At 37.9% G+C, this 72,089-nt stretch overlaps 2 protein-coding genes across 10 annotated transcripts in view; both read right to left on the minus strand.

The window, feature by feature from the left end:
• Positions 1-2,546: 2,546 nt before the first annotated feature.
• Positions 2,547-27,744, minus strand: mdfic (MyoD family inhibitor domain containing). Of its 2 annotated transcripts, none has more exons than XM_083528234.1 (5): positions 27,430-27,744; positions 26,997-27,163; positions 24,224-24,358; positions 9,522-9,785; positions 2,547-6,376 (listed from the first exon to the last, which is right to left on the minus strand). In XM_083528234.1, the coding sequence occupies exons 2-5, from the start codon at positions 27,085-27,087 to the stop codon at positions 6,117-6,119; spliced, it is 750 nt and encodes a 249-aa protein (XP_083384360.1). In that variant the 5' UTR covers positions 27,088-27,163; positions 27,430-27,744; the 3' UTR covers positions 2,547-6,116. The 2 variants fall into 2 exon arrangements, with proteins under 2 accessions (XP_083384360.1, XP_083384361.1); XM_083528235.1 differs by having other exon boundaries at positions 27,555-27,736.
• A 32,056-nt stretch (positions 27,745-59,800) lies between these two features.
• Positions 59,801-72,089, minus strand: part of foxp2 (forkhead box P2) — a 91,174-nt gene continuing 78,885 nt past the window's right edge. For all 8 annotated transcript variants that reach the window (XM_083528197.1, XM_083528196.1, XM_083528195.1 and 5 more), the window contains 7 exons: positions 70,940-71,150; positions 70,269-70,345; positions 70,043-70,144; positions 67,614-67,735; positions 67,218-67,287; positions 66,189-66,403; positions 59,801-60,715 (listed from right to left, as the gene is read on the minus strand). In XM_083528197.1, coding sequence (XP_083384323.1) covers positions 60,571-60,715; positions 66,189-66,403; positions 67,218-67,287; positions 67,614-67,735; positions 70,043-70,144; positions 70,269-70,345; positions 70,940-71,150 — 942 coding nt within the window. In that variant the 3' untranslated portion in view covers positions 59,801-60,570. The remainder of the gene's footprint in view (positions 60,716-66,188; positions 66,404-67,217; positions 67,288-67,613; positions 67,736-70,042; positions 70,145-70,268; positions 70,346-70,939; positions 71,151-72,089) is intronic.

The following is a 72,089-nucleotide window of genomic DNA, read 5'->3' on the forward strand; positions in this document are numbered from 1 at the left end:
CACAGCCAATTACGTTCCTCGGGTAATGGCCCGGTAAGCAATGTAAAAGTGTCCGTATGTATGCAGGCATTCATAGGGACCTGAAGCGATTAATTGCCGGTGACATTGAACTCAATTTTTTTTCCCCTCCTCATTGAGACTGTTTAGCTTACTATGCTGATGGATCTGCCACTTTTACACTATACTATCTTTAAAAGTGCACTTCGGAGGTACTTCAAACTTTGACATGTATGCAAGGACAGAGTAATACATTATGCATCGGGTGTTGGCTGAAGGCTTCTTTCCTTTGTGGACACTTGAGCCTAGGTTTAGACAGCTGATGGAAGGAAATGGTGTTAAATACTGTCAGAATCACAGATACTCAACAGTCAACTTAATAAGAACTGCTCAATCAGGCAATTATCATGCATTTATCCGAACGGCATATGGAATTAATGCATAAAATCCTGCACATGCAGGTCAAAGAGCTTTAGGTAGTGTTCATATCAAACAGCAGGGAAAAAAGAAAGCCTGTGACTGACCATGGCATGGCTGTGGTGTTAGAGAAGCTGGTTTCAGAAGCAGACTTTTACACACACTGGTTTTAGAGTTTAGAGTTGTGTCAGAAAACAAAAAATACCCAGTGAGCACCATCGTGTTGTAAACACCTTGGTGACAGAGGTCAAAGAAGAATAGTTAGAATGGCAGGACGGCTACACCAACCATGTATGCGCTCTTTAAATGCTGAACCACTTTGAACATTCAGACATGATGGTTACACCAGCAGAAGACCACATCCGGCTCCACTCCTGTCAGCCAAGATCAGGAATTTGAGACTACAGTAGGAAAAGACTCACCTTAACTGGACAGGTAAAAATTGTCTCGTCTTTTTCCAAGCTTTAACTGTTGAATTTTTAATAGCCTGCACCCACTATAGAAATAAATAGGATGAATGGACAGGATTTTATTTTATTTTTTTACATGCAAGAGCATGCGAACATTCACTCATGAAGCGCATACGACAAAGTCTTACAATGTAAATCATGTAGTTATCAGCTGGTCTAAGTCACAGTAATTTCGATTAGGAAATTAGGCTTATAATTTGTTCCAGAATTTCAAGAAATTGAATCAACTCTGGTCATTTATCACAGGCAGGCACAAAAAACTGTCCAAGTGAAATTAGACAACAATTATGCACAAATTTGTAATTCTGAACAATTAGAAACTTGATGTAATGTCCTATCCTTCCTGGAGGCCTGAACCATTCGGAAATTTCTTCTTTGACCCATGGAGCTGTTGCTCACTCGTGTTTTCCGGCCATTCTGTATAAACTCAATCTGCTGAGCATAAAAATCCTACATCATTTTTGGGAATCCTCAAACTTGCCCTCCAGACACCAACAGAGATCACAAATAACGTAAAGCTCTTGACCTCTGCTGCGTGATTGCAATGTGATTATATTGGATAACTATATAAACGTGTACATGTACGTGTTCCTAAATGAACCGTAAGTATATATTGTATATATAATAAATACAAATACAGATATGTAAAGTGGTATCCAGAGAGCGGCAATGCATTATATAGTGTACGTGATGATCACGTACATAGAACACATGCAGCTTTACAGCCTTTATTACTAGTAAAAGGGTTAAAGTAAGATTATTACTTCTGGGAATTATGCAAGTGGGGTTAGCAAATCTTAACTGATAGCTAAATGCACTCAGGAAAATATTGCCTGTGATGCAAGAATAGTGAAATAAGCTGCAATTTGTGCTTACGGCCAGTGACTGACATTTCTACTGAGAACACGGACACTGGAAGGTCTCTAAAGATTCATTTGATATAGTAAAGAGAATGACCTGTGCTTCTGAGTGAAGCACTGGTACTTGTTATGGTGCAAGCAATGGCAAGTGGAAGAACAAAACAAGAACCTTTTATAGTGATTGGAGGTCAGCGATATTTCTGGATTGCCTTATGTATCTGGGCAGAAAAAAGGGAAGCTTTATAAAGAGGGTAAAAACAAATGACAAGCAAAAGGCAAATAAAGCAGCCATGCTGTAACCCAAAGGATTTTTAGTGCCAAAATGACACCCAAGAGATATTTATACTTACCACAAGCTAAAAAGATCATAATCTTGACCTCTACTGATTTTTTTTTTTTTTAACAAGAATTAAACATTTAAACGCATCCTCTACAACTGCTTACAAGTTTGTGGCAACCCGATGAGGAAAAAACGCATATGATTGCTAATGGTCAGGATTACAAGCTTTGACCCTGTAGTGCAAAAAGAGGAAGTGGGAACTCAGTGGTTAAGGTGTTGAACTTTGGATTTGAAGGTTACGGGAGTTCAGTGATTAAGGCCCATGAATGAAATAGTTATAATATATAATAGTTATATTCTGGATTATGGTATCTGCCAAATGGTATAAATGTAAATGTAAATAATATGTAGATAATGTGTAAAGGCAGTTCCTCCACAGGATTATAGGTAATTATCATCTAATAATGAAGAGGTTCAAAACAATCAACTCTACAGTTCAGTATCACATGTATGACTATAGAGTTTGGTTTCAGATTCAGTTTTATTCTAAAAAACAAAAAAAACAAAAACAAAGCAAAGCTTCATATATTCTAAGACATAAAAGTATTAATTCAGACGGCGACAGGAAGAGAAGGATGAAATAACTGAGAATGATTTCCAAGAGAATGCAGTACACTGAATCGTCACCCTCTTTTCTACATACATTACTGTGTTACCGGGACCCTGCTTGTAAATATGAAAACTTTCACATTTTGTTATATTTAAATTTTTGGTATTTTCAGGAGAAAAAAAAAGTAACGAAAAAGAATAAAATAGTTTGCTAAAGAAGTGCTATGTTATTTCAAGTGTTTCACACACCAAACAAATAGTAAATGTATGGTTAATAATTGCTTGTTTTAAGTATCAAAGAAAAAAAAAGAAAAAAGAAATAATTTGAACACGTTAACACCCAGCAGTGGCTCAGAGCTAAAATAATACAAAAGGTGACTTTTTTATAAAGGAATTTTGTTCATTGAGATAAAAATTAAAAAAGTTTAGTGCATCAAACATTGCTAATTTCTAATTCCAATCCTGTCCCTCTTTAAAAAGTGCAGTTTAGCAAGTAATGTCTTACATTTAACAGAGATGAGTCAATCTTATATTTGAAAGAGATGAGTCAGTTTAAAAACAAAAACAAACAAACAAAAATTTTCTAAAACACAGGACGTACCAAACGTGTCAATTGCAACATAGTGGCCCTTATTCATCATAGTTATGTAGAGATGAGCACAGATTTGAGTGCACAGAAAAATTATGAATTAAATCTGATTCAGGAAAGTGATGAACATCAAAACAAATGATTATTTGAGTACAGATCACTCAGCATTTTTACACTGCTATATCAAACCCCATTAGCTACACTATATGAACTAAAGTATCGGGACACCTGACTTTTCCAGTCACGTTTCTTCCACAAACTTTAGCTACAAAGAGTCACAATTGCATAGGATGCATTCGGGTGCAGTAGTGGTAAATTTTGCCACTTACATGCTTTGCTCCAGTGTGACAATGTGCATGTACACAAACCGAGCTCCATGAAGATGGTTTACATCGGTTGGAGTGAAAGATTTGCAGTAGCCTGCTATAGATCTCGGACCTCAAACCTACTGAACACCTTTAGAATGAACTGACCTCCTCATCAGACATCAGTACCTGACTTCACTGACACCATTGAGGCTGAATGAGCAGTTCTCCACAAGCACACTCCATAATCTAGTGGAACACCTTCCGATAAGAGTGGCGGGAAGACTGGGGAATAAATGTAGACTGGAATAATCAAAAAGCAAATACGAGTTTTATGGTCACATGTCCACAAAATCACATTCATACAGTGTATATGTGTTTGAGGTTCACTGATGCACAAATATGATTATTTAATAGATTTACATTTTTTTCTACTATTTTATATATATTAAAAAAATGCAAAATTATTAAAAAAAAATATATATATATATATGTATATATATAACTGTTACAATCGCTTATGATGTAGATTTAAGTAATGTAAATACAAATCAAGCAGATGTAAAGTAGACTGCTCACATTTTTCCCCCACACACTAACCAGATGTATGTCTGATCATACTGAGTCACCAAAATATAAAACTGATAAATAATGAAAATGTTTATATAAAAAAAAAAACAGCTTTGGCTGTAAGTAACATTAATGAATGAGGGCCATTATGACAGCAAAACGTAACAGTCAGCATAAACATCAATCATTTCATCTAGATTAACGAATACATGTACAACCAACCTCAAAAAAAGGCTGGTTCAGGAATGTATAGTTTTGAATAATATGTCCAGTATTTAAGGTAAGAACGTACTATGCTTTTACTTTAACAAATGTTGAAAAAAAAAATGTATAAAGTAATGAACACCAAGACTTGTGGGAAAACACTGTCTGGTTATTTAAAAAAGGAATGAAAACAATGAAAAAGAAATGGCATTCATTATTGTTAAGCTACACTGACACAAATAAATGTCTACAGAGAATATCCTATTTTGAATAACATTGTTTTTTTTTCCCAAAAAACTTTTAGAATTCATTATTAGCGTTTTTTACACCATCCTATCAAAAACAAAATGAGGGGCCTGTAATGGATGAAGATACAGTAGACAATGCTTAAAGAAAGACCACTGAAAAATAAAAACAGGCTGTTGAGTAGTTTAAAAAAAAAAAAAAAAAAAAAAAAAAAAAAAAGAATACCAATAAAAAAAAAAAACAGAGCCTTGACCGCTACTGCATAAGACAGTCAGGAATCTGTGGAAATTACAGTGTTGTTTTAGAGCATAGTAGTTTGAAACCTACCCTAATATAATCTAGAGTAATACACGCAATCATGGTTTAAACCGAGTTAGAAACAAAACACCAAGACAGATCTTGTCAAATAAAAGACTTCTCCAGAATTGTTGACATTATTCATTGCAATGAGCAAAAATAAATATATATTCTGAAGGGCACATACAATGAATGCTATGCTGAACAGATTTAAAAATAAGTAGCATTGATTTAATTATTGAAACAAATATTATTTGGTGAATTGCATCATCCTCTATGTGCAACAAGGTCGTCAAAGACTTATAAAGGTATCCTAGACCTCTCGTCTATGCATTTTACTTAAAACTCATTTATATTTTCATGTTTGCTCATTAAACAGCGGTCAAATCTGTTTCTGAGAACATTCCAGTGTTGATTTACAGGTATAGTCTGGCTCATGATTTTGTTTAGAGACCCATCTATGGTAAAGTAAACAACCTTGGTTTGGACTTTATTATCGTAGTGTTTAGTGCAATTCATGGATCCAATCATCATAATGTATTTTGCTGATGCCTGTTTTGTTTTTTTTCCTTTGTACACATCTGAGTTAAACACACGACTCTTCTTGTACTAATTTACGATCATACTCCGAGATTCTACATAAATCTGCATTATATACTTGGAAACATTTTGTTTAAGCAGTGATTGTCTTGCTTTTAGAAAAAATGACATGTACATCATAATAGTCAAACTACATGTACTTTGTCAAAGAAAATTTCTGAAGCAATTTTCTTTTTCTCCACAGAAATGATCAATTGTTTGCATTATTTTTAAATATTCAAAGAAAAGAAAAAAAAAATCCCGCCAAATATTGTTCGGGAGAAAATATAGTAATTACTTACAGCTTGAAAAGACATGTACTTTGCCCAATTAATTTTGAATGAGTGTGGTGTAATGATTATTTTATTATTATTATTATTATTATTATTATTATTATTATTATTTTATAGGTGGCAACAATTCGGGAGTAAAAAAAAAGTTTATAACAAATAATAGAATAACTGAGTCATAATATTTACATACACAAACACTTCAGTACTTATGGAGTCTGTTTAAAGCAATAAAGTGTCTGTTTGTTCGATGAAGGCCAGACTTGTATTTTTTTTTTTTTGTACATATATGCATAGTTATCAAACACAAAATACAAATATACAGGCACATGTGTGCGCCGTCACACACTGAATGTCTCTCTCTCTCTCTCTCTCTATGCGCTATCCACTGGCAAACAGGCTTTTATGTGGGAAAGCAGATGCCACAACACTCCATGCAGATCTCGAGGCAGTCAGAGGATTCGCAGCAGGCGTCCATAATGCCGCAGTCCATGTCGCAGGGGCAGTTGCAGTCGTCTCCCAGGTCGTCTGCGCAGCAGCAACAGCAGCAAGCCTCTGATGTGCAAGCTCCGCATGATGCCTGAGCCACCACCATGTTGCAAAGGGTGAGGAACTCACAGAACAGGCAGGCTAGGATGCAGTGCACACAACAGTCTGCTCCCACTAACCGGTTAAGAAAAGACAGTTCAATTAACAGAGAAAAAAATATTAGTAAGACCAAATGTGCACATATACATAATAATCAAAAACATATAATAAATCTACAGAACACAAACAGACTCCTACATCCTTAAAAAAACATCCATATTGAAAATAATTATGCATTTTCAGTACATTTTGACCGACTTATGAATCACAAAATAACTGCGTGGGTGTGCGAGAGAGAGTAGGGTGGATTCCAGCTAAGCAGGGAGGAAAGATGGAAGAATCAGAGAAATTCAAAGGAATGAATTCCACTTTATGGCTGATTAGTAGCTTTGGGAATAATGGGGTTATCATCATGCAAGAGCACAGGCTTGATCACGTAAAGCTGATTAGCAGTGTCCGAGATTTTCCCTGGCAAATTGCAGTAACGCTACCGTTTCTCTCATCCCTGATTAACATTTAACCTCTTTCCTGACCTCTTATAAGAAAGCAGCACATGATTTCAAATTATAGATGTTTAAGATGACAGATACACAGCTTTTCTGCGGTTACAATGGCATAGAAGATGCAGATGTTTTTCACTTAGTGAAATACATGTTCTACATTGAGTAGCATCTTGATTTCTGAACAAAACAATATAAGAGGCATATTAAACAGTTACATCTCACTAGGCATAGTTTTGCCAACTTTGAACCAGGTAATAGGGTTTAATATATATTTTCGAGAAATGGGCTTGATATTGTTATTCCAAACAGTACATGAGCATGGCTTTCATCAGTTCACGTGAGCTGTCAGGAAGACTATTCAGTCTGACTGGAGCTGCCATAAGAAGAATAAAGAGAGCAGCTCAGCCTCAAGACCCCGTAATGCTCATGTTTGTATAATCAGTATTTTATAGGAAAAGGAAATATCCCTGCTTACATGCAGATTCACTAAAAGTAAAATGCACCATTAAAAATTCTGAAACGTTAGAGACATTATATTCAGAAACTTAGACACTGCCATATGTCAGACTTGCAAATTAAATCGATTGTTGACTTTTTTTTTTTTTTTTTTTTTAAACAAGGTTTGCAATTCAAAGTTTGCAAACCTTATGTCAGATTTCTACTGGTAGTTTCTAACACAGATTTATTTTAAACGGTGCTTTATGCATTCCCTTGCATGTAAAATAATCGGCAGTGATTATTATGAAACGTAAGGAATAAGAGGCTTGGTAATATACGCAGGAGACAAGCAGGCCTGCAAAACTGACATCACTTCTAGGAACATGTTATGCTTAATGTCAGCTGTAGCTGAAAAAGTCCAGAATTTAAGAAACCCAAACCAGCCTGAGCACCTCAGAGGAAACAGCATGAGACATCTGGAAAAACCCAGAGGCTAACATCAAAAAGAGGGGCAGCCTGACATAAAACAAGATGGATCTGGCACAGAACAGTGAATTGTGTAGGAACATTGAAATAAAGAAAGCCTTTTTTTTTTCTATTCTTCAGACCCCAAATGACAGGGGAGCCAAAGACAGGCAGAGACAGAAACTTATAATGCCCAGTCAAGTAGGTAAAATGTAAGGCTTATATATATATATATATATATATATATATATATATATATATATATATATATATATATATATATATATATATATATATATATATATGTATATGTATGTATGTATGTGTATGTATGTATGTGTATGTGCGTGCGTGCGTGCGTGCGTGCGTATTTGATTTTTCAGGACCTCACTACATTTCACACAGCAAACTCAACTAGCATACATGCAATTTGAAAAAATTATAAAAATTCTGGGGGAAAATATTTGGCTGCACTGAGGAGTAGAGACAAGAGATAACTATAGTAATATAAAATATTGAATAGCAGCTATTCGGTGGACTCTGCTGCCCTAATTAAATTTGCCAGAGAACTGAAATGAGTGCATGCCTACAACACATGCCTACAACTTACTAGAACTCAAGGTCCTAAACGATTCACGAAACAAAGCAGCTCTCAATTAAAGGTTGCAGTTATCACATTTTAATATAACTGGCAGACATGGAAGCCAAGAATGCAAAAAAGCAGAATCCCCTGAGCACCTCCTTCTAAGGCTTTATTCTTCTGCTTTCCCACCTGTTTAGTAGCTAATTTCCCATGCAAACGGATTATGTTAATCCATGTAAACATTAAAACACAACAGATTGCTGTTCTCCAGTGGGAAATAAATACTTGAGTGAGCATATTGATTTAGACCACAATTCTACAAATAACAGACACAAGCGCAGTAATGAGACTTATTGAAGTGGCTTTTTTCCCCCCTTTCTTACCAATTAACAAGTTGATGGCATGATGCTATTAAAACAGACAATTCGGTCAAATCAATAGGGACACAAAATCTATGCCACATTCTTTCTCTACCATAACTGAACTTTAACATTGATAAGCATGTTGCAACTTTATTTTTTAAGAAAACAGAAATCTATGCATGTTTTGAAGTTACACAAAATTTCTGTTATTAAACCCCCCCAAACGAACATACCATGTAACTACACAATGGACATCTGCTTCATTCTAAATGTTAGTATAAAGGGCAGCATGGAAGAGCACTATGCCAAAGTGGGGGGTGTGAGACAGTACTGTCTCTGTGCATGTGTGCGACGAGCTGAAATGGGCAGAGGTGTGTGTTGGCGAGCCACAGAGCAGATCTTAATGAGAGGACACTGTGAGAGAGGAGAATGAGAGCCCATGCAGAGGTGGAGCTGACATATGGTAGACCCCCTACTCTCCATAGCCTTGTTAAAAGGTCGCACCTTGGTGACCATTACTAATGCACTGGTGAGCGCCTTCATTACAGCATTCAAATCATCATCAAACCTGACAAGGTGCAAGCTGCTTTTTGAATGATCAAAGACCTTGCACAATTTTAGCAATGATACATATCCACCAAATAATAATAATAAAAACATCTACGGAGATAATTATAAAAAATTGAATTTTGATGACTAAATTCATCAAAAATAGTGATTATATTTGTGGCTTTGTTTGCAAGACCAAAGAGAAGGAAAGAGCTTAAAAGGTTTGAGCAATAATTATGCAAAATTACTGAGCTTATAAAATGTGTGTGTGTGTGTGTGTGTGTGTGCGCGCGTGTGTGCGCGCGTGCGATATTGCTTACCCTCTGGAGATGAGCCCGGTTTGTGGGAGCCTGTGGAACTGCCTTTGCTCCTCCTGCTGCTGTCACTGTTGACGGACAGGCTGGAGTGGAGTTTTTTCTGCATGCACTGAGAGACAGGGGGTGGAGGTTTTCTCGTCTCAGAAAAGGAAGCAGAAGAGGCTGCAGGCTGTGTGGTTCCTGGTGGAGTTCTGTGGCCATTGCTCATGCCTGGGTGGAGGCCATTGTGCAGTCGTGTGGCCTCTCCATCACTGGGCTGAGGCTGGGCTGCACACACACGGATTTGAAGAGAGAGAGAGAGAGAGAGAGAGAGAGAGAGAGAGAGAGAGAGAGAGAGAGAGAGAGAGAGAGAGAGAGAGAGAGAGAGAGAGAGAAAAAAGAGAGAGTGAGAAAGAGAGAGAGAGAGAGAGAGAGAGAGAGAGAGAGAGAGAGAGAGATTTAGTTTTAGTCACAATGCTAAAAATGTTATATGCTTTAGAATTACACGCAGATTAGTGTCAAATAACATCAATTATTCCCCAAAATATCAAATTATTACCCAAAATATTTAATTGCACATCATCTTATATTCGAATCATCTTTCAACACAACACAAACTAAAAAAAGAAAATACTTTAGAGAACACACACGGGTGCAAAAGGGAGTGGTAATCAAAATAGGCATGTGTTCCTTAAAAAAATAATAAAATAAAAAAATTTAAAACAGGGGGGTAAAATGCCAGCCTATAGCCACAGGCGAGTCTTATCTATCTAAAGTTAGTGTTTGGGTGATGTAGCCTGTTTGTAAAATGCAGTTACTTCAACACTGAACCAGTACATTAGGCTTGCATCAAGAAAAAATTAAAAGCCATGTAGGTTTTGGATTTGTAAGGATGGAAAAAAAAAAAACACCTGCTGTGATCCATTATCAGAGGTCTGTCCATCCAGAACAGCAGCCTTCACCGACTAAGAATTTGACTTTCATGTCATCTTTGCTCATAATAAGGTCCACGCTGCCATGATGTACATTCACTCACATTCTTCACATGTTACAGGCTTGAGAAGGTGCTGGGATGAACTGATCTACCTGAGAAAAAAGAAGCAATGGCATTCTCCTGTGTATTAACTCTACTGGGAAAGCAGCCTTCCTCACCATCTGTATCAGAGAAGGAGTCACACCTTAGACACTTATTGAGCTCTGAATTATTCATCTTTCTTTGCTCCTGTACATTCTTCAGTTTCACTTTGCATTTTCTTTATGCAAGTCTATACAACAGTAATCATAATCCAACTTTTTCGACAGCTTGCAACTTAAGCATTGATTTGCAAAACGACTGAACTTTTCAATGAAGTCAGCAAGAGAACAGCTTTTTTTTCTTGTCTTTTTTTCCCCCTCATCAGAACACCAACAAGTGCAATTACAGTTAACAAGAGGCGGAAAAAATGCAGCCCACTGCTTTTTAACAACACATCACCGAGGGAGATCTCGGACAAGAATGCAAATGTAAAACAATGCAATTAAACACAGGCAGAGCCTGGATCTTCATCCTCTAGCCAATCTACTTGCATGTTCTCCTAAACAAGAGATATGTCCAACACCAAACATGCACAATAAGGTCATGGCTATTATTTCATGCAGCTGCTGGTCAAATTTGATGACTTTACAAGTGTTGATGAATTCAGAACAGAATCAGACAAAAATTATGTCTGCATCTAAAAAAATGGAACAGATACAACACAGAGTCAAACTAAAGACACAACAAGAAATTCTTCAGATTACACCAGCGGTCCCCAACCTTTTTTGAGCCACGGACCAGATTAATGCCAGACAATATTTTCACGGACCGACCATTAAGGTGTGGCGGATAAATACAACAAAATAAAATGATATGACCGGCATAAAAACTGTTATTTTCTATATATAATAATAAACGTGAATCCATTGTGTTGTTTTTTTTGTTCATTTTGCTGGCTTGGGGGTTTCAATTTAGCAGTAATGTTTTGTGCGTTACTGGCCGGAGCCCCTTTAAGAAGGTAGTGGATGTAGGTAAGACATGTGACCAAGGCAAGCATCAAAAGTGAGTTATAGACAGATGTGGTGGAGAGAAGCCGGCAATTTCTAAAAATAAAACATCATTCAGAATCAGATAATAAATAAAACGGAAACAATTTAAGTTATGTATTCGTTCTGTGCGGCCTGGTACCAATTGACCCGCCCGGGGGTTGGGGGACCACTGTTATACAGGAATGACTGTTTTAGGGTACATTTCAAATTCTCAGCTGACGAACAGGTTATACGCAAGTTCAGTAATTCAGTAAAAAATGTGTGTATAATTAATTATATATATATATATATATATATATATATATATATATAAAAACATTCAAATTTAAGGTGGAAAGCCAAATTCATGGATAATCAATATGAACTATGAATAATGCTTCAAGCTCATCATAGTAGAGATCCAAACAGATGCAACTAACCAGAAAAAAAAAAATTTATTATCCCAAGGGCTGTTGTATACAAGTTGCATTAAAACACCATGATCAGAATTGAGGGGGGGGGGGGGGGGTTGGCTTAAATTGGACTTCTAACTGCTCAGTTTTCAACACATCAACAACTGTTGAGAGTGTACATTTGTAGTTGAATAATACATGGTATTCCTCTACTCACTCTGTCAAACACATCACAGGCAAACTGGGGGTGAGTGCTTCTTGACTGTCTAAGCAGCATCCCAATTTGGTTCCCTGCATCTGACAGGCTGAAATATCTTGGGAGAATTTTTAAAAGGCCAATGTTTGATGGATTCATGAAGAACACACAAATATAATTGCCATTTGTCACCATGTGTTCGGCGAATACCCCACACAGGGACCATGCAGAAGGAGCCCGGAGTGAAGCGGCATCGCTGCTGCGGCGCTCTCTATGTAAAACTGTGGATAAACACTATCGTTTTTTTTGTGTCTCGGGAAAATAGCTCCATTGGAAGAATTTCAAATTGTACCCCAAAGACCCAGAGCCAGAGCATCACAGACCTCCCAAGAACGAATATGTATGAATATCATAGGTGCAGCATAAACAAGACTGGGTTAAATATTTAAAGAAACCCCCCCCCCCAAAAAAAAAAACACAGAGGTAAGGAAAGCCAGGTACACCCACACATTTACACTACTATCAGTGGGAAGCTGAATCACAAATAGAAAAAAAAAAAGTTAGACTTCTGCATTTCACCGCTTATTTAGCAGTATATTGTGTATTTGGTTTTGTTTAGTGAAATAAAGATTTGTTTATAGAAATGTGCACCAGCTGTAAGATCCAATAATTCATTTCAGACCTCTGTTGAGTCATCCAGCTAAATAACAGAGAGACGCATTAATCATTTCTAAATAGCTAGAAATATTAAGTTATAATGACTTAACATGGGGAAAAAAATAAACAGTGCTGCAGTGATTTTACTGTAGTTTTTTAATTCAAATAATTTTACATGATGTATATAATTAGTGTACATATAGGTAATGTATATATGTATAGTCCCTTCAAAAAGTTTTGTCCTGTCTAAAGGGAGAGACGTATATTAGGATAAACTCATCCAAAATTATTTATTTATATTCTCCTGTCATCTCAGTTTCATAATATATCCAAATAAAAATATTTAATTTATCCTCCTGTGTCTGCCCCCAGACTGAATGTCTCCTTTAGAAAATATGCAGTAACTTACTAGCCAGGATTCTGTCTTCAAAAAAAAAAAATAAAAAAAAAAAAATACACAGCCTGAGGTGGCATTTTTTCTTCCAAACAAACACACTTGCTCATGCTCCTTTCTATTCAAAGGGATATTCTTCTCATTAGAAACTATATATTTCATACCCATACATATAACACAAAAACAACAAGATTATGTAAAAAAATAAATAAATATATATAAAATGTACATTATTACTAACAATTCAAACCCCACACATGAGCTGACCTTCCAACTCATAGCAAGAACTTTCTTTACTAGTTTAAAAAAATAGTGATCACACTGGAGGTGTGCATTGGGACTGGGGTAATACAGAAGTCCAGCAATTCATGACAGGGGACAGTTCTCCTGCAGGCAAGAGGGAGGTCAGATATGAAGCTCATGGGACAATGAAAACCTAAATGAAAGAATTGTGGACATTCAAGCACATGTACTGTGCCTGGTGTGTATAATCTGGGATCTATATCTATATCTATATCTATATCTATATATATATATATCTATATCTATATATATATATATATATATATATATATCTATATCTATATATATATATATATATATATATATATATATATATATATATATATATATATGTCATATATTTCACTTCTATATTTAGAACTCAAACAAGGGTTTGCTTTTATGTAAATTACTTATATATTCTTTATTAACTCATAGCCAAATAGGTAACATTACAGGAAATATAACTTAATTTCTTTATTATGGAATATGAAGGATGAACAAAAATAAATGCATGAATATTTTAGAAATCAAAATTCCTTTAGGAATAAATGGGATTGAAATAAAAAAAAGGAATGCATTCCCACATACAGACCTTTAGATCTCACTACCACACAAACACTATCTACTTCTGCCTTGACCTACTCTGACTCAAAAATAATCCAAATAGAGTATAAAGCATTTGCATAGCACCACTGAAAGAAAAACGAAATAATTACTAAGATATACAATTTCTTATATTGCTTGACAATTTCATGCATCTATACACATTATCTTATTTCTCCCCCCCACTCGAAGCTAAAAATGAAACACAGCCATAAAAAAAACTTTCTTTTCGGCTTCTCCTGTTAGGGGTCGCCACAGCGGATCCTCCGCACGTTTGATTTGGCACATGTTTTACGCTGGATGCCCTTCCTAACGCAACCCTCCCCAATTTATCCGGGCTTGGGACCGGCACTAAGAGTGGCTGGGGATGGTTCCCTGACCAGGAATCGAACCCGGGTCGCAGCGGTGGGAGCGCTGCATCTTAACCACTAGACCACCAGGGGACCAAACACAGCCATAACGGGCCATATTACTTAATTGTTCAGTAATACTACATTTCTATTCTGTAAGTCATGCAAATTTATTCCCTCAAATAAACTGTAGAAATGACAATAATGTAAAGGTTCTACACACACCTCCTGTATAAACTTGACACTTGACAACTGTCTGATATTCGAAATCACCCTCATTCACACTCACCCACTGTTTCTGCCCCTGCCTGCCTCCTCCTTTAATAACGATGAGGAAAGCCAGGCATCTGGGATTTACTAATTTCAAATTTGGTAATTTGGCTGCTGATTGAGTGGGAAAAAAAAATAGCCCCTTCGGACCTTGTTCTGCTTAATTACATTTTATAGTGGAGAAGGCAACTTGAAAAGACAAGAGTGGGGATTCTTGTGGAAGAAATCTTTCGCAGCTCCAGGGAAAGCAGAGGCAATCATCAATCATTCTTTGATTTCAAAATTGTATTTACTGCGATTAACATGTCTGACTGCTATAGAAATCATTAACTCATTCAGTGAGTGACAATTTGTGTCAAATAACAAATTATTTTCAGTTTTCAAGTCTGAATGCAGTCTCTGAAGTCTCTTTTTTATTGTGCCATCATCATCACAATGCAAAATAAAGAGACCCAAATAACACACTGGGAAAATAAAATGTACTCAGGGTTTTCTCCTTTTTTTGTTTTTTTTAGTTTTTCTGTTACCTATATAAACTCAGGCTTTTTTCTTACAATCTGGGTGTATTCTGGGAAAATAGTGGAATGCAGTAATTGCAAAACTTTACCACAAGTGCAGCTGTAAAATGCACATCTTGTACAGATTTAGTCCTTTTACACAGCTACCACATTTTCTCGAAAGATCAGTTATGACGTGCCTCAGCCCAGGCTGCTGTGGCAGCTGCCAGCACCAATGCACTCCACCCAGCCTCCAGAACAACTCCAAACACAAACCCAGCAAAACAGTGGCGAAAGGGGCAAGATGGAAGGAGAGAGGTATTTTCAGTTTCAGTTACACAGATGACTCACAAATTCCAACAAGCTTCCCAAAAAAAAAAAAAAAAAAAAGTTGTCCAGGGCTGTGGGCTCACCAAAAACAAACTAGCCAGAGTCCAACAGTGTTATACATCAGCTTTACAAACAGACACAAGAATGATGAGTTTTGTATCAGTAGCCAGGAAAAAGCATGGGATCTGGGAAAGAAGCACTTCTCCCCAGTCCACTAGAGACTGGACAGTTCATAAAAATAAAAAAAACCACCTATCGACATGGTTCCTTTATTTGCTCTGTATCAATCTCTAACATTGACAGGACTAATATGACAGCTGTGGGTCAGTGAGCTCTGGCTTTAGGGTGCCAATCAAGACCTTAAGCCTAAAAATCAGGTTAAAGGACAGAGGAGCTTGTGTGTCTGAGTGGCTTTTTAACAGGAGACGGCTGTATCGATTTTAGCGCTGTGTGCACTTCGGCTCCCTGGTCACTCCTGAGTGATCAGAGGCCTGACGGAATGACCTTCTACGGAGCCAGTGAACCTGCAAACATGCAGGGCCAGTGGGGGCCACATCACCAGAGATCTCTGTAATAGAAAAGGGGTTTAACCTTAATGTTGAAGCCAAAACCCTGTTAGAAGGCCAGTAATCCCCCTGCTCTACTATCATTTGAAGGCCCCCCCCTCTCACTGAAAGGCACCAATTCTTGCTTTGGTTGATTCTAAGGCAGGCCGTGTTCTGTGTGGCTGTAAAGTAACTCTCAGTCCTCACACAAAATACTAGCTTTTTTATAGAATGCAAAAACCACAGTGGACACACACACACACACACACACACACCTCATATTTCCATAAGTAAACTTCCCTTTCACAATGAGCTTACCTTGTTTAAGAAGGCTGAGGTTCCTTATTTTGTTTCTGCACAGAATATATTGACATAATGGCATTGTAAAGTTGAGAAAAGTCAAACACACTTTGATTACTTGGAAAGAAATGGATGCATGAATGAGATAATTGGACTAAATCCAACATGCTGAAATTCTTTGGAAGGCTTAGGCATTGACAGAATGCTAATTAAAATGCTTGAAATTTTCCATATGAATTGTATCTACACCCAAGACAATGAGGAAATAATTATCACAGAGGTAGAATCACAATGGCTATTTTAATCAACCTCTGTTCTAGCATTTCACCCTATTTATACCGCTTTGATTTCATGACCCACTGCGAAGTAATCACTTGAAAATTAGCCTTCTGTTCTAATGGGCCCTTACGTTGGAGGCATGTGATCAGACAAAATTAGCATTCTGTGTAGCGTGAACGATATTAAGCCATTCTTTAAAACTAAAGCGATTAGAATATGCAGGATCAAGGAAACATATGCTGCTATATTATTTGATGTTTTTTTTGTTGTTTTTTTAATTAGGCCTGAAACTATTCCGCGAGTAATACGAATGCAAGCATATGGAAGCCCGTTTCTGCCACATTTTGCTAATTCAACTTTTAATTTTTCTCGCAATTCCGTTTTTTCCCCCAGTGTAATTCGAAGCTTATTCGAAAGTCTAAATGTGAAGTGAAAAAAAAATTTTTTTATAATAAAAGAAAAAAAGAAAAAACAACATTACATAAGGGGAAAAAATCCAACACATCAAAAAAAAAAATCAATACATCAACAAAATGATAAATTTAACAATTAATTGTTAAAAATGGTATTTAACAACTGAAAAGTGTCAATTCTGTGTAGTTTTGGGAATTGAAATAAATTTACACCATGATTTAAAACTAACGATTAAATTACTTTTCAAATTTTTTCCCTGTTTAATTGCATTTTAACCTGGTCAGGAATGCTGTAAACTGAAATCAGTCATTTACCTATTCATAAATTATTAGCTGTAACTAATCTCATTATAAATGATATACAATATTCTGAACACCTGGAAAAACACAAATCCTACACACAATCTGCATGAAGTAGATTATATTAGGACACAAGAACACTTGTCTGTCACATGTTTCATAATAAAGCCAATTTCCGAGAAAGAATTGAGCTTTACTACATCTTCACAATGTACATTTTGATGAACCTGCATGGTTAATAGCAATCAGAAAGCTTTATTAATAAACATGTTTTAGGAAGAAGTGCAGTTAAACAGATAATAATACAAAGTTAGAATTGAAGAACTTTATCACAATTCTTGAGGAGAGATATTTATATTTATATTATGGGTGTAATGGTAGTCATACCTAACATTTTTTGTAAGTTTGCAAAATTTTGTTTGTTTATTTATTATCCGACTTGCACTTTGAGCCAATTTATTTTTATTTTTATAATTATACTTGAAAACATACACAGCAATGCCAGGGGTATAAAAAAAAAAAAGACACTAATGAAATATTTTTTAGCGCAGTGTCACTGTGGCTACTCACGTACCAGAAATAAGATTTGTTTTGTGCATGCATGAAAACGCTAAAGAATCCATAGCGCTATCCACTAACCAGGAAGAATTTCTCATAAAAGGAGAAATCCCTAACGATTCCACATATCAGGGGAGTAAATGAATGAAGGCTGGAAGAAATAAAAACATGTGAAAAAGTAGGCTGAAATAAAAACAGGTAAAATTTGAATGTAAAATATTTACTCAATTTTATTAAATCAAAATAATTTGTATATATATATATATATATATATATATATATATATATATATATATATATATATATATATATATATCTCCACACATACACAACACACTTTAGCAGCCATTTAATTATAAGTTCTCAAGGGACAATACTGTAGAAATTTAATTTTATATATTTTAGAGTAGTATGTGCAGCTTGTATAGCAGTACAGATTTACTGTCATCTAAAAATAAACATTAACCAAAATAACCACCAGCCATTACTGTCTAAATACCTGCCAAAAGCGAGTACACCCTAAGTGAAAATGTAAATTCTGTGTCCAAAGTCAATATTCTGTGTTGTTATTTTGTAGGGCTACAACTAACGATTATTTGACAATTATTTTCGGTTTAATCGGATTAAAAAAAATTTTTTAATTTAATTAAGTGTTTAGCTTATTATAACTATATAAACCCTAATGCAGGGTATTTATGCATAAAGTATAGTTAAAAAAATGCAAACGCCACATATTGAGGTTAACTATTTTTAATTTTGACATTTTATAACGCTTATAGTAGCTGCTTGTTGAGGAGTGCATGGGGGGTTAATCCTTTGAACAAATTTACTCATGCTGGGTTGTTTCTCTCTGTAAAAAAAAAATAATACAGCATTTGAGTATGCAAGGTGAAGCAATTTGTGTTAATCAACATTTGTATTGTTTTTAATGATAATTGCAGATGGCAAATTGGTTTAAAAAAAAAATCAAATAACAACAAATATTACATTGTTTTGACAATTGGTTAAAAATAGACAGACATTTTTTTAATTTGTAAAGATATAAGCACCTATAATATATAATTAAATTTTGTATAATAATTAAATGATATGGATAAATTATGCAATCATTGAAAACAAGCATTTGAACGTGGTAAAGCTGCACTAGATCATGTTTGAAAACAGACAAGTTAAGTGTTGTAATAGACAGATGCTATAAAAAGATATTGGAACGGAAAAACAGCAGCAAGCGAAAAGGCTTGATAAAAAAATAAAAATAAAAAGGAAATAATATGCATTGGTGAACAAATGCCAGTATACACAAAAGCACTCAATGAAACCATTACACATGATGTGCCGCCTTTATCCGTGACACCAGTGTGTTTTCTTTTCATGTGCTCGTGCATTACTGTGGTACTTTCATGCTACACACGCTCCGCTTTGCATAACTTGCAGGTTAGAGTGTTCTTTGTTGCGTTTATTATAAAATGCTCCCATGTCTTGGATGACTTGGGACATACTTTTTCCTGCTGCCGTTTGACCTGTACTCTCCACCATTTCGCAAGCGGCTGTTATCTTGCCGTCATGCTAACCCGTAACCTGAGCAGCCCAGCTAATCAATAACGGCATCGTTGACATTTTCATTATCTATTATTATTGATTAGTTGCTGCAGCCCTAATATTTTGTGTGAGCACCATTGTTATCTGGCACTGCCTTAATTATCTTGACAGAGTGTTTTTGATATTGTTATGTTGGAAAACTGCCGTTCAGCCCAGTATCTGATGGGAGGGCATCATGTTCTGCGTCTGAATGTCACAGTACATGTTGGAATCCATGTTTCTCTTAATGAACTGCAGCTTCTCAATCCCAGAAGCACTCCCAGACCATGAAAGCACTCCCAGACCATGATGCTACCACCACCATGCACAATTTTCTTGTTAATCCTCACCAGGACATCGCCACACATGCTGGATACCATCTGAGCCAAACAATCGTCTATATTGGTCTAATCAGACCACAGTACCGCATTTAGACTATAAGCCGCTACTTTTTTTTATTTATTTTTTTACTTAAAAAACTGAACCCCATAACATTAGACCAATGAAATTTCCGAACGGAAACGAAAAATAAAAAAAACGCACCTCATCTGTGTTCTCAGCAGCACGGCATCGGGAGAAAAACTTCCACCGGTGTTGATTTTTAAACGCACAACGATGCCAAAAAAACTTAGTTGTGAAAGGAAGGAGGAAGACAGTAAACAATGACTTTCTTGGTCGGCTACTGTTTAGATACAAGCCGTTGTAACGCGTTGAGTCTGGGTGAAGGGAGAGTAACTCCAGTTGCAACAGAAATCATATAAGCACAGACAGGTTTCCAAAACGCATGCTTTTTTATTTTTCTTGGCAACAGTGTTATGGGTTAGTCAAAGAAACTTAGAAATGAGCATCAGAAAATAATGAGCAATAATCCTCAGTCACAAACGCACACACGCGCAGTAATACCGGCAGAATGCAGTGACGTGCTTTTTCCAAAATGGTGCTCTGCTCTTAAAGGAGCCACAACATATTTTATCCGTTACACCATGTTACAAACACCGTCTTTCGGTAAAGCCTGTGTAAAGTTCATTAGTTTCAGTGTAGACCTGCGGCTTATACACAAGGTGCGGCTTATTTATGTTAAAAATAAAAATATTTGTTTACAAGGGTGCGCTTTATAGTCCGGACATTACGGTACATGGTTCCAGCAATTCATGCTCTTGGAAAAGTTGTCTTCAGCAAGCTGTTTGTGGGCTTTCTTGTGAGCCAGCTTCAGAAGTGGATTCCTTCTGGGACGTCGGCCATGCAAACCGACTTGCTGCAGTGTGTGGTGTATGGTCTGAGCACGGACGAGCGGACTTTACGCTTCTACAATCTCTAAAGCAATGCTGCAGCACTCATGCGTCTGTTTTTTGAAGCAGCTTCTGCACCTGACGCACAGCACGAGGACTCAACTTCTTTGATCGACCCTTGTGAGGCCTTTTCCAAGTAGAACCTGTTTTGGAAAGCCTCTGTATGACCCTGGCCACTGTACTGTAACTCAATTTCAGGGTGTTACTGATCTTCCTTCTGCCTCGGAATCTTTGTGGAGAGCAACAATTTTAATTCTCAAATCCTCAGAGAGTCTTTGCCATGAGGTGCCATGTTGAACATCCAGTGGTCAGTATGAGAGAATTGTACTCAAAGCACCAAATTTTAACTGCTCTAATACAAGATACACAAGTTTGTATGGTCCTGAAAGGCAGACAAAAGCATGAACATGATAAATTGGCCATGTGGCTTTGCATGGTTACACGACATACAGCCGTTATCACTTAGGGTGTACCCATTTTGGTTGCCAGCTATTTGGACAATAATGGACAATAATAAAGGGCAGTAAATATGTACTGCAATACAAGCTGCACATTGACTATCTAAAATATATCCAAGTTTCATTTCTATAGTATTGTCCCTTGAGTAGATATACTAAAATTATTGCTGAAATGTGAGGGGTGTGAGATACATGTGGTCATACACACCAACAAATTTAAGTTTACCTTTAGCATGATGTACCACAAATAAAAACATGGCCTTAGCCATATCCGGTGAATAAGTGAGTTTTATATATGAAAACTATAACTGCAAAAATTGATAAACTGTCACATGTTTCTGATGTGTTATGTCTATTATGATTTTGTGTGTGGGAAGGTGTGCTTGCATATGTTTATGACGATTAGAGATAAAGAGAGAGAAAGAGGGGGAGAGAGAGAGGACACTCTGACAAAGCATACAGCATGAAACTTGGGTTTTTGCACTCCACACAATGGAACTGTAGGAAGAGGGTGTGTTTGTAATTTTCCTCTTCAAAACAAGTGTTGAGAAATTTCCAATCACAACCTCTGTTTCAAATCTGGTTCTATAATTATTTCCTACCAGTTCAGGGGGAATTCAGAAATTAAACATCTTTTCCATTCACACCGATTGATGCGAGTCTATTTGCATAAAACTTACATACAACTTTGTAAATGCTTCAGGATCAATGAATGAAACTCTCAGACCCTGGTTAAACATTTTAGGATTGTTTATACTGAAGTGCAGTTAAAATATGTGCAAAACGTTAACATGTAAAAAGCTTTCCAAGTTATCAAGCTCAAGTTCTTAGCTGTGATTCCCAGATCCAGGCCAGCCAATGCCCATGCCAAACCACAATGGGATTTCCTTACTCAAACAGCTCTCAAAGAGAAGGCTTTGGCCAGGAAACCACATGTAGAATTATCAAGCATTATCCAACTTAACTGTTGCATGTAGAAGGATCGTGGGTTTAAACAAAAACAGGCCATTCTTTTTGTAAACATCTTACTAATAAAGCATACAGCACTACATTCACAACAACAATTTGCATAATCAAACTCAAGCACTGTAGATAACAGGCAAGAATAGTAGAACTAAAGCAAATATACAAATATAAGTGTCAGCAAACAGTGTTTACAAGATTAAAACTACTTTAATGAGTTGTTGTGATATGATTGAGTAAAGTATGTATTGATGCTATGAAACATTAATATCCATGCAGGATATTATCCATCCATTCTTCACAAGATCCAAACTTGCATGCTTTGTAGTTTATGGCACAATAATTCTTATCAAAGTTGCACTCATTGTGTATGTGAATGATTAAAAAATATTTCTCTGTCCATGCATCTTAATAATGGAGATCATCAAACACCACCATAGCTATTAGTTTAATAACTAGTCTATTAAATTAATTACAATTTTAATGAGTTAATTTAAAAAAAGACACCATTTTGTTTGCTTCAGAGACTGTTTGATGAAAAAGTACAATATAATAATAGGAAAATTAAGCCGCTTGAGTAGTGATGTTCGCATCCTATAAATCTAGCATTCTTATCTTTCATATGAGGCAAGTAAATGAGGCAAACCATCAATTTATCTTTGATATTTAAAAATAAATACATCAAACAGGCTATAATTCTAATAGTTAATAAATTAAACAGGCTTTAAAATGAAATCTTCTCACCTCAGAGTCTTTTCAGGGTGTAACCCAATGCAAAATAAAGGTGTCCGATATCACCTAATAAGCAAGATTTTTAAAGAATGCTCCTATATTCATACAGTATATAAAAATACAATATTGTATTTGATTCAGATTTTTGTCAGCCAAATTATACTCTGCCTTGTCTTGTCTGCCCCTTTCTCCTGTCTTCTCAGTGCCTTATATTTAAATCCCAGTCTTGTATTTTTCTCCACAGTATAGAAAAATTTAAATGTACTTTCTAAACTGCACTTCCGCAGCCAGCTATTAGAGGACAGTAAAGCAGCAACACTATTTACACGTTGGATCCTAAAACTCTTAAAGCTTGGCAATATATAAAATGTGTTTGCTTCTCTGGGGTGAACCTTTCTTTAAACCCACATTGTGGTACGTTAATACTGTCAGACACCAGGTGACCAAAATCCTTGACAGATGAATCTGAAGGGTGATCAAGGAGCTGAAACGTGATTGATTCAAAAAGTGCAGAGAAGAGCTAGAGCATATTCAGGTTAATGTTCATGTCTTTGTTGCTCTTATTATTTAGTATACAGCTGAATAGCAGTCTTGTGCTCTTTTTAAAGCAAATAATTTTAACCTACATGATCAATTTAGCTCACTGCATAAAATGGGTGTGGCAAAAACACAAAGTTTAATAAAAGTGATACATTTTTGTTGGACAAAGGGTTTGTACAGTACTTAATACATGGCATGACTTGGGATCTTTGCTAATTATTTAAAAATAAAGTTGTAACCACCTGGCAGAGACAACCACATTTCAGGCTAAACTGTTTTAGCAATTAGCATAATTTGTAATGGCATCAACCTTCACATTTACCACCAGCCAGAAAACATCCACAGGTTGCTTCAATTTGCTTTTGGGCAGTGCAACATGACAGCATAATAAACAAGATCACAATAAACAGTGTCACAAAGTCTTTGTTAAGTTATTACTATTACTGTTATATCTATTGAGCTCTATTTTTTCCCATATATTTACTTACTTACGACCAAATCTGTGGGAAATACCCCTTCACCTTTCTTTCAAGTGTGAAACAGTTTCTCTACCACTCAACTGTACATAGGCTATAATAAGAGCTCAAATACAACACTTTCCACCATCATATTGCCTACAGTTTCTAGCTTCAAATAAATAAATAATTAATTAAATGATTAACTGAATGAAGGAAGGAAAGAGTTTTGCACTCCATTTGCTATGTCAGTGTTTAATCTACAAATTAACACTTACTCCGTATAGGTTCAGCATGGGTGGGGTTATCTGTATTCGTGCCCACTTGCCCATCAGCACAATGTTCTCTAGAAGACAGAGTTGTGTTCGTCTCTGTGGGTTCCGGTAATCTGTTATCACCAGTGTGGCATGTGTCTATGAAAAAATTACACAAAAACATTAGACATAATCCAATTGAGAACACATTAAGTATACAATATATCCACCCTTTACAAGTTCACCAATATAGGGAAAAAAATGAATGGTTTGCTTCTGTATCAGAAATAACAGAATATCTTTAATTTGCCAGATAAAACGGATTTATTTAGTGAGTTGTTGCAGAACAGTGTGGGTGATGAGGTACAAGCCAGAACTCTGGATCAAATTTTCTCAACTTTCCTCCAAGGTATGCAATACCTGCCAAGGTTTTTACAGGCATTTATCTGAACTGAAAAAAAATACAGTATATAGTCAGCAAAATGTTGACTATATACTATATACTTCTTTTTATAAAAGAAACAGGTTACTTTTACATTTTATATACTGGTGTAAAGAGCAGGCCATTGACAGAAAACTGGATAAAAAAACTTTTAAATTATAAACGGCCTTTTTTTTTTGTGCTGCGTCTTCCTTTTAGTCATTAGTGCTTCATTACTTTGTACAACTGCATATCTGATTCATTACAAAAAATATATATAATTACTTTAATACTAAAACTATAAAAGAGAAAGGGCTAATTATCATGAATAAATGTTCACTGAAATAAAAGTAAGATCACAATAAATTAAAATGTCAGTCTTCTGAAGAAAAGACATCTATTATTTGTTTAAATTTACATATCAAAAATGCAGTATATACAGTACTGTATGTTTCTCTTGAACTTGGGATATGGAACTGTGTAAGCTTTCAGTGAGAAAAATGCAATATGAGTCAGCAGAACTACTTTCCTGGACCATCAACACCAAATGGCTGACATGCTGAAGTAGCTTCATATTCAGAGATGAATACAGTGTTACCAGAGCCCAGGGCTGATTTATGGAAAGCCTTTATACAGACAATGACTTCATGAATCGATGCACACTTCCAGTATGCCCAACGTGTAATGCATCACGGTATTTAGTGATTACAGTTTAAAATGAATTGTTCTACTCTCTGCACCTAAAAGGGAAATCCAGTGTTAACTGTGAGGCTTTCAAGGTCTCCTGATTATCCATTTGCAGGCAAAGCTGGTGATTGCTTACTTTGTCCTACTTTGCTATTTTTGACAGTACTGTAATGATGCTTTGTATAAATAGTCTGGTTAACGCTTCAGTGCCCAAAAAAAATGAGACAAGGCTTATTTTTGTTTTTGTGAACATCTCACCAGCAACTAAAAAGTTAATTAAAAACTATAATTGCTGGTGGTCCTGTTAAGAAACACTCTCTCAAGCCTCGAGTTCATAAAATAATAAAAAATATTACCATTCTTATTGGAACCACCCATTAAGGAAGGTATGGTGGCGAGAGAGAGAGAGAGAGAGAGAGAGAGAGAGAGAGAGAGAGAGAGAGAGAGAGAGAGAGAGAGAGAGAGAGAACAGTTAAAGTTGCCAGAAAATCTGAACATTATTTATCTTATATACTGCCTATCTCCCTATTTTAGAGAGTGTGTCAAAGCATTTTAAGAGCACTTCCATGTGTGTAAAGAATCACAGAGTGTTTCATCTGAAATGGAAAACATCTGTCATTAAACAGGAGGGTAAATCAATATCAGCCGACTAACCAACTTTTGCTAACCTGTGATAACCCTAGCACAGCTACAAGGCAGCACAAGACGGAGGATCTGCCCATTTCTAAAGATGTATTATAAGCACTGTACTGTTTTAAGGCATTTGATTATCAGTTTAAAGCGTTGTGCCCATATTCAACATTCAAAAAGACTGCATGTACAGTATAACCTCACTTATGCAGACTTATAGTCTCTACATATGCAGACCTGAACATCACATCCATATGTGCTGGGTGAAAATCTCACTCCAGATTTAGTCCGCTTTGCAGTTTTACTAATGTTCACTCATCTTTTTCTCATTTTGGAGTGTGGTAAAAGGATTTCTGATCATTCATCCACCAGAGCAGTGAGGTCAATCACTGATGTAGGGTTAGGAGGTCTGCGGTGTAGCCCGTGCTCCAATTCATCCCATGGGTGTTCAGTTGGGTAGAGGTTAAGGTTTAGTGGTAATTCACATCAATCTTGCCTTAATGGATCTTGTTTTATGCACGAACTGTGTGCATCCTGGAACATGTTGGAGCTCCTTAGTTTGTGTAAAGGAAATCTTAATTCTAGAAGTAATTCGTTTTTTACAGAGGAAACAGTGTGAGGAATTGCCAGATATGGCTGTGATGGTCAGGTGTAGCCTGGTGTCCACATACTATTGGCATGACATATTTATATACACATTTCTTTAGAAACAGAAGTTCTGAAGCATCTTGTACAGGAAGAAGGTACTTTAGTATAACGAAAAGGAACACTGCTTACACCTCCAACAGATTTGGAAGTATTTCACTTGCACATGTTTTTTTCACAATTGAGCTTAACAAAAATGCTTAATCAGTATATTTATAAACACAGACCTGCCACACTGTGCATGTAAACAGTACAGCCAAGACGTTAAGGCCTATTGCTGCTTTCTCAGTGCATACTGTAGAAAGGCAGAATGAATGTGAAAAGTGCAGTGATGAGTTTTGAACTCGGTTACACCGTGTGTAAGCAAAAGCTGATGGAATAGCTGTCAGGAACATTAACTCAGCCCTCTCTCACCTTGGGAGGTAGCCAGCAGCAGACTCGTCTCATGCTCTCGCTTGTCCGGACCTACAGGCCCCTCCGGAGGTAACACTGTCTCCGCGGACATGAGCCAGACCTCTTGTGGAGATACGGTACACACCCGAAACAAACACACTGCCAACCGTTTGTGTCAGCCGTCGACCCTGTCAGAAAAAAACGCAAAAGCCCGAAGATAAAACCCGAGCTACAAATCCCCTGCTTTCTGAGGAGAAAAGTGACGTCAGCCGGCAAGATGTCGTTAAACTCAAGTGGAAAGTTTTTAGCCCTTTCCTTCTTCTGCCTGAACATGTAAACAGTTCACTCACTCAAATTTCACTTTGCGACATGTTAAGCACTAAAGTTTGAAGTCAGATTTGACCAAGGAGAGCGCTTTTAAATAATAAAACAACAAGGGTTTAGGTAATGTTACCTTTCACACATGTCAACTGCACTGCTTCAGTTCATGGAGCCTCCTGATTAATCATCCTCCGGCAAATCTCGCCGCGTTAAAACTCTGACTGATTTCAAAGGAAAAAAATAAAAAAAATAAATCACCTGCTTTTCGGGGTAAAATAAACTTCTGTTGAAAAGAGCATTTCCGGCTAGCAGCGAAGTTTTGAAGCGACTCGGAGTCGTGAGTGAATCTGAAGAAAACTCGAACTGAAACGTTTTCATCATATCCGGATTCCGCGCGCTCGGCCAGCTGCACACAGCTAGAGCCCGCGCGCACGCGCGCGCCCGCCTGCCCCACACACGCACACGCGCGCACAGAGAACATGGCGGATTTTCCCCCACTTTTTTCTTACTGAGTTTCCACATAAAACTATACAACCGTTTAGGCTTCTTTTTCACAAGCATTTACACACCAAGAGACTGTTGTTTATACATTTAATTATCATTAATAAACGAATACTTTTCTTTCCTCACTGTTAAACAGTTCCCAGGTCGCTTGTGCCCAGCTGTGGCACATCCAATGCCAGCTCATCTCAGGGCAAAGTAGTTACTGCCTACTACAACATAATTAAAAGTAATATTGTCCTTTCCCTATAGAGTTTTATCAGAATAGAAATTAATAGTATTATTGATTTCTTATAAAATGATATGGTCACTGTAGTACAACCCATTCATTTATATATTCACCAAAAAAATCCAGCTGTTTATTTATTCACAAAACATTACAATATGTAAAAGTGCTTGTAGTAGGTAATGAAGGAAATAGTTATATACTATATGGAGTAACTTTGGTCAATAATTTCGAAGAGTTTCCTCGAATTTTATTATGAAAAGTACAGTGGCCTGTCGGTTTACATCAAGATTCTAAATACAGTAAATGAACCTTCATCCTATTTATAATTGCGTAGTATCCCCCCTTAGTTTGCTGTTGGCCTACACTTTGCTAAATGTGTAAATCATGTCGAAAAATCTGGACATTGCACTCGTTCTAGCTCCGCTTGGGCTGAAGTCCATAAGCATGGTTGATAGATGTGAAATATGCCCTCTCCATTGACTGGGTGAACTCCATTTTCTGCCCATAATGCAGAAATCACTCTAGGTCTCTGGCATAATGATTTACGATGAATCTGTGTCAATGTTGAACTCACAAACCCCACATAATCCATCTTGCTGCAATGCGCCCTCCTCCATTTATAAGTGTTGAATCTATTACCACACTGATTGGTAATAACTCTTGGCCTCAATGCTCTTTGGCCAGTCATTACTTGGATAGCAATATTCCAGCATCGACAGGGTTTTATCCAGAACCTTTGGCTTGCACAGTTATCTGTGATCTACATTCACCACAGAGCACCATATTCCACATGATCACATTTACTTTGAGGCAAAAGGGCATTAAATTCCCCCCCAAGCTGGTTTAGTGTCAACTAAAGCAAGATACTCATTTGAATATTTTGCTCTGTGACACTTGCATAGGAAGATGGTTAGATGATGACACTGCTGACAAACATTTATCATGTGTTAAATCATAAGAATTAGCAGGAGCCACAGCGTTTGTATGAGGTCATCACATGGTGTCAGTGTGGTGTCATCAACATGTCAGAAGTGCATATGTCACTGTCCCTATTCAGACATGACAGGAAATGTCTGTGTTAGCTCATGTGTAGTTGGCAGCATGTCTGATTGCTGAAAGAGTGCCAAAGCCTCCTAGATAATCCTCAGTGGTGACATCTTCCCAAACACTGGGGTGCAGAATGTAGGAAAATGTATGCACTGTTAACAAAAAAAAACACCTGTTGTAATTTAGTAAATATTCATTCATAGTACATGGATGTTGATATTGGGTGTCACATGATCTTTTATCCAGCAAGTAATGTTGAATACAGGGTCCAATTCAAACCTGATTTTTATTGAATCCATTTATCAGTGTCAAAAATCTTTACCTAAGGACTACAGCAATTTAATAATCATTGACCGAACTCCTAACACACCTAAGAAATTGAGCACCTTTGTTATGAAAATGACAGCCATTTTGAAGTTGCCCCTTTCTTCAATTCCTAGGCAATGCCCTGATTCAAAATGCTAGCACTCAATTATAGCTACTATTCAACACAGTGAACAAACTGTCCAAAGCAGACATGCATGGGAGGAGGTTTTAAACCTAGAGCTTACAATGTGGGGCAGGGAGCCCTTTGTGGCACTTGGCTTCTAGCTCTTGGCTTCTAGCATTTGGTTTTTGTTATGGAATTGAAATCAGAAGAAAAAGCAGCAGAATAGGAAACCTGTAATTAGCACTAATGAGCTTATTCTTTGGCCTCTGTGATTGGAATAAAAATGGGTAACTTACTAATTCATTTCTTATCTCGACTTTAATGGCCAGTGAAATAAAGGTGTCACTTTGAACCATGGCACAGCCACAATGCACATCAGCAACTGATCAAGTCTTCAAAGAAAGCTGGCCAAAGTCTCAGCTGAATGAGAAGAATTTAATAAGACCTGCTTTGAAGCCAGGAACAAGGCCCTCACCCCCCCAAGCAGAGTGTAAAATGCAGAATGAATTCTAGTGACCTACATGATTAATGGCGTTAGGGTCATTTTTACATATTTTCAATACAGGCTCTGATCAGTGGGTTTACTCTGTCCACCCGTTACATCTGAGAGAGGCACAGAGGCTTGGGCATAACATGGTACTTGATTTTACAAGTTTTGAGTGATTATGACATGGATAAATAAATTCAACAATTTTTTAGATTGTCTCACATGTAAATCGCAGCAACTTTTGAGGGAAAATAAAGAAGGATAGGTGAATTTCTAGCTTTATATAAATATTTCATGACTAAAATTTTCATCTGAAAATCAACAGTGAATAGCTGCACTGACAATACCACACAATCACAAATATGTATTTCCTGAATAAAATTTTTTTCATATCTCAGGCACCCGGGGAGATGATAAACAACAGATGACATCATTAATGCAATACTCCAGTTTTTCAATATAATCTGCCATTATGTAGCATTAAGTGATTTCCACAGGGAACATTTTACATAAAGGCCATTTTCGGCAACATATAAACATAACTCAAACACAAATTCACAATGATTAACAAAAATTCAATGTGACATCACATTTAAAAAATAAAGGTCTTCGAATGTAAGGTTTTTACCAAAACTGTTCAGCAGTTTTATAAAGAAAATCATGATCTTGTGCTATACACACATCAAAATCACAGCGCGACCCTGGTGACACATTATCACAAAAATATCCCATTGGAGCTTAGTTTACAAACACCTTTCAGTGGAAAAATTCAGGAAAGTGTACATAAATTTCTATGGGTAAACATTTATTAAGTTTCTGAACAATGTCCTTATATGTCAATTTTTCAATGCAGAAAGTTGTAATATGTCAATCAGTGGTAATTATCCATATGCTACTAAAGAAAAAAATTGTAAGAAAAAATAAAATGTTGAAACTGTAACTGTACTTGTATAGAAAGAGCTGAGGTGACTCAGTATTTATTGTGAGTTACTACAAAAGAAAGAATAACAGGTCTTGAATAGAGAAAGCAGATATCAAAACGCTGACCTGTATGTGCTGCCAATGTGGCAGTGTTGATATTTCACAAAAATTACAGACATGTCATTTTATCCAGTCTATTGCAACCCTGTTGCTGTCCTGTCAAGACTGTGAGGTTTCAAATAGGCAGATTGAGAGAGAGGAGAGAGAGAGAGAGAGAGAGAGAGAGAGAGAGAGAGAGAGAGAGAGAGAGAGAGGAGAGAGAGAGAGGGAGGGAGGGAGGGAGAAAGATTAAGACAGTAAATGTAGTGTGCATATCTGGCAATATGCTTTAGAAAATAAAGCATTTGGAATGTTGTATTTTAGAAATGTAAAAGACTCACATTTAAGACTTTCTGGGCAGTTTTAGTTATTAACTTCAAAATAAATCAGATTTCTGTATTCTGACCCATAAGCATAACTGGTTTATGCCCTAATTGATTTGGCTTCATGGATTCCTTTAAACTATATCATATTTTGAAAGCGTTGACTTTTAAGGGTCACCTGATTAGTTTTTTTAATCCAAATTACAGATGAAATATTATTCAGTGTACAATACATCAAATTATTTATTGATTGATTTTTCAGATTTTTCATAAAACAATTTATAAAGTCCTTTAATATGACTATAAGCAATATGATTTATATTAATGCACTCTTTCAGTATTGTATCATTTGTAAAAAATAAATAAATTATATATATATATATATATATATATATATATATATATATATATATATATATATATATATATATATATATATATATATATATATATATATATATATATATATATATATATATATATATATATATATATATATATATATATATATATATATATATATATTTTCCACAAAATAACTAAGGCATTTAAAAAAAAACATTATTTTGCAGAAAACACACTGATCAAAATTAGAGAACATTTTCAGATACCTCCCAGTTATTTGTGTTAATCTGGCACCTGGTGCTAATTTCCTTGATTATCTGTCAACCCCTATTTAACTGCCAGTTTCACTGACTCTGCAAGATGGTGGGCCATTGTAAAGTGACTGAAAGCCTCCGGCAGCAGGTTGTCCAGATGAAGGCCAAAGGGATGATCCTATCAGCCATAGCAAGACAAGTTGGTCGTTCCAAATCTGTGATTTCAAGAATATTGAATCTTTACAACATCACAAACTCATTCAAGTCCGCCAAGAAGGCTGGTAGTCCACGGAAGACAAATACAAGAGTGGACAGGATACTGTGGAGGATCTCAATTGGCAATCGTTTCCACACTGCAGCTGGAATTGCTCACTAGTTCAGCTCTGAACAGGGTAAGGATCTGTCTCGTCATACAGTGTCTTGACGTCTAAGAACATTCGGACTGAAAGCCCAATCTGCAGTGACCAAACCTCTCATTAGCAGAAAGAATCAAAAGGCTAGACTAAGCTTTGCTGAGGAACATGTTGTGTGGACAGAGGCGAACTGGTCCAAAGTTCACTTCAGTGATGAAAGCAAGTTAAATTTATTTGGGTCCGATGGGAAACATTATGTTCGGCGACCAACTGGAGGAAGACTGAACCCAAAGTGTGTAAAGAAGTCAGTGAAAAGTGGAGGAGGAAGTGTCATGGTTTGGGGCATGTTTTCTGCAGCAGGAGTTGGGCCTCTTATACAGCTACATGGCAGAGTGAATGCAAATGTTTATCAGAACCTTATTAAACAACATATGGTTCCTTCCATGCGTTTATCACCCAGTCAGCCCGCAGTGTTCATGCAGGACAACGCTCCATGTCACACAGCAAAACGGGTAAAGCAGTTCCTTGAAACTGAAAACATTGAAATAATGACATGGCCTGCCCAGAGTCCTGATCTTAACCCAATAGAGAACCTCTGGAAAATCCTTGGTAACAAAGTTATGGCCAAGAAACCCACTACAGTCACTGAACTGTGGAGAAGACTGGAAGAAGAGTGGACCAAAATCACACCAGAGCAGTGTGAGACACTAGTGCTGTCCTGTGGCCGCAGATGTGCTGAAGTCATTCAGAGCAGAGGCCTGTACACTTCCTACTAATTGCTGACTGTTGTAACCTTCAGAAAATTTTGTTGTAATCTTTTTCCATGCTACAGTCATTGTTGTTCTCTGTATGATCAGTGTGTTTTCTGCAAAATAATGTTTTTTTTTTTAAATGCCTTGAAAAGGTGTTTGGTAGCATGGTATAGACAGGACAAAAACTCCTTCAACTGTTGAGCAGTAAAGATGATATTATTTCAGAATTGTTCAATTGTTTATAAATTGTTCTCTAATTTTTTTAGAGAACCAGATTGCCAGTGTATATATATACAGTGAGGAAAATAAGTATTTGAACACCCTGCTATTTTGCAAGTTCTCCCACTTAGAAATCATGGAGGGGTCTGAAATTGTCATCGTAGGTGCATGTCCACTGTGAGAGACATAATCTAAAAAAAATAATCCAGAAATCACAGTGTATGATTTTTTAACTATTTATTTGTATGATACAGCTGCAAATAAGTATTTGAACACCTGAGAAAGTTAATGTTAATATTTGGTACAGTAGCCTTTGTTTGCAATTACAGAGGTCAAACGTTTCCTGTAGTTTTTCACCAGGTTTGCACACACTGCAGGAGGGATTTTGGCCCACTCCTCCACACAGATCTTCTCTAGATCAGACAGGTTTCTGGCCTGTTGCTGAAAAACACGGAGTTTGAGCTCCCTCCAAAGATTCTCTATTGGTTTTAGGTCTGGAGACTGGCTAGGCCACGTCAGAACCTTGATATGCTTCTTACAGAGCCACTCCTTGGTTATCCTGGCTGTGTGCTTCAGGTCATTGTCATGTTGGAAGACCCAGCCTCGACCCATCTTCAATGCTCTAACTGAGGGAAGGAGGTTGTTCCCCAAAATCCCGCAATACATGGCCCCCGTCATCCTCTCCTTAATACAGTGCAGTCGCCCTGTCCCATGTGCAGAAAAACACCCCCAAAGCATGATGCTACCACCCCCATGCTTCACAGTAGGGATGGTGTTCTTGAGATGGTACTCATCACTCCAAACACGTTTAGTGGAATTATGACCCAAAAGTTCTATTTTGGTCTCATCTGACCACATGACTTTCTCCCATGACTTCTTTGGATCATCCAAATGGTCATTGGCAAACTTAAGACGTGCCTGGACATGTGCTGGTTTAAGCAGGGGAACCTGCCGTGCCATGCATGATTTCAAACCATGACGTCTTAGTGTATTTCCAAGAGTAACCTTGGAAACGGTGGTCCCAGCTCTTTTCAGGTCATTGACCAGCTCCTCCCGTGTAGTTCTGGGCTGATTTCTCACCTTCCTTAGGATCATTGAGACCCCACGAGGTGAGATCTTGCATGGAGCCCCAGTCCGAGGGAGATTGACAGTCATGTTTAGCTTCTTCCATTTTCTAATGATTGCTCTAACAGTGGACCTTTTTTTTACCAAGCTGCCCGTAGCCCTTTCCAGCCGTGTGGAGGTGTACAATTTTGTCTCTAGTGTCTTTGGACAGCGCTTTGGTCTTGGCCATGTTAGTAGTTGGATTCTTACTGATTGTATGGGGTGGACAGGTGTCTTTATGCAGCTAACGACCTCAAACAGGTGCATCTAATCTAGGATAATAAATGTAGTGGAGGTGGACATTTTAAAGGCAGACTAACAGGTCTTTGAGGGTCAGAATTCTAGCTGATAGACAGGTGTTCAAATACTTATTTGCAGCTGCATCACAAATAAATAGTTAAAAAATCATACATTGTGATTTCTGCATTTTTTTTTTTAGATTATGTCTCTCACAGTGGACATGCACCTACGATGACAATTTCAGACCCCTCCATGATTTCTAAGTGGGAGAACTTGCAAAATAGCAGGGTGTTCAAATACGTATTTTCCTCACTGTATATATATGAGTTTTTGTTCTGTCTATACCATGCTACCAAAACACCTTTTCCACAAAATAACTAAAAAATTTTCATATATATATATATATATATATATATATATATATATATATATATATATATATATATATATATATATATATATATATATATATATGTGAAAAAAGGAAAATCTAAAAGAGAAATAAAACATGCTTTGTTATTATTGGAAAATAATTAGGTTAGGTAAAAGTAAGTCCATTTTGTGTCTGACTGAAGCACACGCACATGTGCACACACACACACACACACACACACACACACACACACACACACACACACACACACACACATGAGCAACCTTTATGCATTATTAAAATATAACAAGAGAATACTAACATTTTGGCCCTCTCTGATTAATTCAATGCTTTGCCTTAAAGTCCAAGATTAGGCTTCAGCCTACAGTAGGTTGTAATTAAATATTGAGAACATGGAAATGCAGTAATATTTAATTCTTCTTTTAACCAAATCGGAATTTTAATTTACCTCATGCAGTGTGCACCTGCAGTGCAGGAATCAACATGGCATCGGTTAAGACAGGAAGCCTGGCTTAGCCACAGACCAAGTGCTTCTAAAATAGGCCTCCTTCCAATTTCTGGAACGGCAGTCAAATATTTATCTAGTTGATGAAGCAAAGCCAGTGTGCTGCACTGACAATAATTAAAGTCCAGCCCATACAATGGTGAATACCAAGATCATTTCTAATAACCTGTACTGGGCTGGTCATGCCTCGTGCATTGGCTTTCTGTAGCTATCTCAGAGACGTGAGCAGTTCTGTTTGTGAGGAGTTTACTCAAGGAATGTTAAATACAGTAACTGAAAGCTGACATTTAACATGAGAGTTTGTATCCTGCTGGAATGCTTATATGTGGGATGATTAAAGCAGAGAAAGCACAGTTTACCAAACACACATCATGTCGGACAGAGGCTTGGACAGAACCTGCCTTTGGAATGAGTCTGTCTCATTACTTTCACTCTACTTAGCCTGTCAAACATTTGTACACACTTAGTGTTTCAACTTTTATATTTGTCAGTTTAGAGCCATATTAAAGATTTAGATTAAATGATTTAGGTTATTAATGATTTAATACAACACTGCATGTTACTGCATTATTTATGACAATAAAGAACTATAACTACATAAAAATACATTTATAGTAACATTTTATAGAAAAAAAAGAGAATCTTGAATAAAATAAGCTTGGGTGACATCTCTTTCCTTTTTTTTAAAGCTTTTAGGTGTGTGGGGTCTTTAAAAATCCACACTGGTTTGTTTTTTTCCACAGACCTGTATCTCTATTGCCTCTTTGAAGGATTTGACCTAAACATTGAAAACATTCGAAAGAAGGAGTTAGAGAAAATCTATACCTCAGAGTTTGAAGCTTAAACTTCAATACATTTTTTTTTTTAGAAGTTTGATGGGATCTCATATAAACTCTACAATAATACACATAGACCTATTACCCTTCTGACTTTATCTCTTTACCTGAAAACTGGTTTGACCTGAGTAATGTTCGAGATAGTGTCTATTGATATAACAAAAAAGGGCGATTAAAGAAGTTCAGAATGCACACCTGATGAGATATACTATATGTGCATTTATTTGTGTGTGTGTGTGTGTGTGTGTGTGTGTGTGTGTGTGTGTGTGTGTGTGTGTGTGTGTTACCAAGCGAGAGAGAGAGAGAGAGAGAGAGAGAGAGAGAGAGAGAGAGAGAGAGAGAGAGAGAGAGAGAGAGAGAGAGAGAGAGAGAGCAGATAAAATGTATACACAGTTGTTATGAAAACTCTTTTTACCTGATACATGCATGGAGTTATAACCCTGAATGTTAATTAAAGAAGCATGTGTTTAATTATTTGAGGATGAATATCAGCTAACCTTTGACAGGTCTTGGTTCTTTTTTTTTTATTTTCCTGCAAATGCAAAAGAACTAAAATAAACTCCATTTAAGTTATTAAGGATTGAGGTTTAGTTTAGTGTGTGTGTGTGTGTGTGTGTGTGTGTGTGTGTGTGTGTGTGTGTGTGTGTGTGTGTGTGTGTGTGTGTGTGTGTGTGTGTGTGTGTGTGTGTGTGTGTGAAGTTCAGTGGTATTTTTTATACCTGTTTTTTTTTCTCCGATACATTTGAACATGCTGTTGTAAATGTCAGTTCTAAGCCAGAGTCTTGCAGTATTACTGCAGTGCCTGCAAGCTGTGTGTGTGTGGGAACAATTCAGTAAGGATTTCACAAATCACTGATCAAAGTTGTCTAATTATGTAAATCAAGGACTCTCCAAATGTCAGCATCAGCAAAGCAGATTTGCTAAAGTAAATGATACCTTGCCAGTTAGACACGTCAACAGAAGTTTCACTTTTAATACAATGTCCTGATTTATTTACTAATTTTTTTAATCATGGTCTGATTTGAATTATGTATTAAGATGCTAGCATTGAGAGCGACACCTTGCGTTGTCCACGCTCTGAACCATGTGTGAAATCTGGCCAATAGGCAAGTCGGGACGTCATCGGCTGGCGACGTCGTGACAACCAGGAGCTACAAAATGGCTGCACGGTGGTAGCGACATTAGCTTCTGCTTGTTCAGGTAAGTGCTTTGTGTGGGATTTCTGTGCAAGCATGGGTGACAAAAAAAATATGGGTTATGTGTTCACCCTTGCCCCTGTTTCATTACGGTGAAGAACACGCATGATTGCTGTGTTTTTTGTTTGGGATTGGAGCATGCTCAATCGGCTCTCGAGAGAGTCGATTGTTCGCATTGTAGCCGCATAGCTATGTGCACGCTTCGCTCCCGGAGAGCGCTCTTCGAGGAGAGTGCTCTCCCTCGTGGCTCCGGTCTAACTCTTGCTGTGGCAAAGCCGCGTCAGCGGTTGTTTGGCTCACAGGCTTGCAGAACCCATGTATTTCTATGAGTCCTTTCTGGCCTCAGCATGGTGCTCCACATAATGAAAATAATGGACGCTAGACTCCTCACAGCCTGTGCTGTACAAGGAGCTCCTTGAAGTCATGACGGGGGCTGTGTCCAAGCTTGAGCTAGCTTCAAAAAGTAGGTAAGCTGGTTGAGCGCTTCCTGCGCCCTGTGTCACAGCCTCAGCGCCAGGGCCTACCGTTCTTCCCAAGAACAAGGTGTCCAGGTCCTGGGAGACCCCGTATGCAGCATGTATTTTTTCCCAGCATACCTTGATATACGTGAATGTAGCTTGGGCCCTCCGGCTACAGGGCAATTCCGCGTCGGAAGAGACGCTAGCTAGCTATCTCGCTCCTGGCTTAGCATAGTCGTTTGTGGCCCCGGTGTTCTCTAATTAGCCGCTGCGGGCTACGTCGTCCATAGTAGGAAAGGCTTACGCGGCAGCAGGTCAGGCTGCTCAGATGGCTCCTCCTTTCTTGTTCGGCGACGCTGTAATGGCGGTCGTTGACAATTTTCAGGAGTCTAAAAAGCAGTCTGCGGCATTCCAGTGGTACCTCCCTCGCCGTTTCCTTGGAGTTGCTCGGCGGCAGCCTCAGCCTGCTCCGTCCAGGCATCGTGAAGCCCAGAAAGAGAGCGTTGCCACCCGGTCACCGTGGGGAGGTCCTAAGCCGGCTGACCCGACCAGGGTCATCCTCACTTCTAATTAATGGGCCATGGTGCATAAGTCCTGATGGCTTACATCTTGGAGGGCAGTGTATACCTCATGCTACAGTGCCCGTCCCTCCCCAGCACCACCGGGAGGCTAGGCCGTTGGCTCTGCCACAAGATGTGCTTCAGAGCATGGCCCTCCTCCAGTGGGTGTATCCCTTCACCGAAAGATCACTGAGGATTGGGAAGGACCGCTATCTCTCAGGAGGCGCCAACAGCTAAAGGGCACCGCTCCAGCCGTTTGGGTCCAGGAGGCAGGTCTGTTAGCCCTGCCACTGGATGTGTTTCAGGGCTCAGCCTCCCTCCAGCGGTTTACTCCCTCTATTTCCATCCGAAAGATCGCTGTGGATGGGGAAGGCCCGCCACCTCTCAGGAGGCTTCAACAGCTGCAGGGCATTGCTCCAGCCACTCTGAGTGGGTACCCCGCTGTGGCTTCAGGGCATCCGCATTCTGAATTATATCGATGACTGGTTGATATTGGCTCGATCATAGCTTCAGGCAGTCCGGCATCAAAATGTCATTCTCGCCTGGATGAAAGAGCTGGGGTTAAGACTGAACGCCGGAAAAAGTGTGCTTTCTCCATTGCAGAGAACCACCTTCCTGGGTGTGGTGTGGGACTCGACCAGGTTGTGGGCATGGTTGTCTCCTGCCCGGATCAAAGATCTCCTCACTACAATACAGTGGTGGTCTCATATATGAACCACCAGGGGGGTCTCCGTTCTTGCCCCCTATACAAGCTGGTGCGATGGCTCCTCCTGTGGTCTCAGGGGAAACTCCCCCCACTGAGAGCTGCTTATATCTCGGGACGGTTAAATTAGAGAGCGGACGCCCTTTCGAGGCAAGGGCCAAGGCCTGAAGAATAGAGACTCCCCCCGAGGTGGTGGAGCAGATATGGCAGAGGTTTTACAGAGCCCAGGTGGATCTGTTTGCGACTCAGGAGGCAAGGCAGGCAAGGCAAGTTTTATTTGTATAGCACATTTTATACAAATCATTCAAAGTGCTTTACATAGAAATGAGAAAAAATTGAGAAAAAACTTGCAAAATATGAGGGTGTTCAAATACGTATTTTCCTCACTGTATATATATACATATATATATATATATATATATATATATATATATATATATATATATATATATATATATATATATATATATATATATTTGGATATATATATATATTTGGATATACAGAAATCATGTAGGGGTCTGAAATTGTCATCGTAGGTGCATGTCCACTGTGAGAGACATAATCTAAAAAAAAATAAATCCAGAAATCACACTATATGATTTTTTAAACTATTTATTTGTATGATACAGCTGCAAATAAGTATTTGAACACCTGTCTATCAGCTAGAATTCTGACCCTCAAAGACCTGTTAGTCTGCCTTTAAAATGTCCACCTCCACTACATTTATTATCCTAAATTAGATGCACCTGTTTGAGGTCATTAGCTACACCTGTCCACCCCATACAATCAGTAAGAATCCAACTACTAACATGGCCAAGACCAAAGAGCTGTCCAAAGACACAAGAGACAAAATTGTACACCTCCACAAGGCTGGAAAGGGCTACGGGGAAATTGCCAAACAGCTTGGTGAAAAAAGGTCCACTGTTGGAGCAATCATTAGAAAATGGAAGAAGCTAAACATGACTGTCAATCTCCCTCGGACTGGTGCTCGTGGGGTCTTAATGATCCTAAGGAAGGTGAGAAATCAGCCCAGAACTACACAGGAGGAGCTGGTCAATGACCTGAAAAGAGCTGGGACCACCGTTTCCAAGGTTACTGTTGGTAATACACTAAGACTTCATGGTTTGAAATCATGCATGGCACGGCAGGTTCCCCTGCTTAAACCAGCACATGTCCAGGCACGTCTTAAGTTTGCCAATGACCATTTGGATGATCCAGAGGAGTCATGGGAGAAAGTCATGTGGTCAGATGAGACCAAAATAGAACTTTTGGGTCATAATTCCACTAAACGTGTTTGGAGGAAGAAGAATGATGAGTACCATCCCAAGAACACCATCCCTACTGTGAAGCATGGGGGTGGTAGCATTATGCTTTGGGGGTGTTTTTCTGCACATGGGACAGGGCGACTGCACTGTATTAAGCAGAGGATGACTGGGGCCATATATTGCAAGATTTTGGGGAACAACCTCCTTCTCTCAGTTAGAGCATTGAAGATGGGTCGAGGCTGGGTCTTCCAACATGACAACGACCTGAAGCACACAGCCAGGATAACCAAGGAGTTATTATCAAGGTTCTGGCGTGGCCTAGCCAGTCTCCAGACCTAAACCCAATAGAGAATCTTTGGAGGGAGCTCAAACTCCGTGTTTCTCAGCGACAGGCCAGAAACCTGACTGATCTAGAGAAGATCTGTGTGGAGGAGTGGGCCAAAATCCCTCCTGCAGTGTGTGCAAACCTGGTGAAAAACTACAGAAAACATTTGACCTCTGTAATTGCAAACAAAGGCTCCTGTACCAAATATTAACATTGACTTTCTCAGGTGTTCAAATACTTATTTGCAGCTGTATCATACAAATAAATAGATAAAAAAATCTTTAAAATAATATTTTAAATAATGATAAATTAGTGTTTGATAAAAAGGAATGACAGTCTGCATGAAAAGTGTATAAGAAGCTGAGACTGCAAGGCAGTGATATCAGATATCAGATTTCACATAAAATATTTAGTACAAAACAACTACTGATAATATCTGAATGTGTCGCTACAATGATTTGAGCATGTAAAGCTAGTTCTATTAAAGTATTTTGTTTTATTGTAATAAAATGATGCAGACAGATGCATAGGTACAATATTACAGTAAAATCAATAAACCCAAATTCTACGCAATCAAATAGTAAACACAAATTGTGTGTGTTTGTGGTTCTGTGTGTGTTTGTGTGTATTAAGCTTCATTTGGCATTTATTTTCTTTCTTTAAGTGTAAATATGCCACATCATTAACTTTTTTAGGCCACACAGCTGGCAGTCACAATGCTCTGGCCTTAAGAGACTTGCTTTCATGTTCATTGATCTCTCATATTGATCATCAATATTTAACAAATAATATCCAGTCAAATAACACAATAAAGAGTGTTTACAAGTGACACAGGGCTGCATGTAAAATCTATAGCAGGGGCTTATGCACCCCTGCTGGTTGTGTGTGCGTAAAGGATGTATTCACAAAGTCATTTTCAGGGTAATGAAATATGGTGCTTATCAGTGGGTAGGGTATTCCCTGACTTAATATAATGCAGTCAAACTCATCTGAAACCAGAATTCCCCATGGTATGATATTGGAGGGATGCAAATGTATGAACCCTACAGATGCTCTGGGCACCACTGCAATCATTACCTTTAAATAAGTGCTGTTTACCTACCAAACACAAATCTTTGTGAAACGCACCCGAAGACCAGCTTGGATTTTTCAATACACTGGACTTAAAGTGTGTGGTGATTTTAAAAGAAAAAAAACGGCTCTTTCTTTTTTTTCTTTTTTTTTATAATAAAAAAAACCTTCAAAAATATAAAAACTCACTGTCTGTAATTATTAATAGCATTTCAATCCATCAACAATATTATCAATGAATAAGTAAAAACCTAAGGCTCATATTTGGGTGTTTAATATGAAAGATGTTTTCCAAAAAAACTAAACCATTCGAGATTTATGGTTGCACATTGTCCATCTTTGTGGTAGATTGTGGAGATCTCTGGCTGCACCATGAATAAAAGATCAGAATTGTGCTTTCCAGCAGACCATGGTTTTCCTTAAACACACCCACCACCAAACACCACCAAACACACTGGAATATACTTAAGACAGAACAAAACATGAGGTATTACACTCCATTTGCATATTATTATCAAGAAAGGGGGCCACCACCTTTATGGGTTATTCCCTTATAAATATATTTAAATATATAAATATCATGAATACATTAATTGATATTGCCCTCATATCCTCTCTAAATTCATCCCATCACCTTCTCATTGTATATCTAGCTCTCTTGGGGCAAAGTGACACACGCACATACATATATACATATATAGACATTTTTAGTGGTTGCTGATGTCCTCTGTTTTGTGCCAGAATACGAGGAAAATGTTTAAGTTCTACATGTTTCTTTGTTTCACATTCTCAGGCCTAAAGACATGACCCTGCTCAGGGCAAACACCTGGCTATGGCTACAACTGCAGCCAAGAGGCATAGGTCACACATGTCAAAGTGTGCCTGAAGAGAGGCACAACAATGCATGAGCAACAATTATCTACTTTTTGTAAAAATACCTTACATACTCCTGCCTAACTTTAGGTTTCAGTCTGCAGTTTTCTTTACATCAGGACTCAATCACTGCTATAAAACACTTTAAGTCTAGACACCAAAAGAAAAATTGTGATTTTGCTTTCAATTTTTATATTGAACCACCTTCATTGTGTGCTAGATCCTGGTCAGGGTTGTAATACAGACTTCCTGGATAGGACACCAGTCTATTACAGAGCTCCATGCACACACTTACAACTAAGGGTGATGTAAGTTATGGGCATGTTTTTGGAATCTAGAAGGAAACTGGAAAACCCAGAGAAATCCCACAAAGGCCCAATCAGAAACACATCAGAGTCCATAATCAAGTTTGTTTTTATCTTTAAATTAAACTAGTTCATATGTTATAGTCATAGTTATATATATAGTTCATATAGCCAACTTTTATATACTTTTATATACTTTTTATATACAAGTGACAAATGACTATTAAGATGAGTTGTGGAACTATTTTGGAAGATGGATCTTTCTTACTAAAAAAATGTATCCCTTAATTGACATTTTGATGATTTAGCAAAAAGTGCTGATGAATATATCACTCTAAAACCTCTCAGGTGTTCTAGTGAGGATTTGGTTACTATGAAGTCCATAGCATATGATTTAAATAAGGTCATGTGTATAAGGACTTTTACATTGTGGAAGAGGCCACTACTATTAAGAAAAAATGTTTTATTATAAGATAATAGCAATCAGTCAGAATAATCTGTATCGATTTACTTCACTCTAAGAGAACAATTGGAACCAAGCCATGTGAGATGCTTCTTTTAGAATAACTTTGATTTGTTATCCATTTGTGTAAGTTTTCCTAATACGGTTAATGTGTAATAACTAAGCAACATTTTATCCATACATGTAAAAGATGCACTGTTAATGCATGAGCATGAATGTTTTTAAATAATTAAATGAATGGCAGGCATGTTAACACAAAAACATATTCAGTGTAAATTTCTTGAAAATTAGATTTTTTTTCTATTATGCAAATCAGTGCATAATTAATTAGCACTTTCCTCATTTGCATGCTGTAATACATTTTTAAATAAGTGGTGTAAGTATAGCCAGATCACTCCTTTTAGGTCATAGGTCATTCTGTTACAGCTGTACAACGGCTAAGTAAAAGACTTGTACACAATTCTGTGTAATGACACAAAACAGACTTTTTAACAGTATGATTATCTATTTATTCAATTTCTGAGGGTGCTGTGCCTGCTGACTCCTGCATGACCCTTCCTACCTCTTTATTGTCCTTGTGAGCGTTGTGTAACAAATCCCACGCCACCGCACTGCATCACTTGTTGCTGGCAGAGTGCCGCCGCATGCCGCTTAGCCAATTAACGGCAGAATAAAGCCAAACAGATTTCAACTGATAAATCTTTAATGATACGAGGGATTTTACACAAACGCACACTTGACAGTGCTAAATTAAAGTAAATACTGTGCATGATTAAAATTCCCCCGGCTGGGGGAAGATAAATGTTTGAATAATTTATCAGATTTAATTGACATGACTGTGATGTTGTAAACAGAAATGTTTTGATGTTCATAATACAGTTTGACAAGAAGATTTTTTCTTTTCATTTTTTTTTGTTTGGATTTAAGAAAGCTGCAATCAAAAATGATGACAAATTGTGTGTGTGTGTGTGTGTGTGTGTGTGTGTGTGTGTGTGTGTGTGTGTGTGTGTGTGTGTGTGTGTGTGTGTGTATATGTCTATGTCACATATCATAGTTGAAGCAATAAGCGATAGGAATATCAGACAGTTTTGACCTTGTGGGACATTAGCACACCCCCTCCACCCCTGTATTTACAAAAAGTACAGCTTTTAATGTCCTAAAAGAGATAAAAAAATAAAAATAAAAAAAAGACAAATGTATGTTGGGGTGATGATTGAGTGGTGCAAGGTGTATAAGAGAGGTATGGTAACTAATTTAAACTTCAGTCATGACTTCTGTAAATGAACTTTCAGTGCTCTGTATTTACATTTACATTAAGCTGCGGCTCAGACTTGGTGAAATGGGTAAAGCCACTGGGTATTTTATAATAAGCAATTTTAAAAAAGGTGTGAGAAGGGAGGAAAGGAGAGGAGGGAGGTGAGAGAAGCAAGAGTTGAGGAGTGTTCTGCAAACAGAACGGTACACAAAGCTCAGAGCCAGCCCCGGGCTAAAGCACTTTAGTTTAACCCTGGGAAGGCGATACTAAACAAGGGTGTAAATACAGCTGGAGAGTGATTATGACAGTGGGGACATGGCTCACAAGTACTTACCACACACACACACACACACACACACACACACACACACACACACACACACACACACACACACACACACACACACACACACACACACACAGCTGTAGAACTCTAGTACACACAATAAAGCATCACTTAGACTAGAGGCATGTGGAGAATATAAATTGCATGAAATTTCTAAGGCACCAGTTTGAGTTGTGCCAGAGGCACAGTGTCCAGCTCCTTTTTCAGATAAGCAGCATTCTCCCATCACTCTCTTCACCTGTCCTCTCTCTGCCCGCTAAACTTCACCATGCTATCTGTAAACAACAGGCTCACTCACCACCATAAATGAATACATCAAACTTTGATGGAAAGGCCTTGTCGGGCCTCTGTGGCCCTCAGTAGCGTGCGGCATGATACAATGTACACCTGCATACATGAATAGGAAAGAAGGGGGCCGCTGTTTGCCAGACTCTGTTGACTGAATTTTTAAAGCAGTAACTCAGATTTGATACTAGACCACAGCTCTGTAGATACACACAACAGAGACATGAGAAAGGGCCTTCTGCTTCAGTGCCGGCTCAAATATTCTCCTATGACAGGATGCAGCTTTAAACCAAATCACAGAGATGAAAAGAAGAACAAGATACAGATGGCATCCTGGGTCAAGAAAAATGCCCTATATGGATCAGGGGTCAATGATTGGTGTGGACCACAAAGTGTTTCAGCGGTTTAAACTGATTACTGGAAAATATAGCAGAATGCGTATAGTTTAAATGTTTGAATGTGACTGAACAAAGAAGTATGCACTTAAACTTGAAAAAGAAATCTGTTTCGAGTCCATAGCCTTAGTCAAAACTGGGAATGAAACAGCAGTGAAAAGCAAAACATAATCATTGTAAACTGATGCATTCTATTTACAGCAATAAACCTGTCACCAATGTTTATAAATCCTTTATAGAAATTGCATGTATTTCATGCGATCAAACATTTTAGAGGTGTAATTATGTGGGTGATGTAAAAAACATGTGGCCCTAAAAATTGCTTGTGAACACACGTCACCTCATGAGAACAACATGTGGTCATGAGAAAATAATCAATCATGTGTTCAAAATGGCATGTGAAAATAAATGAATCATCATGCGAAATCACGGGGGAAAATGAAACCACATGCCCTAGATGTGAAAAGTCCACTCTGTATGGAGAATGTGTGAAACCCTACATACTGAGTAAAAACCACATGTGAATTTCTGTGAGGGTCAGTCATGGTTATTTGGAGATGTGATAAAAAAGGATTTATATGAAGCTAAAACAAAGAGGATATATCGATACTAGGATGCCTAATACACACAAGCTGACACGCATACACTTGTGCAGACAAAAACAAAACATGAAGACATACTTCAAACGCTGAACATCTTATGCTAAATGAAGGCATTCATGTGGCGGCGCGCTTTATTAACTTTCAATCAATAAACATGCAGTCGAGGCGAGAAGTAATCAGGAAATGCAGCCAAATGGGCTGACAGCGTATCAAAGCACTGCGCTCAAAGGCAACAGCGAAGCCCTAACAAGCAGTTTATTACCGGTAGCTGTTACTGACATTAGTCAACACTGAGGAAGATAAAATGGAATAAGGAATGGTGCGTCAGAGAAAAGGCCCACAGGCGGTGAGCTCCTCGCACTCTCTTGATAACGGCACGTCGCCTCTTTGATATGATAACAAATATATGTTGCTGAAACACATCAAATGCGTAGAGAGCTCCGGCCATGGCATGGTGCACAAGTACTCGCTAGGATCAACTCAGTAAGCAGCGTAGGCCCTGTGGATGCTGCAGCATCTGATGCACTAAGCCACACTGGTGAATCAGTAATCCAAGGCTATTTACTGTATGTCTTTTGAAACTGTAATGATAATTGGCTCTCGTATATTACAGGTCTCTGGAGTGGTCCATAATACAGACTGCCTGTTTATTAGTTATGTGAGAGTGTATTCATACTGACCACACACTTGCAACAACATTTCTCTATATTCAGATCATTTACTCTCACCTACTTTCACAAAGTACAAACAAAGTGCAGAGAAGAGGGCAGATTGAACTCTGCTTCAGATTTGCTCACAGGCCTGTTTCCTTAAATCCAGGGCTTTCGCAATTTTTCTAGATAAATGTTGTGCAGTATGGCTTTCACATAAGGTTAAAATACTTCTTCAATTTCATCTTAAAATACATAATACAAAATACAAAAGTGACGACTTTAGTCATTTGAATTTGAATTTAGATTTTTTTATTTTGCTTTGATTTTATTTAAAGCATACTTACAGTGTAGTATAGTATACTACATTTATATTATGCAATACTAATAGGAGAAACCATTAAAAAGCCTAAAACGTCACTTTATCTAGTGTTTAAATGTGTTTTCTCTCTTTCTTTTCCATTAAACAACACAGTAGTTTTTCAAATATAAAAACTCTCCTGTTATAACGAAGTTTCTGTTAAAATATCAATTCTTTATATCTTTTTTTTTTCATCCTCTTACCCCAAGAATCCATCAAGATGAACTTGTTTCCAAATGTAGTTTAACTGCCTGTGGCTTTTGTTCCTTTATTTTTATTGTTCCATGTAATGTAGTATATTTTGGTTACAAAAACAACATACAAATACTACTGACTATTATTATTATTATTATTATTATTATTATTATTATTATTATTATTATTATTATTATTATTATTATTATTTTTATTTGCTCTGTGCACATCTGGTCATATTCAGAGTTTAGCTTTTTATGGAGATCAAGTGATGTCATGCAGTACATGAACATTTTGACATTGTGCATGTGTGTGTGTGTGTCTGTGTGTGTCCAAGTGTCAGGGGAAACATGACTCCATCACCCCTCAGGTATATTGAGAAGATGCTACAGAGGGAGAGCGGGAAAAAAATCTCATCTAAATAATTTTCTTGCCTTGTGGGCAGTTACATGCAAATATGAGATCAAACACAAATTGGGAAGTAAAAGTGAGATTGGTGTGAATATCATCAAGCTTGCAGAGTGGCTGGTGGACTACACGGGTGGAAAAAGGGCAGGATGCTGAACACCACTGAACATTCAGTGTGGAGAGATAATGTGTTTGTGTGTGTGTGAGTGTGAGTGTGAGTGTGAGTGTGAGTGAGAGAGAAAGAAATTGGACCAAGTGGACAGGATGTAAATGAAACATAACAGCTTAGTTAACACCTCTGGTGCAAATGCACGGGAGAAAATAGCCTGCTTCTGGTTTTATACATATCCATATGAGAACATGTAAGTGTTGGTATGGGGTCTATTTGCATAGATATTGTAAAATTTAATTGTCGTCTATCATATCTTAAATATTTTACTGCTACTCAAGTCAAGTCCAAAGTCTTGAAGCCACTACTTAGGTCAAGAACAAGCAGGTCCACAATTAGATGCTCGCAAAGAAAGTGTCTCCTCTGATTACTGAATTAAATTAAGGCACTCGAGCTACCATATTAATTAAATAAATATATTGAATAATAAACTTACTGTAATTAGCCGATATGACAGATCACACAAGTTTGGTTACCTTTTTCAAATCCTATGCGTTTTAATCCGTAAGCAAGTCTCAAATAAAAAAATGTATATCTTCTTCTTTCTTTTGGCTTTTCCTGTTAGGGGTCGCCACAGCGGATCCTCCGCATGTTTGATTTGGCACATGTTTTTACGCTGGATGCCCTTCCTAACGCAACCCTCCCCAATTTATCTGGGCTTGGGACCGGCACTGAAAGTGGCTGGGGTTGGTTCCCTGACCGGGGATCGAACCTGGGCTGCAGCTGTGGGAGCGCCGCATCCTAACCACTAGACCACCAGGGAACCCAAATAAAAAAATTCATATAATCAAACAAATTGTGACAAACTTAAATATATGTCCAGTCAATTCAAGTCCTGCATTCAAATGTTACATCTACTGTATCTGGTCAAATTTCTTCAAATGTCATATTTAAAAAACCTTTAGTGCTGAACAGAAAGGGCTTTCATTACCTAATCTGCCTTTAACATTGCTTAATCAGTTGTGCTCTTCGAGGATTTTCTGTTAATTAAAAGATTTGTGCTGCGATAATTGAATAAGAAATACTTTCTATTTGAGATCTCATTAAGTGACATTGAAAGGCACGGCAGAACTTGTGTTCTGACACAAAAATGGGAGACCATTCCTCTAAATGTCATTTGGTTTAATCTTAAAAGAGTTGTGCCATTTGAAACTGAGTAGTCATGAGAACAGTGAGGTCACTGGACAGCAGAAGGACAGAGCAAAGCACCATCATCTCCACTCGTTCACCCATTCACAACTTCAGGCTGAGAGAGAAATAATCTCTTAATCCTCCTCTCATTTTTTATTTATTGTAGATCTCTCTCTGTCGGTCTGAGACCTCTCTCTCTCTCTCTCTCTCTCTCTCTCTCTCTCTCTCTCTCTCTTTCTCTCTCTCTCTCTCTCTCTCTCTCTCTCTCTCTCTCTCTCTCTCTCTCTCTCTCTTGCTTTCTCTCTCTACACACGTTATCTATCTGTCTGTCCATCTTTCCACGCCTCATTATTGCCAATCATTTGAATGCTGAGTGCCCAATGTCACCTGCTCTATATTCTGATTACTTCATGCAGGAATTAGTATGTATATTTAATGCAGGGTTTTCCTTTTTCTTTTTCTTCTCCATCTTGATGAGTACTGCGAGGAGAGGAGGAAAGGTTGGGCTCGCCTGTCTGGCAGATATGCCAGCATCGGCCTAATAAATGACAGCGGATTTATGCATCTGTATTCTTTTATTTATAAAAAAAATAGCAAGCCGGATGATACTCTGATATTAATAATACAAGTGGATCCACTTTGATTAGGCCTGCGCAGAGAGGCGCGCATATTCAGCATTACAATTAAATCTTGTGATGTGAAATGGGAATGACACGCTAATGAAGCGAGCCAGCGAGCCTGAACCGAGTCTGTCCAACATCATTATGGGATATCTTAGATGAAGAGTAATTATACGAGGAACACTGAAATGTCATTAAAAATCTTCAGTAAGTGATTTAACCCACTATTCCTATGTAATGCCATCTCTTGCTCTCTCTCTCTCTCTCTCTCTCTCTCTCTCTCTCTCTCTCTCTCTCTCTCTCTCTCTCTCTCTCTCTCTCTCTCTCTCTCTCTCTCTCTCCCCCTCTCTCTCTCTCTTTTTCTCTCTCACTCCAGGACAGAAAAGTTCCTTTTCAGAAGTTCCAACGCAAAATTGTAGCCCTTCAAACACTCCGGGATTTTCCCAGACAGACACAATCAATTGTCCTAACTTAATTTGGCGCATCAGAACTCAGTGGTGGCTTGATGTAATTGAAACTGTTTTTTAAAAATTTCAGATGAATTGCCAATTAGATCCTGATCACAGACCTAAGCACTGGCTGAAACTGAAAGCAATATCACTCCTGAGATTTTAAAATATGTATTTAATAGATGTTCATTTATGAGATTTCTCACTCCTCCAGCTATATTTAGGACGAATAGATTAGGATTCAGATTATTAATCAAATAATAACAACACAATTGTTCACTAAATTATATTGATTTGTGAACAGTGTTTGTATGTGTATATATGTGTCCCCCTGTGTCTTTGTGTGACAGAAACAAGAGATGTGTGTATCTGAAGTGTGTCCATGAATGTGACTTTTTAAGGACTCAAAAGATCAAATGTCTTATAGATACAATAGTATAGTATGTTCTTGGGGTCACAAAAAATGTGCTGAAAACAAGATGTTGTTTTTAACATTTGATGCAGCACTGGACTTTTAAAAAAGAAATAGCATATGTGTGTGTGTGTGTGTGTGTGTGTGTGTGTGTGTGTGTGTGTGTGTGTGTGTGTGTGTGTGTGTGTGTGTGTGTGTGTGTGTGTACAGTGAGGAAAATAAGTATTTGAACACCCTGCTATTGAGCTAAGGACCTCAAACAGGTGCATCTAATTTAGGATAATAAATGTAGTGGAGGTGGACATTTTAAAGGCAGACTAACAGGTCTTTGAGGGTCAGAATTCTAGCTGATAGACAGGTGTTCAAATAGTTATTTGCAGCTGTATCATACAAATAAATAGTTAAAAAATCATACATTGTGATTTCTGGATTTTTTTTTTTAGATTATGTCTCTCACAGTGGACATGCACCTACGATGACAATTTCAGACCCCTCCATGATTTCTAAGTGGGAGAACTTGCAAAGTAGCAGGGTGTTCAAATACTTATTTTCCTCACTGTATGTGTGTGTGTGTGTGTGTGTGTGTGTGTGTGTGTGTGTGTGTGTGTGTGTGTGTGTGTGTGTGTGTGTGTGTGTGTGTGTGTGTGTGTGCGTGTGCGCGTGTGTAGACAAAACCTCACCATCGTCACAATGTTTTACACTTTCACACCTGTTCTACCAGAAATCTACACAAATAGTTTTTCAAACACATTTAGTTTTATGCCTTATATAAGACATTTCTTTCAGCAGGTTTATCTTATTTATTTTCCCAAAACCTGACACATACCATTTTTTGGGTTTTTTTTGTTTGTTTTTTACAAAAATGTTTCTAATACTCTGTGGAAATAATAAAAATAGTGTAGTCGCACTTCCTGTATAATAAGTACGTGTGCTTCTCCAGTGTGTGAGCAGGTGCAGTGATCCCACATGAAAGCCTGGGTCTCTGTGCCGGGGCTGATGAGCACATCAGTATCATGACCAGCAAAACAGGAGGAGAGATACTGTGCATTAGTGTCCCTACTGTCCCTGAGGGGGGACCGAGAGAGAGAGAGGGAGAAAGAGAGAGAGAGAGAGAGAGAGAGAGAGAGAGAGAGAGAGAGAGATCAAGAAAGAAAGAGAGGAAAAGAGAAAGAGAGAGGGAGAGAGAGGAGGCTATCCAACCCAAACGTGCCTTGCAGCCATGCAATTATTTTTTGCATTGCATTCCAATATCAGGTCGGGAGCAATGCAAATTATTTAAGACATACTTTTTTTCTGGAACTGCAATTATAATAATGATGATCTCAATTAGCGTTGCCATCACCTTGGACTATTTAGTGGCCGATTGCGCTGCCTGAGGGTGCCTTCTGCTGCAGACATGCTGTCAGAGTCAAGAGGAGAGAGACTGTTCTGGGCAATGAACCCAGAACCTTAATATACCATGATTCTCTTCTGCAATCATACAAAATCATAAGGGCCAATCATAAGGTCCATTCTGGGCCATATGTAAAGTTATGCACTTTAGAAAATTTGAATATTTACAATATTTTTGCCTTATATGATGGCAACAATATTTCAGCTTTCTGTAGTGTTACTGCTTTACAGTTCCCTTGTTCAATCCTTAGCTCGAGATTACAGACTGTGTAGAGTTTCTAGCTTTGTCCCTGGGTCAGTTTGTGTTTTATTTCGGTTCTTCAATTTCCTCCATAGTACATGCAGGTGGACTGGGGACTCCAAATTGTGAATGAGCGTGTGATGGTATGTGTTTGTATGCAGGATGTCCCATCCAGTGAGTATTCCTGCTTCATGTCCAGTGTTCTCAGGACAGGCTTTTGAGCCACGATAGACCTAAAAAGGGTAACGAGAATGCTGATGATTATTCATGAATAAATGTATATCTGAGCAAATGATTGATGGTCTAATATTGCCAGATTTGTGGGTTTTAATGAAATTGTGATTGTGGGTTGATATATTTGTTGTGGATTGATTTTTTTTTTCGTGTATAGATTGTGGGTGGTTGATATTTAGCATGCTTTAAAGTCTGTATTTTTCTGCCATATTTGAACTGGTTTTATTGACTCAAGTCTCAAAACTCTGCCTTTAATCCAGCCCAAATACAACAATGAACTCATCTGAATTCAGCTGCCAGAACACACTCACCTCTCAGCCCTGATTAGACCATATCTCAGGAATGATATGGAGCAGAACTTACAGTTAAGCCACGTTTGGTGTGAAATTGAAATGCCACACAAGCATTAGACATGGCTTGTTGCATTTGAGCCATTTTTGCCCAGACCCCAAACATAACAAAAAACCTAAATGTTAGTTTTCATAACTAAGGTTTTTCATAGCACACAATTGTATACATTTACTACAAAAATATTTTACATCTACTACACAATTTTGCTTGCAATTTTTAAAATATTTAATGATTTTGGCATTATCCTTATTCTCATGTTGTAAATAAACCATGAAAATTTGTTTTCATGTTTTTCATTCGTTTTTTTTTATTATTTTTTTTTTATTTGTAAAATAAAATGTGATTTCATATATGCTTCATTTTCATGTGATTTAAAAAAAAATAGGAGTATAGGATTATTTTCACGTGGGTACGCTTTTTTCACATCAATAATTCAATTTCACAGCTGATCTCATATTCTACACATAATGTCACATGTTGACTTCACACATGCAATTCAATACCATAATACAATGAAATGCACCATCACATTTTTCCCCCACACACATGTAATCGCTTATATAAAATGTAAGTGACTTTTTGGGCTCTTATGTACCTAACTGACCAATGGTAAAAACTAATAAATTTGATTTAATGAACCAAAGTCTATTTCTTCAAGTGTGAAATGCACATTGACCCATTTCAGAATTCCCTCTTTATCTATCTCTCTGTCTGTGCCTGTCTTCTTCTCATACTGTTTAAAGTGCCTTCCTCTTCAGTGTGTGGTACAGAAGCCTCGCACCACTACCCCTTTCTTTTATTCATTGCACTGTAAATAACTCCACTTTATGAAAAGCAGCCAGTGTGACTCACGGCTACGGCTAACCACAACACATTATTATTTCATGGCCTTTGAAAGAGGGGTCTGTAGTGTTGCTCACACTTTAATGTCTGCACTCTCTCTGATGTTGTGTAGTACACAGCGCCCCTTGTTGCGTGCCGTATGCCATCCCTCACTTGAATTCACAAACACTTCCAAGTGCATAAATAGCACAGAAGAAGAAAAAGCGAAAGAAGAAGACGAGTGCCCCCAGAGCTGGTGTACTGGAACTCTGTATAACAGCCCCACTAAGACTACCAGCTGTTGCCACCGGGGTGAGGGGAGAGAGGAGAGGGGTAAGGGGTAAGAGGGGACAGGAATAGGGAGGAGGTGGGGGATGAAACTGCTTCTGATTTTAGCAGGAAAAAAGCACAACAGTTAGATATGTATGGACGGGTTCTTCGGGACCTGTTAGAGCAGTCTTTAAGGAAAAGCCAATCCCCCTTAGACTAAAGGAATGGACAGGGACTGAGACTGAGCCATCAGTTATAGTGGGACTGGTGTAAATGGTAATGAGACTCTGAGTCTTACACCAGAGACTATGGCTGGTTTTAGACTTTCACTTGAATTCTATATCAGACTGAGCAACAACGTGTTTTCCATGTCAGATTATGTGATGCAGATCCTCTAACGATCGACTATATATATATATATTCTGCTCACGTCATTAATCATCATGATCCTGGCCCATGTAGAAAACGTTTCATAACAGATAAATTGTTCAAAATGAGCTTGAGGGAATTCTGGTGTGGAAGCTTGTATGTAGTTTGGGGGCCGTTATTGCAACATGGAGGATGTTTTTGGTTGATTTTATTCAAAGTGTTTTTAGTTGAAACAAAACATTTAATGATGTGAGAAAAAATCTTCTTTTTCTTGTGCCAAAAATCTTTTCAATGCCTTTCTATTAAAACGGTTTCTGGAATCTCTTCTTCTGCTTAGCTTTGTCGGTCAGGTATTCCTTATCAACATCAGTACAAACTACACTGAACATTTAACATGCAAATTGATCACTTTTGCCACCATCTGCTGTGGGCATCTCAGATAAATGTCTACCACGGTTTGTTATTGACTTAAAATAAATAGAGCTACCAAAGTTGTAATTATTACCATTATGTTGGATGTGCACTCACCACGTAATCACGAGATTCCCGACAAGACCTGAAGGCAGCCTATAATCGCTACCATTCTAAGCACAGAACACTGGACTGACTGCACTAACGAGGTGCATTTAATTATCTGTGCTGTTGGTTGCAATAACCATAAAGGAAGTGAGGGATTAACGTTTTATTTCACTTGCATAATAATTGCACAGTCACCATAAAGAGGGCCCACTGGACCCCAGCAAAACATTACTGACTGTGTAACGAGCATTTCAGTTCAGGTTGCTAGCTATGCTACACTTGCTGCAAGAGTTTAAGTTATTGCTTTGTCAGAGCTGAAATGGGGAGTGTCCAACAAGAATGTTAATCTCCCAACTGTCTTGCATGTAGACTTATCTTTAATACTTGCTTTTTGTATTTGAACACTGAAATCTAAAAAAACATGTTTACCAGGTTCATTATACAGTATAGATAAAAGTTTGTGAACAGCTGACTGTATGTGCTTCTGGAACAATTCGCTCCACATTTAGTCCGCATTTGCTGTTATAATATGAATGTGTTCCACTAGATTTGTGGTCATTCAGCCTCCAGGGTGTTAGTAAAGTGAGGTATTGATGCAGGGTGAGGAGACCTGGGGTGCAGTCAGCATTCCAATTCATCCTAAAGGTATTTAATAGGGCTAAGGCCAGAGCTTTATAGCAGGATACTCAAGATGTTCCACTTCAACCCATGTAATGCATAGCTACATATTTCAGATATGTTATAATATATCCTATATAGCCTTCTCTGTTCTTACACTCTCTGACCATTTAATCAGATTATGTTGCAATACTGTGAGCTTTTTGCCAATACTGTTGACTTGGGCAGGTGGTAGAACACTCTGAGCACTGACATGCACATGGTAGTGGCTGGTATAATTTTTTTAGACACACTTACTTTGTTGAAGTACTGTGTAGGTGTACAGCTGGCCATTTTTGCTTAGAAAAAATTTGTGTTAATCATCCTTTAGCTTTTACTTCTTCCATGTCAGTTTCTGAACCCATGATATTTTTGGTCTTAATCTAAAGTTCTGACAAGTAGATAAAGTTTAATAATCTGGTCAACACACACACACACACACACACACACACACACACACACACACACACGCATACACACACACACACACACACACACGCACACACACACACACACACACACACACACACACACACACACACACACACACGCATACACACACACACACACACACACGCGCACACACACACACACACACACACACACACACACACACACACACACACACACACACACACACGCGCACACACACACACACACACACACACACACACACACACACACACACACACGCACCAAAGTTCTACTACAATGTTAGTTTACGATCTGGTCAGTGGAGACGCCCTTTTTATCTCTAAGACAAATCTGTCTAGCCACAGTTGGGCCACAATCAGAAGGAATACCTACAGTATTTAGAAGATTAAACCAAACACAGTGCACATGGTGCTACGGCTCATTGTAATAAAACAAAAAATGCATACGCTCTCTAAAATACGACTGTAAATATCTTGGGGTTTTTTTTGTTTTTTTATCAGGCACTCGAAAAGAAATACACGATGCAGTGTATCAGCTGGCCAAAACCCCCTGATCTCTTCGGTCACATCTAAAATGCACTGTTAAACACACAATGGAGTCAGAGACACAAATAAATGAATTGAAGATGTGCTGCTTTTCCAGGAAGGCCACAGTCTAGCTCTTAAGTAGGCAGCGTTAGGCCGTGTTCTTCCAAGATCACAAGATCAAAGTGGTGGACTGAGCCGAGTAGACTGAGGAAAATCTGTCCTGTCCATGGTCTCTTCCTCAGATCTGCTCTTCTAAACAATATTCTAGGTGCTGGAAGCTCAAACAAAGACATGATTAAACATTAATTGTTTATTGTATACTTGTATACCCCTATCTCCCTCTCTCTCTCCCGGTTTTTACAAATACTTTTTCAACATCGCATAAAAGCATAAGAGCGGCCCGTTTTCCACGTGGTACATAATAAAACATATTAAAGATGACTACAAAAAAGCAGGGACTCCCTGATGTTGGCGGTGGACAGCGTTTCAAATCCTAGTTTTGGTCCTTTATTTTATTCAGCAGTGGAAAGCCATGAATACAGAAAATAATAATAATAATAATAATAATAATAATAATAATAATAATAATAATTAATAATAATATTAATGCCTGTTACAATTCTCCATCATGATCTCTACTCTCAGAAATTATGGACACAGTACACGTAATGAAAAAATATAAAAAAAAATGAGTTAACCTTCAAAGAAATAAAGGGAAAAGAAATCACCAATTACATAATTTTTTTTTCCTTTTTGCTACTGTCCCAATTTACCGTATACACAGAGGATCATATTCCCCATCATCAAAGAATGATAGTAATAGAAAGGTACATGACTCAACGGCCAGACATAATGTCCCATAACGTATGCACAGAGGTACAAGCAATAAATACACACATTAGGTAAAGCCTTACAGCTACGCAACGCAGATGCAGGAAAAAAGCAGGTTTGCTATTCTCAGCAAGCAAGATGACAACAGTAAAAAATCATGAAAATCCCAAAAAAAGAAAACACTGATCTTTTAGCTTAGAAAAAAAAATGTCTGGTAAATTCATGAATCCACCAACATTTTTTTAATCTTTTTACATAATATGCACAATTATCAAAATACAGACAAAATCATCCCAGAAAAAAATCCAGACAATCCTAAATCTAGTGGAGGAGCAGATTGCAGATCTGGAGGTCTTTCTGGTATTATGTGCAAGCAACAGTTGTAGACGTTTTTATTTCATTTTATTTTTTTACAAAACCCATGCAAAATCTACAGGTAATATGCATTTTGTGGTTGAAAGTTCATTTTTTTCTCCATCTTTCCCAGAAACAGTAGGGCTGAGGAATGCATATTTTATGCATTGTACACTTAGGCCATCATCCTGATCTTTTTTTTTTTTTTTTTTTTATTAAATCATATTTCCAGTCCACCACATGAGTTTAGACATGCATTTAAAAAAAAAAAAAAAAAAAAAAACCACAATATCCCCTTACAGGATATTACTTATATGTTTACATAATCATTCTACAAATATTCCAGGACAAACTGTGACAATGCAAACCTTCCATCTCTGGCATTGGGAATGTAAACTGTATTGGCAATGTTGTATGGAACAAGTGGAGGAGAACATGATGGCTCCTGTAGCTTTCTATTAACTCATGCAATCTGCCTTATTTTGTTCTGAAATCATGGTGAAGAGGTAGAACCTTTTAGAAAGCCTTTTTGGATAAGTGGGAGAACTCTTTTTTTTCAAGAAGCTGCGCCCTTATATTTGGTGTGATAAAATTAACATGAACGTCATCTTCAAGTCAATTTCCAGCAAAGAATGTGGGATAAGCTTTGTTCCTGTATCCAGCTCCTTCTTCGAGCTGAACTGGATTATGTGTATCTGCGCTAAGCTAAAAATAACAACCGGAGAGCAATAACTGCACGTTCTCTTGTGCACAAATTATACTTTTTAGGTACAATATTTGTCGATGTTTTAGATTGCGTACGTGACCTGAACGAGGACAGGAAAAAGTCAGCAGAGTGAAAAATGCTGGACTTCAGTGAACCTTACAACAGCTTTGTGTGCTAGCATCTCTTATTTCATAAAAGAGGAGGCAGAATTTTGTGTAACTTTGGTTTGACTTGAAAACAGAAATGACTGTTAAAGCAACAACCCCTTTTCTAGATGACATTAGCTGTGATCGCACGATACACTAAACTCAAATCTGACAGAAATGTTTTTATCTCTACAGAGAAAACACTGTAGTCTCTCTTAATAACCTACTGTATGTGGATAGACATGGATTATACAATGAGTTCTATGAAGCAAAGCAAATATCATCTAGAAAAAGTTTTTGACATCGAACTCCTCTTTTATAATGGCTATTTTATTTGCTTATTTTTTTGTTTTTTTTTAAAAGATAACCAAGCCACATCATTTCAACTTGAAATCATGACGTTTTTTGGCTTTACTAGATATCTTAAAGTTTGGTTCCTACATTTGTAGTTTCGCATTGACACGGATCGGAGAAGAAAACCATACAGATAGAAGACATGACAGATCTGACAGTCTCACTGTACAATACATTTCACTAGTAACAATAAAAAAAGAAAATAAAAAAAAGGAGACATTGACGTAAAAATAAAAAAATAAAAAATTATATTATATATATATATATATATATATATATATATATATATATATATATATATATATAAATGATGGTATATATAATATTATATATAGAACAAACACAATTCTTTTCTGCACTTCCACGGACACACAAATGGTTGTTTTGATCCATGTCTAGCTGCTCTCTACCGCTAGCCAGGCTACATGCTCTCTCTCTGGACCAAGTAAGTGGTCAATGGGAACTTTCCAAATAGAATTAAATAAAAACTTCAAAATCACTTTCTTCTGTCTTATCTTTGCACAGGGCTAAATGATGCGATCCCAGAGGTTATTCAAAGGTAGTTAGCAGAACTAAAACAGAAAAAAAAAGCTTCTCTTTGTACTAGTTAAAGTCACAGAAGGATGACCAAAGAGTCTGGTGGCTTCTGTCTAAGCTATTGGCCATTGATAGTGTTGGCTTTGGTTTCTAGCTGTTGCCTGTGACTCTTTGCACGTAGACAGAGCTTTAGAACAAGGAGGTAAAGAGACTAGAGAAGAGAATATGCAGAAATGCACTTTTTTTTTTTCCTCAGCATGATGCTTACACAAACATTTACATTTCAACTCAGTTATCACATTTCACTTTTTAGCACAAACAGAGATAGAGAGACACTGGAGACTTTTTTTTGGACAGCTGCAACAGTCTTGATACCGCAGGTCTGTTATTGGTGTGATGTTAAAAATGGCATTTACAGTCGGTGGTGTTGTAAACATAATGAAAAAAAAACAAGCTTTGTAAAAGGAACGAAAAAAAAAGCGAAAAAAGACAAAAAAAGAAATACTGTTTAAAGCGTTCAGCAACATACAGGCAGTGACACTAATTTCTGGTACTACTCCTGTGCAAATAATAACATAGCAACAACTTGAATTGAACCAGCAATTGTTTCTAACATCAGAGACTACTGTGGGTCGGATATTCACAAATTTTAACTTTTTGGCAGTATATGTGGCCATCAACGTTTCTACAGAAAAGACTCGAGTTTTTTCATTCTGTTTTTATGTCCATGAATCTGCTGTGCATGGTATGAAGTGGCCAAGCAATCTGAATGAAATCTTGTCCTATTTTCATTTAAAAGGCAGACATCTGATGCCTGTTCTCATGCGGTCCTCAAAGGGCTGTAAGTGTTTCTTTGGGACAGTCTTCTGGACACTTTCTAAATAAATATTCCTCGCTTTCATCCGCTGCCTTTCCGAGGTGGTGGAGTGGTTAGAGGGGCTGGCCGCTCAGGGTGGGCAAAGTCCCAGCAAACGAGAGAGGAGAGAAACGTCACTCCAAGTCCTCTGATAGGTTTCCCTCCTCGAGCTCTCGTTCCTCATCCAGCTCCGGACTGTGATCGGCTGTTGTCACCAGTGACATTGGACAGTCATCATCGTCCATGTTGAGTGGCTCCTCCTTGACGTGAATCGGAGGCCTGGGAAAAGTAAAAAACAGTAAAGGTTTAATGCCCTGAGTTATACCACAGACATGTTGAATTCTCCATTGTGATAAGTCAGAACGATTCATTATGTATCACAGGTTATAATTTCTTAATAACCAATTATTAAGTATAAAATTATAATTTAGTAATAACCAACTTCTTATTAACACATAAAAATGTATGTCAAACGTCTTATTGCTTTTGCATTTCTGGAAGTCTCCAGATTAAGTATGTTTTCTGAACAGTCAGAGGCTAAACTGTACGCCGGTAAAGTTTATACATGGGAAAGTGTACAGGGGATTCACAATTTCTCTGTAACAAAACAACCTTTTTAAGATGCAATTTCAAATTATTTTCAAACGAGAGAAAAACTGTGAAAAATTGTAACTGTAAATAAAAAAGTATTATCCGCTTTAATAATAAAAAAAAACAAAAAAAACAGGCAGAAGAACACTTTGTGAACATTGTGAACTGATGCAGGGAGACTAAAAAAGAACGTGAACGACAAATCTTTTTTCAAAATCCTTCCAGTAAGACTCCAACAAACTGATTGCAAATTCAAACCACCTTAAGACTTTTCTCAGTTTTTTTTTTATTTTGTATAAGAGCAAAGCTTTTGATACTTAAAGTTTACTGATCGCACCTGGTTGGCAAAAAAAAAAAAAAAAAAAAAAAAAAAAGCAGCAACCCCATTATAAATAATGGAGAATTTCTCATCCCCGCAGCCCCTGGAGCAAAGGGGGAGTGAGGCTTTTTTATCTTGTTAATAGAACGTGCAGGCCTTCGTTAATATGCAGAGGCTGCAGTGGCACTTCTTGAGAGGAGAGAGGACCTGCAGCTAGGCTCTTCCATTAATCAACTCCAGTCCGTCAGTTCGCTCGGACACTATGATCCATGTTTTTAACTCCAAATGGATGAATATCTTTACTGACTGTCAATATTCGGAGCGGAGAGGGAAAGAAAACCCACAGTGATGCTGTTAGCAAGCACCTTCTTCCCCCTGCAATAAAAGTGTGGAGTAGAGGGTGGAAGTGGGGCTACTAACAAGAATAATAACGCTGTCACACACAAACAAGGCTTAACATGATCCTGGGCCCTTGGCAGGGAAAGGGGTTTGTGCTACCATGATAAATCTGACAAAACCTAATTATTTCTGACACGTTGGATGCATCAGGAAATCCCGCCAGACTGTGAAGAGAGAGAGAGAGAGAGAGAGAGAGAGAGAGAGAGAGAGAGAGAGAGAGAGAGTAAAAGAGGGAAAACCTTATCAACTAGTCTCTGTATTAGAACATGTCTGGCAGACATCTCTTGGGCAGCACTCATCAATGACTGGGGAGCTTTGAATTTGAAAAGAATTTGAAAAGGTACAGATTGCTTTAATATTCATAGCAAAATAAATTAATATTCAGAGGATGGTTACTTTTGATAGGAGAGATGTTGTCTGGTAAAACCAGTGGGTTTAAAACTAGATTAAAACATGCTCTTCTGAGGGACCCACTAGTCTTAGATATATTGTATGTACTAAAAAATTATACATATATACTGTATAAAGTGGATGTAGCAAAAATTCACCAGAACAAGCTTGTAGAGTCTGTAGGGGGTAAAATGTCTAGGGAATTCATATGACTTCTACCACTAAAGAGTTATGATTTTACAGGACAATTTTCACTGATATAGTAGTCAGTGTGTGGTATTGCACTGAACATAACTGGACATTCACTTTAGTGTCCTTGCTGGGTTAAACACAGGTCCCATCATGACTGTTTATTGTTTTAAATAATGAAATAATGAAACGCAATGCAACAAGGATACCGTTGTCTTTTACATTATACGGCATTTCCTTTTTATAGTGCGTTTGTGATCCATTTCTAATTACACCTATGACTATTTCTACCCACACAGCAACACGTGTGCTGTAAGCGTGTCTGTAAACATGCATTATAGCGATATAATGTAGAATGGGGCCATAAAAACTCCCATTGACCTGCACCTCAGCTCTTCGCTTGGCTCTTTTAAAGCCACCGAGCTCACATTTATCATGCCATAATAAACAGGGCTGCAGATATAGGCCTAAAGATATTACGTGGAGACAAATGATCCTGGGCCATGGCAGCGCTACACTGGCCATTAAGCTCGACACAGGCCTTTAGCCTGCATGTGAAGAAGCATGGCTTACAGCTTTCATTTGCATTTATTACAAATCAGTATCACACTCGTGTTCTTGGAGGAGGGAAGAAAACGATTAATGCCTTCTTCACTGTATTAAGACATCAGGACGAGTCATTTAGTGGTTAATGAGAGGCTCACATTAGCAAGCCATAAGCTGGCAGCAAATCTACACTGTATATGGCTGTTTGTTTATCAGGACATGACTTCCACATCTAGGTATCTTAAATGGTGAAAAAGTCTTGATTTCTCTTATATCTGATTTAAATGATACAATTTATACAGTATCTCACAAAGGTAAGTACACCCCTCAAATTTCAGCAACAATTTTAGTTTTTAGTTTATTCAAATCTAATCTAAATAAATTTAGCATCTTCTTAAGGGACAATACTATAGAAATCAAACTTGGATATATTTTAGACAGTCAATGTCCAGCTTGTATAGCAATACGGATTTACTCTGAAAATAACACAACATACAGCCATTATTGTCCAAAACGCTGGCAGCAAAAGCAAGTCCACCCTAAGTGATAACAGCTGTATGGTGTATAACCTTGCAAAGCCACATGTCCTATTCATCATGTTAATTTTTTTTGTCTACTTGACAGGACCATACAAATTTGTGTATCTTGTATTAGAGCAGTTAAAACTTGGTGCTTTAAGTACAATTCTCTCATACTGACCACTTCAACACTGCACCTCATGGCAAAGAAATCTAAAGATTCGAGAATTACAATTGTTGCTCCACCACAAAGATGGCCGAGGCAAAAGGAAGATCGATAACACCCTGAAACTGAGTTATAGTACAGTGGCCAGAGTCATACAGAGGTTTTCCAAGATGTGTTCCACTCGGAACAGGCTTTGCAAGTGTCGTTCAAAGAAGTTGAGTCCTCGTGCTGTGCGTCAGGTGCAGAACCTGCTTCAAAAACAGACACATGAGTGCTGCCAACATTGCTTTAGAGGTTGGAGAAGCGGAAGGTCCACTTGTCAGTGCAGTCGGACCATACACCACACACTGCAGCAAATCATTCTACATGGGCATGGTCCCAGAAGGAAGGAAGCCACTTCTGAAGCTGAGATGAGATAAACACAAGACAAGATAAACTTGCTTGGCTCAGATGGTGTCCAGCATGTGTGGCAATGTCCTGGTGAGGAGTACCAAGAAAATTGTGTTTTGCCTACATTCAAGCATGGTGGTGGTAGCATCATGATTTGGGGCTGCATGAGTGCTGCTGGTACTGGGGAGCTGAAGTTCATTTAGGGAAACATGGATTCCAACATGTACTGTGACATTCTGAAGCAGAACATGAAGCCCTTTCTTCAGAAACTGGGTCAAACAGCAGTTTTCCAACATAACAATCCCAAACACACCACTAAGATGACAACTGCCTTGCTGAGGAACCTGAAGGTGAGGATGATGGAGTGGCCAAGTATGTCTTCAGACCTGAACCCTATTGAGCACCTGTGGGGCATCCTCAAGTGGAGGATGGAGTGCCATGTGTAAATATATTTATATATATATATATATATATATATATATATATATATATATATATATATATATATATATATATATATTTATTTATTTATTTTTTTTAATCTCTTTCTTAAGCATACTTTTAAACAGCACATATCCAAATTTCACACCTGATGTAGCATAGTCAGTGTGTTTGTTACTTTGTTCTCTGGGAAAAGACACATTCATTATTAAATACATCTGAAAAAAGCCACTTACAAAACACAATTCTTCCATTTTGTAGTGGCCATGTAAAGGAGATACAACATCTGCCACCTTTAATGTCCAAGCCAAGACCAGGGAGAGAGAGAGAGAGAGAGAGAGGGGAGAGAGTGAGAGAGAAAGAGAGAGAGAGAGAGAGAGAGAGAGAGGGATGGGGGGAGAGAGCAAGAAAAAGATACTCAACTGTCCATTATTAAAGATTAAATAACCTGAGGGACTAAATATTCTGTCTGACTTTCAGATTTGCTCCAGTTAATGCTCCTGCCCCACTTCTTAACCTAACATACAAACATACACCTACATTTAAGACCCATTTAGGTAAAAAGAAAACAAACATCAGAGAAACACTGAGCAGCTTGGTCATACAGTTTATATCACTAACACACCTGTATAGAAATCCTGCATTACAATGACAAGGGAATGAGTCAAACTAAAAGACATTTCATACAGACTGGCTGCGGGTGTATATACATACCTTCATACACACATGTCTGCATTTATATTCTATCACTCTTTGTGTGTGGGTGTGGGTGTGTTATGTGATAGTGTTAAGTGTCCTATCTTTGGCTCGGTAAACATGGTGCAGTGACATGCATGACATCACTGATTAGTGGGGAGCACATTCTCTACATCCACATTCCTCAAACTCACCACATGAATGTTTAATCAGCCTGCTCTCTCTCTCTCTCTTTCTCTCTGCACCATTAAAAAGGATGGAAAGGCAAAGATTTTAAAGTAATTAATGATACAGTTAGCTGCTAAATATTAATAGGAACCGTCGTGCATAAAATATAACATCTAAACCTCTACAATGCAGACTTTAGAGTAATTAAACCTGAATCTATAATAAGGATTGTCTCTATTTATAGGTTTGGGGGACAATTGGACAGTTTATGGTAAACTTAACTTGGTGTCCAAAAAAATAAACAACAAATCATATAACCACTTATGCATTTCACAGGGCCAGATTCAACTTCATCGCAACCGCTAGTGTACTCACAGCAAGGGAACACTCATTTTAACACTAATAGGCTTGACCAATGTGAGTTTTAAATATTCTCTCTATATTTGGGGCAGGGAATTTTAAAGAATGAGAATTTCCGGTGTAGTTGTGTGAACTCCGCAGTGGATTTTGAATACTAATACAAATATCACATTTTCACACATACATTCTATATTTATAATTGTCACGATGTGTGTTTGTACTGATTGTCTGGGGTCAATCCATCAACAATTCTTTTTATGGTTTCCAAATGCAGACAAAAATGAATCACCAAAAATATGAAGGGCATATTTACATATGTGTGAATGTGTTAACTTATCCTGTGGATGGTTAGTATATTTTAATTGTAGAATAAAACTGTTGCAACAATCAGTGAAGTTATCCAATGACTGATGAACAAATAAATGCTACTGAAGCACATTTGTTTCCGTGTTGTGTATTTTTGTTCACCGAAAATGTTTTTTTATCTTCAGTCTGTCCAGTGCTGTATGTTTTCGAAATACTAAGCCCTTTTGACCGGAGCATCTGCAATATGCAACACATGTAAATGTAGAGACTCACATGTGGGTGTGTGGGGAGTAGGCGGGGCTGCTGTGACCGTTAGTGTCGAGGTGGTCGAGGGAGCCGTTGAGTTCGTCGTGGAGGCTGCTCTGTAAAAGGCTTGGTGGGCTTCTGCTCAGCAAACCTGGAGGACTGCCACCCATCAGACCTGATGCACTGCTGTTCATTAAGCCTGTGTTACCCAGCAAGGGCAAAGAGGTCTCTGCCAAAGCCGCCTTGCAGGACACAACAGACAACAATATTAAGAGTCATGTTATTGTCATGTTATGGAGTTTATTGTGATGAATCATATAAAAGATTCTCTGAAAATGTTCATCTAGCTTGTGTTTGAGTTCCATAAACAACTTCTTTAAATAGACAGACAGGCCTCAAACATGCAGTGGGGGAAAAAAAAAAAAACCATCAAGCATCTACATTACAATTCAACTGCCTGAAACTTTACCTGAAACTAGCAAAAAAATAAAAAATCTCCTGACATTTTTGCCTCCTGCACATTAAAGTTATATATAGTAATTAAAATTTAAAATTTTTGCCATGAGCGCCTCACTGCACCAACATTAGGAAGCCAAATCATTTATGACAGCTGGGATAAATATTAATGCTTATGCCCTTGCATTTGCACAGGCTGCTATCAATCTGAAGCACAGGTGCAGAAAACCTGACTGGCAGAGAAGCTACCTGCCTTTGCCACATGGTGTCCTTCTAGACTCTCAATGCTTTTCCTATGCCAGCCTGGCTCTCACACTTACAAGTGCACGCACGCACACACACACACACACACACACACACACACACACACACACACACACACACACACACACACACACATGCACGTGCGTACATGCTGAAGAATTATTTCTTCTGCTGTTCAGACTGTAATTATAAGAATAGAAAGAAGCATGCACAAACTGTGTACTGAGGCAGACGCTAAACGCTCACGCTAACTCTCTATGCACAGTCACTGGCTGTCTCTTCATGATTTGTGTGTATGAGTGTGTAACACCAGTAATAGCTAAACTGGCTGCTCACCTGCAAGCTCGCATTAAGAGCTGCTCCATAACCCAGACTTGGCGGCAGGTTCTTCACCAGTGTTGGGCTCCTGACCAAAACAAAACACACACTCAGTTAAAACAGTGCTTCTACAACAAACATCATACAGTCTTCCTCAAACTTACTACAAATGGAGGAAAATATATCCAATCATTTTTACATTTGTAACAAAAAATAAGACAGTGATAAAAAAATGCTTGATAAGAAGCTTCAGTCTGATTTTGAGTTTAATTATCGCTAAAGTACAGATTCCAGACAAACTATAATTGTTCATTTTACACAAAGGATTTAGATTTTATGGCCATTCGTTACTTGACCCACATCCACTGATTTTGTTTGTGTGTCAGAAACTGAGAAAAGGACAAAGGGCTGTACCCTGTTATCTTCTGAGATCTGCGTTTCTGGTACTCCATCTCATCCACTGTCCACACTGCACCCTTCACATTCTCCACCCGCACAAAACACTTATGCAGACTGAGGTTGTGGCGAACAGCATTCTACAACACAGCAAAAAAATGTCCCAATGGGTAAAAAACAATTTAGAATAAATACTGGGAATTAAATGAAAATAATACACCAATGTTAAATATTTAGTGTAATGCAATTAAATATTCATCTCTAAATGTCTAATGTCTACATTAATAATGTCTATTCAGGTGTATATATATATATATATATATATATATATATATATATATATATATATATATATATATATATATATATATATATTATATTACTAAGGCATTAGTCTGTGCATATGCTGAGATGGTCACTATTAATATCCAGAAGGTCTTTGAATTGACCATAACCCTCGCATGGCACTTCTGACATCTATTTGTGAGAACATACCTATATTTAAATAACCAGGATTATAAAAATGACCCCAAAACACATCTAAATGCATAATTAAGAGGGGTGCTTGAAAAGAAGGGTCTCCTATATAATAAAAGAATCGTATCTAATTAAAACATGCGGCAGTGACAGCCAAATAATAACCATGCTTTAATATTACAATTTTTTTTCATTTATTTTGCCGACTGGGTTTTAGTGATTTTGCTCTAAGAAAGGGATTCTATAAGACAGGAGAGTGAAAAAAAAACTCATAAGCAGATCTCGCATCTGACCTGAAAATCCCAGGATTTGATTGATCTTAATGCCCATGGCTCTGAATATGATAATTTTAATATTAATGAGCAAATGAGCAGTTTTATTATGCATGCTATATAGTTATAACTAATAAGCTGCCGGGTTGAGAGCTGGATCCCCAAGCTGAGCTGATGAGACCAAGCGGAGATATTAAATCACCTTTCATTCCTTTTTAAAAATTCTCTCAGTTAATCAAATGACAAGCCCATCACAGCCTAGCCTTGTAGAGGCAGCACAAAGGAACAGCCAGGCTCAAAATGTAAATATCTCAGCACCGCTATTGTAAAAGGAGGGGCCCAAATACTCCTAATGCCAATCCATTGCTTTTTTGTTCCACTCATGGCCAGAATTAAATATTTTGTGATAAGGAGGGAGACTCTGCGAGCCTGTTTATCGGTGTGAGTAAAGGATATGTACACAGAGAGACACTATAAATTGCACTACGCTATCATTTACAGCAGCTTGTAACTAGTAGCTTGTGTTTAGGATCAGAGAGTCAAGCAGTAAGCAGCTGTCTTTGATCGTTTCTGTGCAAGACCACATACAGTAATGGAGTCGCAGCACTGTGCGATGATGTACAGGGAGCTATTGCACACCCTTGTGGAGCTGTAATCATATACCAGCATCATTAGCAACCCAAATCCAAATTAATTCACTTTGCTAAATCTAGAGCTGGTGGATGCTTAGCATGCTGATGAGAGAGCTCGCAGACTTGCTCTGAGAAAGGGCTGTTTTTTTTTGTTGTTTTTTTTACTCAGGCAGGCAAATTCTATAAAACAAAATAAACGAGCACATTGCCAGCTATTTTATCGTCACAAACAGCAACCCTGTCCAAAAAAAACAAAACAAAACTAAAAACCCTGCAAGGCCAAAGACATTTTTAAACTCCTTGTCTCCTTTTCTTGTATTTCCCGAGACAGAAGAGACAGACATTGTAGTTGTTGGGACAGGGATACAAATGAGAGCCTTTGTCCTGGTAAATAAAGAACGCTTCCATAGTGACAGCAGCATTTACTTAGTGTCGGACAGGCCCTAACCTCTCTTTCTCGCTGTATATACATGAGATATGGAGTGTACAAAGAACCGCCCAACAACGGCGCAAAAGAAAAAAACAGCTCGCATCTGAAAGGCAAACAACCATCTTTCAAACTAATTAACCAATAATATGCCAGAGAAGGGGGTGTTGGGGCTTGGGGGGGGGGGGTGTTGGGAGGTTTTTGGGGGGTGGGGGGTGGCGAGGGTGAGAAGGAGTGTGCAAGAGAGAGAAAGAGGAAGAAAGAGAGGAAGGAGTAATACACTGCATCTAACAAAAGGTGCTGATGATTGAGTGTCTGGGTAGTAATTAGCATGTCAGAATGCACACCTCCCCGCCAAGTCTCAGCTATTAATTGCACCAAATTAGAAAACGATATCAGAGGCCGAATAATTCTTTCACTTGTCATTTTTCTAGAGCAAAGAGAAAGATAGAGAGAGGAAATTTGCCATTTTCAATAGGCAGGTTAAAAAGAAGGAGGGTGATGCTAATGTATCCATGTCATGTAAATAAATGCCCGTTCAGGACCTCCGTCTCTATCCAGTGAACAGGCTAAGGAGGGGGGAAAAGAAAAAAGGTAAATACATGCAAAAAAAAAAAGCGAAAAGGAGTAAAGTGTTACCTTCCAAGTGGCAGCGTTGCGTCTAAAGTAGGCAAAGGTGCGCGTGAACCAGCTGTAGATTTCATTAAGTGTTAACTGCATGTCTTTCGAATCCATGATAGCCTGCAACAAGACGCCACCACAGAGCATTAGCTCGTTTAGCCACTCTCACCCCGGCCTAGTGTTAATTCAGGCAGCAATTAATTCTAATCTAATCAGGCAAAAGCTAATTTATTTCTCCACTCACCTGCCTGATGAGTGTTGCATATGTGAACGGTGGTCTGACATCAGCATTCTTATAAAACTCATAGTTTGGGGCTATTTCTGAAATAAAATAAATAAATAAATAAATAAATAAATAAATAAATAAATAAATAAATAAATAAAATTCAAGAATAAATAACTATCAACATTGAGAAAAATTGCCAACTGACCCCTCAAGGAAACAAATGTACCTAGGATTAATTTAAATAAAAAAAAAGGGGGGGGGCACACATCAAATCACCATTTTACATGTCCAACAAAATGAAATTTTAATTAATCTCTCTCAAGAGAAATCTTAAACGCCCACACGTGTGAAATTCAAGCTTGTGTAGATAGCTAGATTTCATGCCCCCCTCCTTTTGAATCCAGTAAATATAAACATCAAAAAGAAGTTTTTTTTTTATACACAGTTTAATAAGCAACTCATCTAAAATGTGATGAATTTTGTATCATTTCTTTGTTTGACTGTAATTAACATTCATAAAATATTGAGGAACTGTACAGTGTGATATTTGTCTCATTTGCACAGAGTGAAAGGAATGAAATCAAGTGTTTCGTCTGGATGCTGGCTCTTATTGGAGCAAACAGCACACCAGGAGGAACGAGTGTGTATTCAAACCGAAAATGAACGCTGCAGATGCTGCTTGTATTTACCTGAGGATAGTGGCATGGAGTATTTGTCGGAGTGGCGTCTGCGCATGGCGCCCATGCTCGGCACGCTGGCGGGGCTCAGGACGGAGGGTACCTGGGGCATCTGGCTCAGTGGTGTGATAGGGGTGGTGGGGGTGGTGGGGGTTTGGGGCAGGATTGGGGGTGACAACGATGGCAGGTTCTTCGACATGGTCATGCTTGACACTAGATTCAACTGATGAGGAAAAGCGAGAGAAGGAGAGACAGAGAGAGGGTGAGAGCTTTTTAGTTTTGAAGGACTCAGACAAATAAGAACAAATTCCGCCGTACAGCTGTGTTCACACTAATAAGCTGCAGAGAAAACAGCCAATCTCCACTAATTACAGGATGAAACTGTATCATAAGAATTCTAATTAGAGCATGCTGTTAAAGATTATCTAATGATGATCCCTTTTGTTATCTCAACCCATCTCTATCTCACAAGAGCTTCGTGCTTGTGTGAGATTGAATGTTTTCTAATAGATTGTTGCCAACTGTTATTTTATCCTCGCCTAGATCTCTTGAAAGCACCTGGATTACAATCCCTCATTGAACACCCCCCCCCCCCCCCCACCCCCCCAACAGTTCCAGAGGATACAACAGTTTAAATAAATTGATCCTGACTCTCATTTTTCTCATTAATTTGTCCAAATTGATTCCATTACACACTCGAAATTTCTTCAAGTGTAAATGAATGAGCGAATCCAGGACCGGCGTTGATGGAGAGAAACTGGAAATGACAGCGGGAGAATGAGTTGGACATCAACAACCATTTACAGCAGGTGTTGATAAATAGCAGGAAATGCCAAGCTGCACGTTCCCTTCATGGCGAAGTGTTTACATAGTTGATCATTACGGCACCACTTAATGATAATGAGATGATGACAACGGAAACAGCACTATACATTTATAGAAAATAAATCAATTACTCCACTAGAGAAACGCTGCACCTCGGCTTCTACAACATCAATACAACTTTAATGATGAACATGCATTATTGCTGACAGATGGATTTTTCTTTCCAGGATATGCCAAGCCTCTGTGTAGTATACCGTAATTCTGTTGTGACTCATGCTAGACACTTTCCATAACATCCCACTGCACATTTTGTTTTAATGCAACCAGCGTGACACTG

This window comes from Silurus aristotelis (assembly GCF_946808225.1).
Source record: "Silurus aristotelis genome assembly, chromosome: 24".
In the NCBI taxonomy this organism is placed as follows: Eukaryota; Metazoa; Chordata; class Actinopteri; order Siluriformes; family Siluridae; genus Silurus; species Silurus aristotelis.

Coding starts and splice junctions, on each gene's coding strand:
- mdfic (XM_083528234.1), bottom strand. CDS start 27,087: ATGTCCGCGGAGACAGTGTTACCTCCGGAGGGGCCTGTAGGTCCGGAC. Junction 9,786..24,223: donor CCATGCTGAACCTATACGGA/GTAAGTGTTAAT, acceptor GTGTGTGTGCAG/CCCAGCCTCAGCCCAGTGAT. Junction 6,377..9,521: donor ACCGGGCTCATCTCCAGAGG/GTAAGCAATATC, acceptor TTAACCGGTTAG/TGGGAGCAGACTGTTGTGTG.